This window comes from Bidens hawaiensis, unplaced genomic scaffold, assembly GCF_021521415.1.
Source record: "Bidens hawaiensis isolate Kalapana, Puna unplaced genomic scaffold, B.hawaiensis_p1.1 tig00038037_1, whole genome shotgun sequence".
NCBI lineage: Eukaryota > Viridiplantae > Streptophyta > Magnoliopsida > Asterales > Asteraceae > Bidens > Bidens hawaiensis.
Genome location: NW_027496653.1, coordinates 17,792 through 89,880, shown reverse-complemented (window position 1 = coordinate 89,880; position 72,089 = coordinate 17,792). Strand labels below are relative to the sequence as shown.

At 38.7% G+C, this 72,089-nt stretch overlaps 1 protein-coding gene and 2 pseudogenes across 2 annotated transcripts; 2 read left to right on the top strand and 1 right to left on the bottom strand.

Moving 5' to 3' along the window:
* The first annotated feature begins 39,267 nt into the window (after positions 1-39,267).
* On the top strand, positions 39,268-45,995 carry LOC143589915 (autophagy-related protein 18h-like; annotated as a pseudogene). Its single transcript, XR_013145371.1, has 9 exons — positions 39,268-39,445; positions 39,841-40,275; positions 41,550-41,920; positions 43,132-43,377; positions 43,468-44,181; positions 44,260-44,405; positions 45,279-45,349; positions 45,434-45,805; positions 45,885-45,995. The product of XR_013145371.1 is annotated as an autophagy-related protein 18h-like (transcript).
* A 3,735-nt stretch (positions 45,996-49,730) lies between these two features.
* LOC143589917 (uncharacterized) lies at positions 49,731-50,550 on the top strand. Its single transcript, XM_077070540.1, has 4 exons — positions 49,731-49,992; positions 50,069-50,095; positions 50,172-50,267; positions 50,338-50,550. The coding sequence occupies exons 1-4, from the start codon at positions 49,852-49,854 to the stop codon at positions 50,527-50,529; spliced, it is 456 nt and encodes a 151-aa protein (XP_076926655.1). The 5' UTR covers positions 49,731-49,851; the 3' UTR covers positions 50,530-50,550.
* A 248-nt stretch (positions 50,551-50,798) lies between these two features.
* Positions 50,799-51,919, bottom strand: LOC143589916 (histone H2AX pseudogene; annotated as a pseudogene).
* Positions 51,920-72,089: the final 20,170 nt, after the last annotated feature.

Here is a 72,089-nt window from a genome sequence, read left to right as displayed (position 1 = left end):
CTGTTGAATGTATCTCAGATTTGTGACAAAGATTACACAGTGCATTTTACGAAAAATGAGGCAATTGTTCTTTATCCAGGGTTCAAGATTCCAAAGGCATGGGTGGTGATGAAAGCTCCAAGAGAAAAGAACACGTATGTAATGGATATGAGGTCAACTGAGATGACATCAGAAGAGTCATGTCTTCTGTCGAAGGCGACTGAGTCCGAGTCTGAGTATGGCACCGAAGAATGGGACATATACATCTTCGTAAAATGAATTACATTGTCAAAAATGGGCTAGTGCATGGAGTTCCCTTGAAGAACTTTATCTTTGAAGATCAATGCTTATCGTGCAAGAAGGGAAAGCAACACAAGAAACCTCATCACTCCAAGAAGGTTAACTCAATCGTCAGTACACTAGACCTACTTCACATGGATCTCTTTGGTCCCGTGAATGTAAAGAGTCTAGGTGGGACGTCATACTGCTTGGTAGTAACCGATGATTACTCTCTATACTCTTGGGTATACTTTCTGAAGGCGAAAGATGAGATGGTTCAGTTGGTAATTAACTTGATTACCAAGGTTGAAAACATTGTTGGGAGAAAGGTTAAGTACACCAGGAGTGATAATGGTACAGAGTTCAAGAATTACCAGATGGAGATGTTCTGCTTACAGAAAGGGATAGACCACCAGTACAGCGCCCCGTATACTCCGCAACAAAATGGGGTAGCTGAGAGGAAGAATAGAACGCTAATCGAAGGAGCCAAAACCATGTTGGCTGATGCTAAACTTCCCGTGGTGTTCTGGGCTGAAGCTGTTGCCACAGCCTGTTATATCCTTAATCGTGTTTTAACTGTTAAAAGATTGAATAAAACTTGTTATGAACTTATGCATGGTAGAAAGCCAAACTTGAATGGTCTCGAACCTTTCGGGTCCCCATGTACGATATTAAAGACAAACTCAAAATTTGGTGAGAAAGCCGACGAAGGTATTTTAGTCGAATATGTTGTTGGTACACCCAACAGAAGAGTCTTTAATTTATCGAACAGCAAGGTTGAGGTGGTATGTAACACGGACATTACAAGTTACAAATCACCAAAGCCTAGCACGGGACCCGCTGAAGCTTTCGACTATGATAAACTTTTCAAATCGTTTAATTTGCCTTACTTGGATTTTGCAGAAGTTGATGAGAAAATTGCTTCACAGATTCTGTATGATGAGGAGGAAAATATTGTGCAACGTCCGCGATACGATGAAAGTCAACCTTCTTCGTCAAGTGCCGTTGATACTTCGGCTGCCCCTACTGAAGAAGAATTCTACAATTCATTTCACTCTCAACATCAATCACCCATAGATGAACTCTCTTCGAACTTAGAAAACAATCTGGAAGTCGGTCCGGTTCCGACTACTGGAATTCACAAAAATCACCCTTTGGAGAACGTGATAGGTGATCTGTCTGACGGTGTTCAAACAAGAAGAAGTCTGAATGAGCACACTTGTGTTTACGCAAGCATTAAAGAAACGGGTATCTTAAATGAATGTTTGTACACCTGCTTCATCAGCCAGATTGAACCAAAGAATTATCAAATGGCTCTAAAGGATAGTAAGTGGGTCGAAGCCATGCAAGAAGAGTTAGCACAGTTCGAGAAGATGGAAGTATGGAAATTAGTTGCAAAACCAAAAGATGTACATGCTATTGGAACAAAGTGGGTTTTTAAATGTAAGAGAGATGAGAAAGGAATAATCATAAGGAACAAGGCGAGGCTGGTAGTAAAAGGGTTTAATCAGCAAGAAGGAATCGACTACAATGAAGTGTTTGCTCCAGTGGCAAGATTGGAAGCAATTCAACTATTTTTGGCATTTGCTGCTCACAATGAGATGAAGGTGTTCCAGTTAGATGTGAAAAGTGCCTTTCTGAATGGTAAAGTCGATGAGGTGGTGTACGTTGAACAACCTCCGGGTTTCCCTGACCCTGATTTTCCAGATCATGTATACAAACTGAGCAAAGCGTTATATGGGCTACATCAGGCCCCTCGTGCCTGGTACTCAACCCTGTCTGATTATTTGCTTGAGAATGGGTTCGAAAGAGGAAAGATCGATAGCACGTTGTTCGTCAAGAGAAAAGGAGGAGATTTTCTACTAGTTCAAGTCTATATGGACGACATCATTTTTGCTGCATCCAAAGTCGCCATGTGTCAGGATTTTGAAGCAGTGATGAAAAAGAGGTTTGAAATGAGCGCCATGGGCGAATTAACTTTCTTTTTGGGATTGCAGGTTGATCAGAAGAAAGATGGGATGTTCATTCATCAAACAAAATATGTCCATGACGTACTCAACCGCTTCAAGATGAAAGACCGCACTTCTTTTGATACTCCAGTTTGCGTCAATCACAAACTGGGTGCAGATTCTGACAGTGATGAAGACGTGGACCCCACCCAATATCGAGCAATCATAGGTTCTTTAATGTATTTAGCTGCATCTAGACCTGATATTATGTTTGCAGTTTGTCTTTGTGCTCGTTTTCAGGCTAGCTCGAAGGAATCTCACATGAAGGGAGTGAAGAGAATATTGCGGTATCTCAAAGGCAAGCCTAAGTTGGGATTGTGGTACACGAAAGGGGGAGAACTAGATTTGGTCGCTTACACAGATTCTGACTATGGAGGTTGCAATCAGAACAGGAAGTCAACAACCGGTGGATGTCAGTTTCTGGGGGGGTAGATTGGTGTCGTGGCAGTGCAAGAAGCAGACCTCTGGAGCCATTTCCACCTGCGAAGCAGAGTACATGGCAGCATCAAACTGCTGCTCCTAAGTTCTTTGGATACAACAGCAATTGCGCGATTACGGTCTGAATTCACTCAAACTCCTATTTGCATCGATAACACTGCTGCTATCTCAGTAACTAACAATCCCGTCAAACACAGCAAAACTAAACACATTGACATTCGTCATCATTTTATACGGGATTGTGCTGAGAAGAAATTAATTGTGCTAGAAAAGGTTGATTCGTTGAATAATTTCGCCGATCTTTTTACTAAAGCGTTTGACCGAACTCGTTTTCAAAATCTTGTTGAACTTAATGGGATGATCAATCCCGAGTAACCGTGTTTTTCGTTTTTATTAAAAAAAACATCACTATCGCTTAAAATTATGTCGGTTGCTTCAGTTTGAAGGACACATCTTCGGATGTGTTTGGTCCTTACTTCTACTAGTAGATTATAAGGATAGCCATTAACCAGATGACTGAAAGTGACCGGGGCGGTTTATGATGGGTTTTTATTCTTTCGCTGAAAAATAGTCGTTCATACTTAGTTAGAAGGACACATACTCGTATGTGGTCGGTCCAGTTGATCCATTGGATCTTCAGGATAGCCGTTTACCTGAAGACTTTGACTTGATCGGGGCGATAGAATTTAAAATTTTCTAAGGGAGATGATATGATTTTTCAAGTCTATAACTTCGTAAGAAGTTTCAATAAAATGTTTAATAGAAAATTTGATCTAACCTTGGAAAGTGATAGACAAACTAATTCTATGTGCTTAACTAGTGAAGTTATTAGGCCTAAAAGACTCTAGAACAGCCATTGTATGATATGGTAGCTTTTTATGGTGTGTAAAAGTAGAAGTGATACTAACTAAATCTCCTCGTTTTAAAGTGGAGAATCATTCAGAGTTGTGCATGTCTCAATATACATCTTTCCGAATGATAGGCAGAAAAGTGATTACCCAGTCATACACGAGCCCGTGAGTGTTCTGATTCCCGAGAAGAAAGTGTGTCAAGTACCTGCAGTGATCCAGATTCGGGACTTGCAGTCGTCTATTATTTGAAGCTGTATAAATGTCAGCTTGGTGAACTTATATAATGGTTAACTTGGTCAATGGTGTTAATCTTACAAAACTGGTTAACTTGGTCAAATGTCAGCTTGGTAAACTTATATATGTATGTAAAGTTGTTAACTTCGCCTGTGTTGTTTCAAACATATATAAAGGTTAACTTGGTTAAACACTTTACATAGTTTTACAAACCCGGTGAACTTATACTTTATATCCTAAACCTCGGCGAACTTAATACACGAATCAACCTTGTTATTAGTTGATTTCAATCCGTGTTAAAGGTGTGTAGGCTCGGTTTGACATGTAATTCTTCTCAATGGTGTTAATCAAATGTCGTTTTGGTCCGATTTGTGACTTCAGTCATGCAACCCTTTAAACACCCAACAATCAATCTGTTTCTAAGTGTTCGTAACTCATTTGATGGTCTAGATCTCCCTATTAACATCTTTACATGATTTCAATCACAAAAACACGAAACAAACCTTGATCTGACCTGTGTTGATATGCCGTTTCATATTCAGGCGAAGTTAGCTTTAGGCGAAGTTGTTCTCAACTTCGCCCAAGGCATAACTTCGCCTGCCTGTTAAATGATTAATTAATCAGGGGCGAAGTTGTTCAGGGGCGAAGTTAGGGTTAGGCGAAGTTATCCTCAACTTCGCCTTATACTTAACTTCGCCTGCTGCTTTATATTATTTAAAATTCTAATGTGTTATCAGGCGAAGTTAAGGATAAGGCGAAGTTGTACTCAACTTCGCCATATGCCAACTTCGCCTGCATTGTAGAAGTTATCTTAACGTCGCTCATGGTAATAGGCGAAGTTATGATCTGCTTTGTCGATGTTCTAACTTAGACCGTTTGTTGTGCAGATATGGCTGCTGTAGCAGGAGCTGGTGGTGCTGGTGGTGACGAAGGTGGTGATAACAACCGTCAATTCTTTCCGGGTCACAATATGTACATCACGTTGGATCCGGATGCTAGTGGTGTAGATGATTATCGCGAGATCATCTCCTTTCTTGTTCGCTCACGTATTTTCCACGCTATTACTACAACTCTACCCATCTCTCTACCGAACATTGAAGATTTCTGGCAAACGGTAGAGTATGACTGTAGAGTTAAGCCTCCGATTATGCGCGCCACAGTGAACAATCAGGTGGTGCAGTTCTCATCTGATCAGATAAGGGTCGCCTTGCAGTTCGGGACTGAAACTAGAGATGATCCTACAGACTTCTCTGCTCCATTCAGAGATGGTGCATTTTTACGAATGGGCTATTCGGGTCCATTGGGTGACACACAGAGGAGAAAGGGATTTTTATTGGATCAATGGCGTTTTCTGATGCACGTGATGATTGTGTGCATGTCGGGCCGTAAAGCTGGTACTGACGGTATGGGTGCAACGATGCAATCAGCTATGACAACACTGACTTACAACAAGCCCTACAGCTTCAGTCAGATGGTGTTTTATAAGATAGATCGTCAGAGACGCGCGGTCGCTCGTGAAAGGTTTTTGATGTATCCCAGATTCTTACAGATGATCTTGAATCATGTAGCTCTTACGCTACCTCAACGCCGTCCCATTCGATATGTAGAGAGTGTAAGCAAGAGGATATTCGCGCAATGCAGGTCATCGAGTGCTTGTAGTAAACCAGAGCTTCGTCCATGGCATACTCCTCTATTTGGTTATTTGATAAACCCTGCGTATGTTGCTCCTCGTGGAGACGAATTTCGGGACCCGGCACCGCAGCAGGCTGATGTTCCCCAAGCACCACCTGTGGTACAGCAAGCATTGTCTGCTGCTCCTGTTGTGGCACCGGAGGAACAGGTAGATCTTCAGGCTGCTTTTGGTGGCCAAGGGTTCTTTGATATGGAGCGAGTTGATCCTGCTGCAGAGATTCGAGTCTCAGTAGCAGAGGTTTCTGGTGTAAATGTGTCGATGGTAGCTACGTCTGTAATTGATTCTGAGAGAACCGATTCTGACTCCTCAGCTGATGATGTTGCTGAAGCACGACTGATTCTGGTCACCCAAGAAAGAATTCATGGAAAAAGAAAGAAAGATTCGGATGATAGTGAATCTGACTTTGAGGAGGAGTTAGATCGGTTGATACGTCGATCGAAAAGAGTCCGAACTGGTGAGGGATCGGGAGCTGGTGAAAGCTCAAGGGTGGTTCGTTTCTCTCCACCCGCGTTATCTGGTATGACCATGGTTCCTGCATCGATGACTGTGACAGGACCGATCATCTCAAGTGCTCCCGTGATAACTACATCATCATCATTTGGCACTCCACCTACCACATTTCAATTTTCGGCTCCTGAGATAGTTTCTTTGCCACCTCCTATTCTTACTCCATCGGAGGTCGTTGCAAGATTTGTTGAGTCAACATTAGTGGCTACTGTGGGGTTATCTGTGACAATACCACCCGCGGTTACTCTTCAGCCTGCTTCGGATATTCCAGCGAGTCTGGGAATTCCTCCACCGTATGCGCAAGACGTTTCTCATATGCGGTTTGATTTTGATGCTACCTTATCTGATTCTGAAAGGATTGCGGCTCTTGAAAGGGTGGTGGCTGAACAATCAAGAATCAATCTTATCCAGACTCAAGCTATTCAACGCCTTGTTGTCGAAAATCAGATCCAATCGTCCCTCCTGGTTGAGCATGGTAAACTTTTTGATGCTTTAAAACAGTTCTTAGCATCTCAGGGGGAGACGAGCTGCAAGGGCGATGAGTTGAGGACAAAGAAAAGTCATAACAGAGAAGATGATCCCAATGCATCGAAAGGTGCAGGTGGTGAGTTGCCAAGAACTGACCAAACTCTTGGGACTTCCACATCTCAGGGGGAGTCAACTGGTACAACAGGTGGTTCAGGTGGTGACGATGTTGTTGTTGTAGATGAGGAGGATATGTTGGATGATATTGTGGGTAATGAAGATGTGTTACCGGTTGATGAGATTGAGAAGATAGGAGCTGAGATTGTGATTGATAGTGAGATTGAAGAGGGAGAGATTGTGGAGGACAATGTAGAACATGATATCCCAGAAGTTGATAAGGCAAATGTGGGTCAAGATATGGAAATTGATGAGTCTGAATGGGAAGAGCAGCCGAGATGGAAAGAAGGCTACGCTCAGTGGTTCGTAAAGACAAAGAAGCCAGCGGTTCCGACTATGTTCAAGAAAAGTTACAATATCAAAGGGTATGATGAATCGAAAAAGGGTATTATATGCTGGTTGTATGATGAGCAGTTGAGACTATTTGTGATTAAACGTTTTGATGGGATTCAGTACTTTAAGAGGTTGTTGAGATCTTTGAATACCTTGCCTGAGTGTGAGGTGAAGGATTTGGCTAAGTTGGGGTTGATTAATAGAAGTGATGATAATATGGCCAGAATCATTGGGAAGATTGTGTGGAAAGAAAGTATAAAAGAGAAAAAGTTCGGGTTATTAAAGCCGCAGAAAGGGAAGCTTGTTGAAGATAAAGACAGAGGAATGCGTGCTGATGGCAAACCTTGGATGGTAATGAAGTATAAGCCGATCCGGTGTTTGAAAGAAGTGCCGATGAAACCAATGCCCAAGGATGTCTTAAAGAATCTTAAATGGTGGTATGTCGATAGTCAAACAGCTGAAGCGGTTATGGAGGATGAAGATGAATAAGAAGTTCTGAGAGTGTATGATCCCATGCACTTGGTAAATTTGTCTCAAGCTGACCTGCAGGTGCTAAACGAGAAAAAGATATTCTATATTCCTGCATGGAAAGATGATGCCAAGAAATATCAGAGAGTGGTTTCTGTTTGTGTTAGAGAAGGCGTTCATGCTTGAAGACTGGTGACACGAGATTTTGGGATTACTAGACACGTGAATGAAGATAGAGATATGAAGCTACTGCCAAGGGGGAGTCTGTTGGTGCATGATATCAGTAGTTCAGTATCTAGTGTTTTGTATGTGTCTGTAATCGAGTTAGATTGTTTGTGTTGTGTTTAGATAAGTTGTCACACAAGTTCGCCTGATGTAAGCGAACTTGTGGACAAGCGAAGTTAGGACAACTTCGCCTAACATGTTAGGCGAAGTTGTCGAGGGTTATATAACCTTCGCTTACGGCTTGTTTTGTTTAAGTTTTTCAAGAATGTGTATTTGTGATTTGATATCACGTGTTGAAGTGTTGCAATACAACGTGTCGTTTTAGTATTGTAACGTGTGTTTGTGTTTCGGTTTAACGTATTATACATCTTACGCTCGTATCTCGTTACGTAGGGATTCCGCACCTACGTACTACGAGATACTCCGGTGTAGATCCGGCTGGGAACCTACAAATATCTCAAGTTGAACGAATTGTGCAAATGTATAGTTGGCGTGTCCATGGCGTCCCACGGGTTTTACACCCGACTAGACATTTTAAAAATAATAAAACACAATAAAGGGTGTAACCGTTTAGCCGATTACGTTAAATGCTTAAAGTGTCAGTCGCATGACAATTTCCACTATGGTGGGGAATCTTGTCACACTCCATAGTTTTAAGTGAAAAAAAAAAAGCAAAAACAACGCTAGGAAATTCTCAATGAACTTCCCGACAATAAAAGGCAATCTAATAAAATTAAATAAAAATTTTTTGAGGTTGAGGCATAGCCTCAGTGTTATAAGAATATTTTGAGAAAAAGACATAGTCTCGGAGTAATAAAATATTTTGAGAGTGAAGCATGGCTTTGGATTTGTGTGGGTGTGCAAGACAAATAAAATAAACAATTAAATAAGTACTTAATCTAGCAAGTCAATTACGTCAGCTGTAAACAATCAAATAAAACACATCAGGCAAACAAATAAGCACGTACAGGGCTCCTAAGGATGTTACTAGGGCACCACTAATGACCTATCTTAAACCTGGCTCTGATACAAATCCGTCACACCCAAACCTACGGCGGAAATGTCGGGGCGTGAGCAAATTGTCACAGCTCTCAAGATTACTATCATGCAACATTATAACTTTAAATATCTATTTAATAATTTCCATTAAAACAATTATTCGGTACAATATATCAAAAACAAATAAAGCTTCAAACAAATATAAAATTATAAATAATAATGTCTCATTTAAATTTCTTTTAGCATAAATCCCTAAGTGATCTTCAAACTTCAATTACTTCACATCATATGCGTTGAAAATAAAATAGTTTTGTCAGCACAAGGTTGAGTGAGCAACACACCAGTTTAAATGTACATATAGTATGTATTAAAATAAGTAGTTCAACAAGTCATATGAGAATAACAGATTAACCAAATTAGCAAGTATAACTGAGATGTCAAGAAGCACAAAGCTATAACGACTAGCGTATGATCATACTATTATGAGATTATGTTGGACCTCTCCGAAATGCGGTTCACGTAAAGTATGTAAGCACAAAAACAAGTAAGGTATAAATTGTTAATACATAAGACAATAGTTGCAGTTTTGTGTATAAGTATATATGAAAGATACAAGTTACGCATATGTCCCCAAAAACGTGGAAAAAGAAGTAAAATGGGGGAATGTGGTACTCACCTGATCGGATGAACGAAAATATAAGAAATGATGTGAGAGATATGAACCCTTCGGGGTATACCGTCAAGGATTCCTAGTTAAATAATTTAATATTAAATTAAATATAAATGATATAACATAATTTAATGAATTAAGATTTCGATGTGATTAAGTTAGGTTTGGGATTAAAATGTTTATTAATTGAACGATTGATTTCTATGGGTATTGTTATTACAAAGTCATTAGTCCTACTAATTATAAAACCACCCTTAATCAATCTTGATAAAATATATAATGAATTATTTATATAATTTAAACAATTAAGATATAAGATAAGTTATAATAATAATAATAATATCTAGATAAATAAATAATTAAATATACCAATTAAAGAAAGTAAGTTGATTAAATATAACTTGAGATATACTTATAATTATTCGAATAAATAAAATACGATTATATAAGTAAATAATTAATTATGTGTAAATAAATAAATGTAATATGTAATAAGATATAAGTAAATATTTTGTTTGAATTAACGAAAATCCATTTAATACGTTTATTACATTTGTCATCTTTTTGGTTTAAAATAAATAATACATATAGATATATATAATAAATATACGAAGATTCTAAAAAATGTTTAACGACAAGAACTATCATTAATGATGTAGGTTTAAATTAAATGATTATTGGATTAAAATAATCCCACCTTTAATGTGTTGGCCAATAATAATCTCAAATGAGTTATTTCCCTATGGAAGTCTCACATTTTCCATGTTTTTTGTTTTATGATCCTGTCACACCCTGCCATGGGGGCCTGGGCGTTTCGAGGACAAATTGGTACCAAGAGTAAGCAGCGGAATTTTATTGATAAAAATAAGTTACAACGTTTGCACTAAGTATTTATGACAAGGTGTAACTACACAACTATCTTTTCTCTGACACTGCTACAATCCCGAGGTTGGTTATGCTAATCTTCTTGGCATCTAATCTTCACAATTCATGTTCGGCATACGCCTCTATCCTTAAGCATTCTCATTACAAAGCTAATCCAAATTGCTAATCCACATAGTACCTGAATACATGCTAAAAAGTGTCAACTAAAAAGTTTGTGAGTTCGTGAGTTTAGCTCACATACATATAAAACAGTTCATTTATAAAAGAGCGCAAGTTTGCGTGTATGTAAGTATAAAGCATGGTGCACATCAATCAAGTCCACAATCAAACCTGCAACTAGCATAAGTATCCCCAACTCATACTAGAAGTTAAACCGTCCCGGACTATCACCCTGCTAAAAGAAATAATTAAACACGTGGGTTATATGCCGCAAAGATCCGCAGATCTTAGTGTGGTTTATCCAACATAGGGTCACTGTGCGTGGGGGTCTCCCAAATAGTACTACCCATACAAGCCTCCGGCCCATTCCCTAGGGCTAATGATTGTGTAAAAGTTGGGACAAAAATTTAGCAGTAAAACACATCTTGATAAACATCACACCATAAGTAAAACCAGCATGTATCATGTCCAAAAAGTTTAAGTAAAAAGGGCAGCACGAAACTCACCTCAATCCATATGCAACATGTGTAAGTGAATGACAACCTATGAGGTTGCAACAATGCTCAACATCACCAAGTAAGCCTAGTATGTATATATTAGCCAATAGTAAGTAATTTGACAACAACCTAATATTTTCTATTCGCGTTGTCGTTCAATTGAGCTCTTCTGGTATGTTTAAGTGTTACGACTTATAGTCGGTTGTTTAATTGCTAGGTTGACTTTTCTCATGTTAATTTGCGATAGATTAGCACATGATTATGTTAATATAGGTTCTAACAAGTCTCTTTTGTATTGTGTGCTATTCGTCTCTAAGTGTTGACCAACGTACTAAATCGTAGACAAATAAAGTTTCCTTTTTAGGAAAGATCATGCATATATATGTTTATAGCGTCTATGTCAAACAATTGGTCATAATTCATGTATAAAGTGTATCATTTTGTCAAGCTTCAACAAAGCTACTTATTTTAGTTAGTTCGGGTTTCTATTAATTTTAGGATGTCGAACAGTCAAGACCTATCACATTTTACTAACATCAACAACCTTAATGTTTTTATTTAGGAAAAACATTTCTTTGTTTTATAAAGGACGAAAATGCCGGTTATTGCCAATATTGTCGGTTTTAAGCGTAAAGACTTATAATGACGCTTTCGTAAACCAAAACATTTATATTATGACTCCACGTTCATTATTAGAGGATAATAGTCAACAATATAAAGTTGTAAGTTCTAAAATTCCAGCAAGTTTCAAATGTACGGTTTTAGTCCCTATTCTTTGTTTAGGAGGCAAAACGTAACAATTATAAAACTAGCAACTTAAACAATTGTTACAAAAATAATTTATATTTATAATATAAGTTTTATAAATAATAACTAGCCGTAAAGATATACAAAACATTATGTTTTTATATTTTATAAAACCCTTTGTTTAGTTTGTGTCGGTTTAACCAAAATGACGTTTGTGAAAATGCTTTCATATAAATAGTTTGTAAAATAATAATAATAATAATAATAAATAGTTTATAACAATTACATTTTATTATTGTTAGAGATTCGAGTTATAAGAAATAATACATGTATGTTTTTTGGGTTAATAATAAGTAATAATAAAACAAGCTAGTAGTGTTGGTACTAGCACGCATAAGTAATATTAACAATTATGGTCACATGTCGCACTTACGCACATCGATAATAACTTGTATAGGAAACGACGTTGACGATATAAGCGATTAACATCAGGTTTAATAAATATTATGATATGAACAATTATTTTAATTGTGTATGATGTTGCGGGTCATGTATGCATGCGGTTAACGTTCATCGGTTCGTTAAATCAATAATGGGTCACACTCGTGTATCTAACTCACTGACTTGTAGTGAGGCCTTAACAATTTAATAGTATATAATCCAAGCACATAATTCGCGCATATAAACAAGTGAGCCGTGAAAAAACTAGATTATTCATGTTTGGCTTTAATATGTGATAATTAGTGGATTTTGATATAACCATTTTTCATTAACTCATCACGTACTTGGTTTCTCAAATATATCATCTACTTGTTTTTAACCAAACAAAGCACCTAGTCGATTTTTACCAAACAAGTCTAGTAACTCGGTTTGTTAATATATAAATATTATTTATCTCAAACTTAGTACTCAAATAGTTAAACATATATTCCAATTTTTATTATCTAGTTATAAGTACGTACCCGATTTTACCAAGCTACCCGGATATCCAAACTAATCAAGCAAGTCAAATATCCGGTTTTTCTTTCTAGTTTGTTATCGAAAGAAATCTTGGCTAGTAAATGTGCAGGTTCATGTTAGTTATGTGAAGAGGTAGGTCCCAGCAGAGCCCAGTTGGTCCCGCAAGACTCACCTTGAACAGGGACGTCTGCGCAAAGGCCATCTGCTCCCGCAGGACCCACCATGCTCAGAGAACCTTACGCGCAGTACGCAAGCTGTACACGCAGGGAAAGCCTCCCAATGGTGAAGTACCCCGCCTGTTCCCGCAGTTGCGGATACAAGCCATCAGGGAAGGCTACCCGCAGACGGCAGGGCTACACGCACAAGACAATAGATACTTCAGTAGTCACATAAAGGAATGAGCAAGGCGGGAACAATTCCGCCAAAGTGAGCCAGTCCGTATGATTCTGAAAGATCTTTTGTACTATACCTACCAAGGTATGGATAGGACAGACAATCTGACCAGAACAGCCCATGAGCCAATCACAGGGTGACAGCTCACCAACAACAGTACGAGGAGGAGTACCCTCTAGTACTGTTTGTCACTATTAGCCGCTGCCTACTCACCAACTCTTACTGAGGGGCGTGCGCAGCCTACAGTTGGTGGAATAGTGTTACTGTTGGCCGTAACCTATTCACCAACCAGCATGGCCTGCGTATAATCCACAGTAGGTGGGACGTGCATAATCTACAGTTGGTGGAATAGTGCAGCCGACTTTGTTACTGTTGGCCGTAACCTATCCACCAACCAGTATGGCCTGTGCACAGTCCACTGTTGGTAGAACAGGAATACTATTCAGCCGGCTGTACCTTCTAGGAAACCTACCTTCGGCTATAAATACTCCAACATCTTGGAATGGTAAGATCATCTGCTATCCTGTTATCTAGCAATCTCTTAATATACACTTATATTCAGAGCAATCTAGTCTGATTCTCACGCCGGAGGGTGGTCACAAGGAGGAACCCCCCCCCCCTCTCAGTGACGAGCTTACGGTGTCTGTTTTGCAGGTCTCCTGAAGAACAACCTTCTCAGCTAGATCTCATCCGTGGGAAACATTACTTAACCCCCAGATTATCTATAATATGCACCGGGTCACTTAGTGTTTCTTCATTGGCGCCATCCGTGCATAAAAGCTAGAACTAATTTAGTTTTTTCAAATTTTCTGAAGAAATGGTTAACGTTACTCCGGTCCAAAGGCCAGTAACCGACCAAGAAACCCCGGTAACAACCCCAGCAACTGGGGGGAACACCGGCGGTTATACAATCCTTACGAACACTACCCCGACTACCCAAGCCGGGGCAAGTGCAGTAAATATTCCACTGGGGTTCACCGATACCCAGCTGGAAAAACGAACGAGGGTCCCTCGCCAAACACTAGATCAAGTGAAGGCGTGGGCCGAAGCACGTCAGAAAGAGTTCCAAGCTGAATTGGACGAACGCTTGCGTTCAGTTCAACAGGCTGACGAATTCGGCAGTACTCGCCAACACCTCATTATGAACAGCGAGGGCGAGTACTCAGACGACGAGAGGGAGGAGTCCGATACCGACGCAAACCCTCGCCATAAGGCGAAAGGGAAGCGTAAGGAAACGGACTCCCAGCCAAAAAGGAATTTTGGGGAAGCCTTTAAACCAACAAATGCGGAGAGAAACCCGCGTGACTTCTCCAAAACCTTTAGACCAACTGCTACGAATGCAGGAAAGTCAAAATTTGCGAGGGACATTGCGGAAGCAATCGCCCCGAGAAGTGCCAAACAAATGTCCAACATGGGCACTTATGATGGTCTATCCGACCCAGACGACCATTTGAACAGGTTCATTGCGGGGGCTACCGTCAGTAACTGGACGGAACCCACGTGGTGTTACATGTTCCAGATGACTCTGGTCGGAGCAGCCAGGGCATGGTTCGATCGTTTACCGGTCCACCACATATATGACTGGGCGGACTTTCAGAACAAGTTCAGCCAGCACTTCAGCCAGCAGAGGAAGTATACTGAAGAGCAGTGGACGATCCTCAACTGCGTTAGAGAGGAGGATGAATCTTTACTAGACTTCATCACCCGCTTCAACTCCAAGAAGCTGAGTCTGGGCAACATAAGTGAAGATCTTGTTCGCGCCGCTTTCATCCAGGGCGCCGAGTACCCAGAGCTTATCCGCACATTGACGGGTAAGGACGGCATGCCATCCACATGGGATGCCATCATGACGGCAGCTAAGCGCTTTGCCGAGACGGAGAAGCAGCTGGGAAGAGATCTTCCCCAGAGTACACACCTCTACACGCAGAGGACAAGGGAGAACAACGTTAGGACCGCCCGGCAGAACAAAAAGAGGCGGCTAGGTATTTGGCAGTCAAGGGTAAACTTTGACACCTCATCCAGCTCTCGCCCTCTTGTTGGCGGAAGGGACAACACACACCCTTCAAACCGAAAACACCGGTGGACGCCACTCACCAAGAGCGTCACGGAGATATTTGCCACGGAAAAATTGCCATGGCCAAAAGCCCCATTGATCCGGCAGAAACCTAATGCGGATCAAAGCAAATCCTGTGATTTCCACGGGACAAAGGGTCATGGTACTAAAGAGTGCACATCCTTGAAAGACATTGTTGAAGCATTTGTCAAGGATGGAAGACTTGCACATCTCGTGGCATCAATCAGGAAGGGAGGAAGGAATGACAACCGGTACAGAGGTAACGGACGAAAGCCCGTCGACATCAGCATCAACATGGTTCATGGCAAGATCGGAGGAAGAAAAAGACGAGTGACAGAACCATGCGCGTGGAAGGAAGCTGAGGTGCACTTCCCGCGAGTGCCAGGAGGCCCCAGCAAAGAAGGCCCCATCGTCATCAAAAGCCAGCTGGGGCATTACATCACTTCCCGCACTCTTGTTGACAACGGCGCCTCGTCGACAGTGATGTACAGGCAGTTCTTTGACAAGCTGGATGATGAAGACAAAGAACGCTTGGAAACGGTCTACGCTTCAATGGAAGGGTTTGACGGCAGTACAGAAACCCCCCTGGGTATCCTATCTTTCCCCATCACTCTTACAGATGGAAAACACTCCCGCACAGAGGACGTGGATTTTGTCATGATGAGAAAGCCACACCACACGTACGACATCCTATTCGGAAGAGACGGGATGGCAAGATTCAACGCCGTGGTATCTTCAGTCCACGGCATGATGGGATGGCCAACAGCTGAGGGTGTAGCGATGATCACTGGAATTCCCCAGGTATGCATCGCATCTGTCTCATCTAAACCCAAACCGAAAATGGCTAAACCAACCATCACCGAACCGGAAAAATGGGCCTTCAATGGCAAATACCCCGACCAGGCCGTTACCATTGGACCAAGAATCGTTGATCCCACCCACACCTTACTCAAACGCTTACTGCAGAAAAACGCTGACATCTTTGCGTGGGCACCAGCTGACATGACTGGTGTACCCCGAAGTAAGGCGGAGCATAAGCTCAAGTGCGATCCGGCTGTTACGCCAGTCGTACAAAAGCGCAGAGTAATGGGGCCTGAACAAACTAACGCGTGTAGAACCCAAGTCAAGGAACTCCTTGACGCAGGCATCATACGCGTTAGTAGATATCAAACATGGGTTGCAAATCCCGTAATGGTACCGAAGAATGACAAACAATGGCGCATGTGCATAGATTTCAAATATTTGAACAAAGCATGCCCCAAAGATTGTTATCCGTTACCAGAAATTGATCTTAAGGTGGATTCGTTGGCACCATTTCGCCTTAAATGCTTCTTGGATGCGTATAAGGGGTACCATCAAATCCACATGGCCGTAGATGACCAGGACAAAACCGCATTTCGGACGCCCGATGGTACATTTTGTTATAAAATGATGCCATTCGGACTTAAGAATGCAGGGTCCACGTACCAACGACTGATGGACAAAGAGTTTCATGCCCAAATCGGGAGAAACTTGGAAGTCTATATGGATGATTTGGTCATCAAAAGCCCCGAGCCAGAAGCGATGTTGAAAGACATTGAAGAAACTTTCAACACGCTCAGAAAGATAAACATGAAGCTCAACCCGAGCAAGTGTTCATTTGGGATGGAAGAAGGGAAGTTCTTGGGAGTCATTGTTACTAAAGATGGCTTCAGAGCGAACCCTGAAAAGGTCGAAGCCATTGTTAAAATGGAATCACCTACCACCATCAAACAGGCTCAGACACTGAATGGACGACTAGTCGCACTTAATCGCTTTTTGGCAAACCATGCGGATAAGTCGTTTCCTTTCGTGTCAACATTGAGAAACTGCTTAAAGAAAACGCACTTCCGCTGGACACCAGAAGCGGAAGCAACTTTTCAGGAGATTCGGTCACGCCTGATCGAACTCCCAACACTTACAGCACCACAAGCGGGAGAGGAGTTAATCCTATACCTTTCCGCAACAGATAGAGCAACCGGGGCAGTCCTGCTAATAGAACGAAAAGGCATCCAGATGCCAATCTATTATGTTAGCCGTGTACTAACAGACGTAGAAACCCGGTACTCTACCCTCGAAAAATTAGTCTTAGAACTTATACACGCTTCACGCAGGTTAAGACGATATTTCCAGGGCCACCCAATCACCATTCTCACCAACTTCAAACTCTCAAACGTTCTAGGCAAACCCGAATTATCGGGACGTCTAGCCAAATGGGCAATTGAATTGGGAGAATATGCAATTAAGTACAAGCCAAGACCAGCCATAAAAGGCCAGGTCCTGGCCGATTTTATTGCAGAAGTCCCCGCTTCGCGGGAGAAAGAGTGCAAGGAGGAGGCTCAACCCTCCCCAGCACAGGACATCAATGATGTCTGGCGACTCTACACTGATGGAGCCGCCAGTAACGAGGGTTCAGGCGCAGGGTTAAAATTAACCAACCCAGCAGGCCAAGAATATACTTACGCTATTCGGTTGGATTTTCCAAGTACGAATAACGAAGCCGAATATGAAGCATTCTTGGCCGGATTGAGAATTGCGCGTAAGATGGGAGTGAAAAACTTGGAAGCCCACGTGGATTCCATGCTGGTGGCCAACCAAATAAATGGGACGTACACGGCTGTGAACGACACAATGGCCCTGTACCTCGCTCAGGCAAAAACCCTTATGCGTGATTTTAATGATTGTAAAGTCATACATGTCAAGCGCAGCGAAAACAAATCTGCGGATGCGTTAAGCAAGCTTGCATCACTAGCCTTCACCCACTTGGGAAAGGACATCCGCATTGAACTCCTCGAAGCACCATCAGTCCCGCACAAGGAAATTTGTGTCATCCAAATCGGTACAGAAACGTGGATGACACCAATAATAAATTACCTTGCAGCAGGAACACTACCAGAGTCAAAAACACAGGCAAGAAAACTACGCTGTAAAGCACTGAATTATCAACTTGTCAATGACATCCTTTACAGACGTAACTTTCTTGGCCCACTCTTAAGATGCGTGGACAACCAAGATGCTGACTACCTCCTAAGGGAAGTACACGAAGGCATCTGTGGAGTACACGCAGGTCCCCGCGCTGTTGTAGCCAAGCTAAACAACGCGGGATACTTTTGGCCGGGGATGCATATGGATGCACTGGCATACATCAGAAAATGCAGGTCTTGCCAGCTTTACGCACCCAACACGCACCGCCCGAAGAATGAACTTGTTCCAGTCACTTCTTCATGGCCATTTCAGAAATGGGCCATCGATGTGACAGGCCCATTTCCTACAGCAGCAGGAAATGTTCAGTTCCTAGTGGTAGCCATCGACTACTTCATCAAGTGGATAGAAGCAAAACCTTTAGCCCAAACAACCGCGAAACATATCAAAAAATTTATTTGGGAATTTATTATTTGTCGTTTTGGACTTCCACAGAATTTGGTGAGCGATAATGGCACCAACTTTGCTGACAAGAAGCTACAACAGTGGCTAAAAGAACTTCAAATCACCCACACCTTTACCTCAGTGGCACACCCGCAAGGTAATGGTGAGGTGGAAAGAGCAAATAAGAGCATCGTCGAAGGCATCAAGAAGAGACTATCGGAACACAGATCCGGCTGGGTGGACGAGCTTCCGCACGTCCTTTGGGCAAACAGAACGCTGAAGAAGGCCAGTACGGGAGAAACCCCGTTCAGCCTCACTTATGGCACTGAAGCCATGGTCCCGGTCGAAATTGGTCTACCCTCACCAAGGGTCTTGAGTCAGCCAGAAGACAATGATGCGGAAAGACGGTTGGATCTTATGCTAACCGAGGAACGCAGAGACTTAGCCGCAGTGCGTGAAGAGAACTACAAACGACAAATGCAAAAGTACTACAACACGCGGGTAAAACTCTGCAACTTCAGTATAGGAGACTACATACTGCGTAACAACGAGGCTTCAAACCAAGAGCGCCCAGGAAAGCTGGCCCCAGTCTGGGAAGGGCCATACATTATCAAAGAAGTCCTGGAAAAAGGCGCATACCGGCTTGAAAGGCTCGATGGTACTCCCATCCCAAGAACATGGAATGGAGCTCAATTACGCAAATGTTATATGTAGATCAATTCCAAACTTGTAAAGAAAAGGCCTAGAGCCACTTCTAATGGAAATGATTCTCCTTTCACAATGTGTTGATAGCCTTACCTTTAACTTATGAACTTCCCATGTGCCGGTATTCACCGCATCAATGTGTGAAGTAGTTGCGTGTGGAAGGCGGCAAAACCCGCATAAACAACGCTAAAAATAAGGAAAACCTACCGCAGGTCAGATGTAAGTAAAGTTTAGCCATCCTTGTAAGTGCAAGTGACGGTCTTACCCGCACAATCACGAACAAGGAAGCAAAACTTCTACCTATCATCTACCACGTTCAAAGGTTAACTTATACTAAAAAAGGATGAGGAAAACCTACACGCAGGTCAGATGTAAGTAAAAGTTTAGCCATCCTTGTAAGTGCAAGTGACGGTCTTACCCGCACAATCACGAACAAGGAAGCAAAACTTCAACCTATCATCTACCACGTTCAAAGGTTAACTTATACTAAAACAGGATGAGGAAAACCTACACGCAGGTCAGATGTAAGTAAAAGTTTAGCCATCCTTGTAAGTGCAAGTGACGGTCTTACCCGCACAATCACGAACAAGGAAGCAAAACTTCAACCTATCATCTACCACGTTCAAAGGTTAACTTATACTAAAAAAGGATGAGGAAAACCTACACGCAGGTCAGATGTAAGTAAAAGTTTAGCCATCCTTGTAAGTGCAAGTGACGGTCTTACCCGCACAATCACGAACAAGGAAGCAAAACTTCAACCTATCATCTACCACGTTCAAAGGTTAACTTATACTAAAACAGGATGAGGAAAACCTACACGCAGGTCAGATGTAAGTAAAAGTTTAGCCATCCTTGTAAGTGCAAGTGACGGTCTTACCCGCACAATCACGAACAAGGAAGCAAAACTTCAACCTATCATCTACCACGTTCAAAGGTTAACTTATACTAAAAAAGGATGAGGAAAACCTACACGCAGGTCAGATGTAAGTAAAAGTTTAGCCATCCTTGTAAGTGCAAGTGACGGTCTTACCCGCACAATCACGAACAAGGAAGCAAAACTTCAACCTATCATCTACCACGTTCAAAGGTTAACTTATTCTAAAACACTTGGAAAATTGCTAATTTAAAGTATGCAAGTCATATAAAGCAAGGAATCCAATGAAAGAAGCGGTATTAGCCGCACAAAGATTTATATTTCATAATTGTTCGTTACAATGGCCGGGTAACTACCCGCCTACAAAGTAAATCTATACAAAGTCTATCCTAGCAGCGGGAAGGGATCTTCAGAATCAAGCTTCAGGACCACTTCCACTTGGACCCGCCCCATCAGTAGAGCGTGGCGGTTCAAGGAAAGCCTTGAGGATAGCAAGTCCATCATCAGCAGCAGCGACTTCCTTCACCTTCTTCACCACCGGATGCGGAAAGGCGGCATATTGGTTCACCGCTTGGTCATATGCAGCTTCAGTGTCCACATCGAACAAAGGGAAGTTGGAAGGCGGGAAGCCTCTCTCAACGAACCCTAGACCAAGCAGGAAGCCGGCCTTTTCCCCATCCTCATGAGAAGCGTTGAGGGCTGCGCTCATGGCATCATCGTAGGTAGTCTCTGAGAAGACTCGATGCACAACCTACAAAAAAAAAAGATACAAGTGTCAAACACCTTTTCTATGAACACAGGAAAGCGTGAAGACGTAAAGCTAAACATACCTGAGACAACGCTTCTCGAAGAAGCCATTCCTTGGCAACCAGAGCTTCTTTAAGGGCGGCTTGAGCTTGGGTGCAGGCGCGTTCGGCTTCGCTTTTGTTAAGATTGGCAAGTAGCACTTCCTTTTTTGCAGCCTCTTCGACGCCCTTAAGCTTCCGCTCGGTATGGTCAAGCACGCCCCTCTGGTCCAAGATCTCCTGGAGCTTCTTGGCATCTTCCATCGCCAAGGCATCATGAGCACGTTGGAGAGCCTCTAATTTGGCCTTGAGCTCCTCGTTCTCCATGCGTAAAGGCTCAGCAACGGCTTCAGCCTTGGTGGCCCTCTCGGTCGCGTTCCTCGCAGTCTCCTTAGCTAGCCGAAGCTGTTCGTTAACAGCTTGGGCAGCCTTGGAGCGGGCCTCGAGTCGCGCTTGAACCTCAACCTCAAGGGCCTTGAAGGCCTTCTCCTTCTCCGCAGCAGCTGCGGCTAACTGTTGGTTCTCCTCCCGAAGAGCCCGCGCTTGAGATACTTCCTTGGCGCGAGCTGCTTTCAACTTGTCGTTTTCACGACAAAGCAGCTCGACGCGCGGCTGCATCCGGGCCTGGAGAACCCGAAGCTCATTGGTTAGCCTACCCTCCTGGTAGCTAGCCATGGCTTCCCCCAACGCACCATGGGGAGCAGCGTGGCGAGCCCATTCCACGCACTCCACAGGGGTACGAAGGGTTGTTCCTCGGCGGATGTTCCATCGCGGAACATACACTTCATTGGAATCCGACACTGCAAAAGAAACAAAGCAGTTAGGAAAAGATGAAGAAAAAAAGATAAAAGCCAAAAGAACCCTACGCACATGTAGGGTCGATCACAGGCCGATAGCCACCGAACCCATCGCCTGAACCTAAGGGAAATCCATCCAAAAGGTCGGGCAGATGGGAAGGTGGCAAAGATTGGCGAGAAGCCCTGCGCGTACCTGATGGGCCGGCCGTCGTTGCCGGTGGCGGAGGCATAGTAGCGGCCGCCGTGGTCGCCGTCGGGGTCGCCGCCGCAGAATCTGCAGCAATCGTAACCGCCGGCTCGGTGAAAGATGCTGTAAAAATCGCACTTACCACCGGCGGTGACGTCATCTCGGCTGGAACAGTCGGCTCAAAGGAGTGAGCAACTGATCCAGCGGAAGCAGGCGCAGGCGCCTGGGTCGTCGCCTCAGGTAGGCTGACCGAGCCTACCGTCATCGGCGGAGAGGTACTCCTCTGCGCTCCACCCTGGAATGCGTCAACATCCACGCCTGCACAAGAAGATAAGTCAATAAATTTATAAAGTGAAATCTACAAAGATAAGAAGGATGTTTGTACTTACGGGTTTTCTTGAGCTTGAACGTACGGACGGGCGGGGACGAATCCGATGGAGCCGGTCTCTTGACGCCGGCCACCGTCGTCGCCATTGGTACTCCGGAGGTAGCAGTCGTAGCCTCCGGAACAGTGGTCTTCTCACCACCGGGGTCCCCCGCCACCTCTTCATTATCTGACTCACTGTCAGATAGGACCACTGGATCGGCTGTGGAGGCCACCTTCTCCTTCCCTTTCCCGCCGGCAGCCCTCTTCTTCCGCACCAACGGAGGACCATCTGCGGATTCCTCAGAAGAAGACAGGATGTCAGGAATTCCAGCAGCGGGTACAGCATTGAGAGGGGGAGGATAGAATAACGCCTTACCTGGCCGCCGGTGGCTCAGGATCTCGTGGCCCAGCGGATAGACCTCCACAAACCGATCCGCTGTTTGTTCCAGGATGGGCAACTCGTTCTCGTCTAGAGCACGAGTACCCACCCGCACGGGACCGTCAGCTTCCCGCGGGTACAGGAGCGACTCCAAATCGTTCCCCTCTGAAAGAAAAGAAACAGTTAGAAGACAAACTCAAATCAGCAAAAAAGACAAGACATACCATAAGGAATAGAATTCAAACCGTATTCGAGAAGGATGGGAAACCGAGACGCCTCCTTCCATACCCGGCTCATCCCCAGCATTACCATCCCGGACTCCGGGAACCGGTAAACCGGAGATTGGACAAGAGATATCTTCGCGAACCATTCCGCCTCCTGGTAGCTGGAAGCGTGAAGGCTCGGAAGCGCTTGCCCCTTCTTAAACTTCATGGCAATGGGGATGGCGCGGGCAGAAATGTAGAAGAACTCCCGCTTCCACGATCGGAGACTGCGCTCGGTCGCGCAAATCTTCAAACCCTTGATCCGGGTTGTCAGGGTGTACCACCCCTGGATGCACCTCCAAGTATAGAAGGTCATCAGGCGGTCCACATAGGGCTCAATGCCCAGAATTCGGCACACCCACTCGAAGTGCCGAACCTTGGCAATCGCCATCGGATGCACCTCGGTCAGGTGCACACCGTGCCTCTCCAGGACACGGTACACAAACTTTGTCAATGGGAACCTAAGGTTCCCATAAACAAAGAATGCAGCATATACCCCGATCTTGCCACTGGGGGCATCGTACACAGTCTGATGAGGTTCAGGAAACTCAGGCTCAAGAGACTCAAGCATGAATTTCCTGACAACATACTGGTACAGATCGATAGGTAGAGCACACTGGCACTCGCCAGCAGTACTCCTATCGTCGGCTACAGCTTCAGCATCATGAGAAGACATATTGCAGAAAAAGAAGAAACGATTTCGGAGGAATGCTCAATTAAATAAGAGAGTATTCACCAGAAATCGCCTTAGAGATGAAGAGAAGAAGTGAAGATGTGAATTACAAAGGACCCTCTTCCCCTTTATATACTAATCGCAATTAATGCGATGAATTTAATGCGGAGGAGAGAGAAATCGAAGGTGCAATGAAACTATGACACGTGGCAAAAAGCAGGTTGGCAACAGCTGTTGACAGGACGCGTACCATTAATTTCGCGGCCACGCGCCCGAAAAATCGCGCCCACGCGCCTGAAAAAGCGTCTGGAATGACCATGTACTGTCACGTCACCATAACTTCCTGCACGTCCTGACACAGTCAGAAGAAACCGTCGCACGACGTTTCAGATGTTTGGACTGTTCCTATCTTTCCACCAACTCTTCGAATTTCGAAATTCAAAATTCAAAAAAGATTCAAAAGTAAGCGGGAAAACACCCCTTACCTTGGCAAACAAATAACCGTAAGACGGATGCGGGTATAGTGTTAAGGCAAAACCCTTCACATACCTAGCACCCGCAGGGAATTGAAGCCAAGAATACCTTGGCAACCAAGTAACCATAAGCCGGGTGCGGGTACAGTGTTAAGGCAAAACCCTTCACATACCTAGCACCCGCAGGGAATTGAAGCCAAGAATACCTTGGCAACCAAGTAACCATAAGCCGGGTGCGGGTACAGTGTTAAGGCAAAACCCTTCACAAACCTAGCACCCGCAGGGAATTGAAGCCAAGAATACCTTGGAAGTAAAGTAACCGTAAGACGAGCGCGGGTAGTGTTAAGGCAAAACCCTTCACATACCTAGCGCCCCGCAGAAAATTGAAACCAAGAAGGATCTTCTGGGCAATGCTTGCGGATAGAGGAGTAACATCCCCGCATAACAGGAACGTCGAGAATTATATTGTTTGAAACTCCGTGATGGAATTGGTGGTCTTAGCATAATTGATCACTATGTTGAAAACCACCAGAACCCCATGGAGACTATATACAAGTAAGACTCAACGCTCCTGACTTGCGAGAAGGTTACATACCTACCCGCATCATACCCAAAGATCAAGCAAAAAAATCGGGAATTTTTGCAAGTGACATTAGGAAACCCGCGGGAAGAATCCCCACGGAGAACCTTAAAACTAAAAACCCTTTTCAAAACCCCTTGCTTAAAGTCCAAAAGTTCACCTCACTTTATTGAACATTCATGAGAAGAACATTGGACTGGGGGGACTTGAAGAGGTAGGTCCCAGCAGAGCCCAGTTGGTCCCGCAAGACTCACCTTGAACAGGGACGTCTGCGCAAAGGCCATCTGCTCCCGCAGGACCCACCATGCTCAGAGAACCTTACGCGCAGTACGCAAGCTGTACACGCAGGGAAAGCCTCCCAATGGTGAAGTACCCCGCCTGTTCCCGCAGTTGCGGATACAAGCCATCAGGGAAGGCTACCCGCAGACGGCAGGGCTACACGCACAAGACAATAGATACTTCAGTAGTCACATGAAGGAATGAGCAAGGCGGGAACAATTCCGCCAAAGTGAGCCAGTCCGTATGATTCTGAAAGATCTTTTGTACTATACCTACCAAGGTATGGATAGGACAGACAATCTGACCAGAACAGCCCATGAGCCAATCACAGGGTGACAGCTCACCGACAACAGTACGAGGAGGAGTACCCTCTAGTACTGTTTGTCACTATTAGCCGCTGCCTACTCACCAACTCTTACTGAGGGGCGTGCGCAGCCTACAGTTGGTGGAATAGTGTTACTGTTGGCCGTAACCTATTCACCAACCAGCATGGCCTGCGTATAATCCACAGTAGGTGGGACGTGCATAATCTACAGTTGGTGGAATAGTGCAGCCGACTTTGTTACTGTTGGCCGTAACCTATCCACCAACCAGTATGGCCTGTGCACAGTCCACTGTTGGTAGAACAGGAATACTATTCAGCCGGCTGTACCTTCTAGGAAACCTACCTTCGGCTATAAATACTCCAACATCTTGGAATGGTAAGATCATCTGCTATCCTGTTATCTAGCAATCTCTTAATATACACTTATATTCAGAGCAATCTAGTCTGATTCTCACGCCGGAGGGTGGTCACAAGGAGGAACCCCCCCCCCTTCTCAGTGACGAGCTTACGGTGTCTGTTTTGCAGGTCTCCTGAAGAACAACCTTCTCAGCTAGATCTCATCCGTGGGAAACATTACTTAACCCCCAGATTATCTATAATCTGCACCGGGTCACATAGTGTTTCTTCATTATGTTATTTTGGTTTGGTTAATTTACCGAGAGCTCAACCGACGCGCAACGATTATTGATTAGTCGAGCTTTAATAACGATAATATTTTATCTATTGCGTGCTATACCTCACTTGTAAACGATTGGTTAAGTTGGTTTGTAGACAATCCAGAACCGAGCCATCCTGGACTCGTCACCATCGTAGCCTACTGTTGACCGGTCCGTGCAACACCGAGCATTACACCGAGCCCCATCTTGCGCCGCTGCTGTTTACTATTATCATACTCCATCGGTTGCCGGAATAACGGGGTTCACCGGAAAATCGTTCTAAACCATCAATCTGATCGGAGTTTGTCGCCTGGAGGCCATAACCGACGTCACCTTTACTGCTGGAAGCTGAGAGTTTTTTTGTGGGGAGTCGCCAGGAACTGAGCATTGTCGGAGAACACACCAGGTCACCGGAACCCATCAAAACTATCATCCATCTCTTACGGAATCGTCCCCGTTGCTTGGTTTGGAACCAGAAGGTATGTTTTCAAAACATATGCATTGGTTGCATGTTGTGGGTTATACCACCCACCAACAAGGTATGTTTCTACTTTCTGAAATAACAACAAATTTTTAAGAAGTGTAACAATAACAATTATAATTTCTGGATTCCTAGTAAGTAAAAAGGTTATAGAAGGGTTACCAGTGCAGGATACGGCGCATGAACCATTCACCAGTTCAGGATACAATGCATGAACCATTCACTCGTTTAACACTCCGCTCTTGAGTTAGTGTCTTATATATTTTCTTTCGTTTAAATTATTCGTAATATTTCACATACGATCCGGAATAAAATTAAGGTTCTAGTCGTCCTACAAATTATGTTGCGGCGTTAAATCATGTACGCGAACTAATGTGTCGTCTCCAGGGGTCTCGTTTATAAAGTTTTTAACTTTACTATTATGATTTAACAAATAACAATTTAGTAATAACTATTATTCGACAATAAATATATGCTCATATATTTATTTATTTATTTAGTCAACGTCAAATGCTAAAATAGTCGTTACCGCCAATATGAACTAACTAGTGGATTTTAAGCCTATACACACGTAACTACAATTACTAGACACCATTTAATTATCAAGCAGCACGTATGTCACATTCATACTAACAAGTGATATTTAAGACATATAATAATAATGGTACTTGGTATAATATTAATTCTCATAAGTGGTCATAACTAACGCCAAAACAAGTGTTGGTCACGCATCGTTACTGGCTCACTAATATGTAATGTTGCACACAAAAGCGACCACAACAATATACTTAATCTACCTTAGTTCTTGATATTAATCAATATTATATTTCATTCAATGTTTAGTCATCTTCTTATCTCACGATATTACTCCACATAGCCATATTAGAAATGATGTATTAACGTTTTATACGCCGTATGTGTTTGTTTACTTCAAGAAATAATTATTGTACTCGCTCTAACTTATTAAAATATTCCTCGTGATTAATTTATATTAGTGAACTTTGATATCCTCAAACGTCGGTAGAAGTTGACGCATTAAAAAAAATCAGGCCCTAAAATCAGGGTTTTACAGATCCCGTTAAAAATAACTAACGGGGTTAGTTTTTGGCTGATGTGGCTTGATGAGTTGGCATTCAAAAATCCTGCATAGCTTCTTTTTTTTTTCTTTCTAGCCATTTAAAAATCTTACTTACTTCACCTTAACCTTGTCGGACCTCCACCGACGAAAACCCAATGAAGTCACCGGAGGTTTTTCGTTCACCATTTTCAGCTCAGCCGGCAAGAAACAACGGCGGGGTATGGCGGTTTTCATCGTCGTTCTCCATCGCTTCCGACCCTTCATCTTCTTCTCCTGCGCCGTCACTGCGTTGCTTCTCGTCTGGACTTTCTCTACTTTCTCAAACCCTCAAAACACCCACAACACCAAACTATGAAAGACCTGTTTCCGATCCTAAGTCCTCAATTTTCGTCACTGGTAACGTTTGTGTCGGCGGTTTTACTGGTTTAAACCTAAGACCCGGCCCGAATTTCTATGACGACCCGACAGTCGGGGTACCCTATCAACAACCGGATTAAAAACTGGGATGAAAAGATAAAAGAATGGTTGAAACAACACCCTTTATTGGGTTGAGTTCCGAAGAACGGGTGGTTGTGATATCCGGATGTGGAATTAGGGCTCCAATTGATCATTTGGGGGGGGTAAATGTGTGAGGGATTCCAATTAATTTGCCCAGGAAGACAAAAAAAACATGTAGGATTTTTAAATGCCAACTCATCAAGCCACATCAGCAAAAAACTAACCCCGTTAATTATTTTTAATGGAGGATCATAAAACAAAAAACATGAAAAATGTGAGACTGCGTGCCAGAGGGAAATAACTCAGGTGAGATTATTATTGGCCAACACATTAAAAATATGATTATTTTAATCCAATAAACCTTAATAAAATAAAGTTTATTATTATATATAATTATAATTCATATATATATATATATATATATACTAGCTTTAGAGCCCGTGTAAAACACGGGATGATCTAAATATTTAAGTTACAAATAAAGCAATACATGATGTATACATAAAATGTATTAAATCTATTATAGTATCATCATACATAAATTGATTTTATTTATATCATAATATGATTTTTTCTAGAAAAATGAACTTAGTATAAAAATACTAAAAATAATGTACGTGCAAAAACATACCCAAGAACACTTTGTTTAATAAAAATTTATTTTTGATATCATGTATGTGTAATTGAAATAAATTAGATATATATTTAAAAAGCAAATGAAGTCTGTGAGAGAAAATGCACTGTAGGTCAATGTACAAGTAGTGAGGCCATGTTTACAAGTCATTGAAGCAGGCCACTCATTGTCGGTCTTCTTTCCCTTTTCACTTTACACGTTTTCTTATTCTTCGGGCATGTTTTCTTTCTTCTTTCTATTTCCTTTTCCTATGTTACACCACAAACAGAACATTCTTGAAACCCTAATCGATCATGGCCTCCGGTAGGTGATGAAGATGTCTCCTCCGCCGCCGGTGAATCCAAAGACAAGATGATTGGTGAAAATCCCAACCCAACAAATCCACAGCTTCTTATTAATTGCATCACTCACTGCTCACCATGTTCGCTTTCAGGTAGTAAACTCTTTTCGATTTTCCATTGCAAATGATAAATTTTAACTATGAGTGCTTCAATTAAATGATGATATGTTTGATTAAAATTGTTATTATGGGGCTGAATTGAATTCAATTCAATTTGGCATGTCTACGTTGTTTTCATGAAATGCATACCAACTGCTCGATGAAATGCCTGTGTGAGACTTGCTTGATTATGTGGCTGAATTTGGTTATAATTGAGTTATGATTTTCTTTTAGAATGGGTTTAATGGATGGTATTTGACGAGTGAACAATATAATCATACTAATAGCGATTTTTTTATTATGTAAAAGTTAACTTGAAATCCCACGACTTGGTTTGATTTAGAAGTGCGCATTCACAGTTTCACGTACAGTTAGTCAAACCTGCAGTTTAAGTTTGATTTGCTTATATGAGTGTAGAAACCTTTTGTTGCAGGTTTGGTGAATTATAAGGGACTGATTTAATTTCGGATTCAGTTACATCTACAGAACAACAAGCATACGGGTTGAAAGTGTTTTGAAGTGACAAAGTGCAATTGTAAGCGGGTTGAAAATTTCATGCGCTTTCGTGTCATATTTTTGTCTCAGGTAAATTTAGATTTGGAGGTGTTTTTGATACGATTTTGCTTGCTACATAAAGTTTCAAATGTTCTAGGTGTTAACTTTTTGGGCGTTAACTTTTCCCATATTATTAACGGTATAAAGAATTTGGATTTGTATTCGTACTTTATCGGTAACCGCTCGGATTCATCTTGCAATTTATATTTGATTGGTAACGGGTTGGATTGCAACTTGATTTTTGTTGGTAATACATCTAATCCATTTAACTTGCCCCGCAGCAACGCGCGGGTACGGATACTAGTTTTTTGTTATGAACCAATTTCGTAGAATACTTCTCATATAATAATAGTTTTGAGCTACACCATGAAAATTTTTGAAAAGTTTGAGAGGCTTCTAGACCTTGCCAGTTGACAAAGAAAAAAAATAACATGTTAATCCGTTCAATTTTGTGAATTTTTGCTTCACTTGAGCATAATGTTGTACGACATGCTTCACATACAACATTCTTATCAGTGTTCAAGAAAAAAAGCAATGTTGGCACAAATGTTTCTAATTTGATAAACGTTAAAAGAATTGATAGGCATGGAGGTGGCATGCCAGAAATGGTTGTCATTTTTTTCTTAAATTTTTATTAGTCATGTGAAAAATACTCAATGTGCAAAATCTTGAATCTTTTGACTATTTCCAAAAATTTTATTAATAATTAATTCGAAACCCAAACATATTTAAAATTCTAACTTTCATTTGTTTAACATGTTCAAGTCAAAAGTTTGAACCCGTAACAAGTTTAACGATAAAACTATTTGCATTCTCAAAATTTTAAAAATATTCAGATAACCCCTTTTTTACGCGTAACAAATGTGAGCCAAATATTGTTAATTTTTACCAAGCAATCTATTTATCAACTTTTAATCCGTAACAATTAAATGTAAGTTTCACAAAAAACCTGAAGCAATCCTTGATAAAAAAAACCCAAGAAACTAAATATGATAAACTTTATTATATTTGAAAGTAACTTGTATATACAATCCTTACTAAATTAACCGAGATAGATTTAAATCATATATTTATAATTTATAAATTTATATGACAATATACAAAAAAACAAATAGATAAATGGATTTGTTTCTAAAAATGGGTCAACTTTTAAGCATATATTTATAATTTAAAGATTAAAAAAATTACTTTGTAAATTGAAAGCATATTAGTGTTTTTTTATTTACAATATTCAACAATATACAAAGTATATTAGGTTAATGATAACATTTAAAATTATATTCTTTTTAATAGTTAATAAACATGATTTGTTGTTGATTTTTAGCTTTCACCAAGTATGTTGTGAAATATATTCTAACAATGTATATAGTATAATATGTAAATATTTATTTGTATAAAAGTGTATAGATATAATATAAATAGAGTTTAATGAAAAGTAAATAATTTAATTAGATATATTATAAATTAAGTGTAAAAGAAAAGTGAATAATTATTGATCTATGCCATATATTAGTTTTGGAGGGAAAAACATTGTGAGGATTAACCACAAACTGACACGTGTCTACATTTATTTTACTTTATTAGAATAGTTAGATACACACACATATACAAAATTTATAATGAGCTTAATTGACAAGAAATGCAAACTTGATGTTGTCGGTTCCAAAAACATAATGTATATTTTATATCTTATATTGATTATCATTCAATTTATAAACCATGTATTTGATTAAACAATAAAAAAAACAAAGTTTAACAAAACTGGGTTGGGGGAGGCTCGAACCTGCGCCCCCAGCCGGTTCAGGTATACAGCACGCACACACACCCACCAGTTGAACTGGTTAAACAATTAGTTGATACATGAAAGCGATAATGTAACATCCCGAAATTTCTAAGAATAATATTTTATATATTATTTGTTTATGATGGAAAAGTTTACTTGATTAGTGGTGAATTAATAAAATAATAGAGATGGCAGGTTAAGTAGGCTTTAGATGGAATTAATTATGGACCAAGAAGGAAAGATGGGCCTTAGGTCCATGGGGCAGTATAAATACGCCTTAAACACTAATCATTTGCATTTTTATCCATCTCTACACCATAACCTACACCTTGAAAAACACACACAAACACCATCCTATATCCCGAGACAAGATTCAAAGGTGAAAACCCGAGCTTGATAGTGATAGAACATCGTAACAAGCCAAGACAACATTGAGACTAGACCGTGTTCGTAGACCCGCTCGTTTAAGGTATGTTTATATCAAGAACTTGTTCGTTTAGGCCTGGATTACATCTAGAAATCATAGATCTGTTTGAGTATGTTAAAAACGAATCCAACACAACAAATCCTACTGAAATCCGTTAACAATTGATGGATTAAATTGTTAAATGAATAAGCGGGTTTGTATAAGAACAAATCGGACTGTGTAAAACCCGATGTTTGAATGAATGGATTGTTACGGTTTGTTAGCGCTGAGATTGCGAGTCTGTTGATACCTAAATCGTGTAATTTCATCGTGAAACAAGGGGTTAATTGCAGATCCGATAAGGGTTGACTGCGTATGTTCTTGACAATTTTGACTTTGACCCCTTAGTCAAAGTCTGGATAAGATTGATGCAGTTCGTTATGATAAGGTAACGAATTAGTTAACCAATTCGTCATGGCAAGATAACGAATCAGCTCCCCAGTTCGTTATGATCAGATAACGAATCAAGTGATTGGTTATTCACCCAATTCTTTATGTTAAGATAACGAATTAGATAACGAACTAATCTAGTGAATGAGAACATGTAAGAAGACGAATCAGATAATGAATCAGGTGATTCGTTACTCACCAATTCGTTAAGTTCTGGGCGAATTAGACCACGAATCAGGCTACGTTCAGATAACGAATTAGTTAACGAATCAGGCTTAATTCGTTATAGTGAATGAGTTAGCGAATTAAATAATATTTTAAAATTCTAATGGAAAATGTGTTGAGACAGTTAATGGAAATAACATTTTTCCAAGCTGACCTAGCAGCTCGACCCCAGCCAGGGGCTCTGCCCCTTGGACCCCGCTAGGGGCTGCCGCCCCTAGAACCCTGCTGCTAGGGGCGCTGCCCCCGGACCCCCGTTCGTTGAGGGTTATAACTAGACTAGAAACGTGATATGAATAGTGATAGTTAAATTGATACGTGTAATTGTTATATAGTTAGTCGTGCACAGCTCAAGAAGGGAATAACCATAAACGGTGAACGTAACCGCATTCTGTTGAGTTTATAGCCCCATTCCTTGTTATGTTTTTCGGGGCTCTATGCATACTCGATGTGATTAGTTAATACACTTACCTTAAGTGGTAAGTGTATGCTATATATGATATATGTGATAGATATGAATGATTGCTTGTCGGTACGTGAACGATCTTCGGATATTGCGCGTACTGTCAGGTTATAAATAAATATATGAATGATATATGTAATGTATGGATGACGTGTGAACGTTATGAATGAATGCTTGTCGGGACGCGAACGATCTTCGGATATTGCACGTAACGACAAGGAGTATGATTGTTAAATGAATGATGTGAAGAACGCCTAGAGTGTTCTTATGCTATGATGTAAATGTTGTATATGCAAAGCAGTGTATGCAGGTACAGGAACGATAAATGAGTTCTACGTCTGACGTAGTAAGTTAGGATGGCAAATCCCTCTAACTTCCATTGGACATAGACTTGGCATGTGATGGCGTAGTTAAGGACCGCGGGCCTTATACGTGTTATAGATGATAGATGAGAACGTAGTTAAGGACTGTGGGCCTTATTCGTACTTCGGATAGGATCCAGCATAAGAAAGGACCGCGGACGTTATACATGCTGTAAATGTATTGTGGTAGTGTAGGGGAGGACTGCGGACCTCGTACGTGCTATGAACTAGGTTGCAACATAGGGAAGGATTGCGGACCTTGTACGTGTTGTTATTATAGGATGGTATAGGGAAGGGCTGTGACCTTGCACGTACCATAAATGGTGAACATACGTAAGGACTGCGAACCTTTTACGTGTCCACGACCTTGAGTATAGGTATAGACGGCGGACTATGAACATACTCTCGGTAGGTTAAGGTAGGTAATAGTATGTATGCATGAATGTATGTTGGAAGGGTAACTGGTTAAGTATGGATATGTATCTTCGGATATGTATGTATGTATGTATGTATGTATGTATGTATGATATGTGTATGTATTGTATGTCGCCTGATTAACTAGAACTCACTCAGCGTAGCTGACTTTTAGTATGCACGCAGGTGGGTAGATTGGGACAACTAACTTGAGTGGGCACATGGCGGAAGAATAAGAGACTGGCATCTGAACACTTAAGATGTTTTAATGTTAATTGACGTTTATTTTGAAAGACAAGAATGTTTAATTAAGACAAGTTATGAATTATTATGTATGTTTTATGAAAGTTTAATATTCCGTGAAAGTTTTATTTAAATCTGATGTTTAGAACCGTGTTTATGAGTAAATCCAACGTCCAAAGTAGGGCACCGGTAACGGGGCCTTACAGATAATTTAAAACCTGCAATTGGTAAAAACCCCAAAACAACTATAAACCCTAGATTCAGTAATCAATCGATCTGCTTCCAGTTTGTTTATTTAACAAGAGGGTTAATGATATGTGGATTATAACAATCTGTAAACACCTAGCCATTACCTGTAACGAAGATGATTTGGTGATGAACGGCGATCACAAACTCGATGACTCGGTTCACTTACGAACAGGGGATTCACGGCCAGATTAATGAAATTCAATTTAGGGGTTTGATAAGCGACGTAACCAGGGTTGAGCAGACAGAATTAATCAAATTATAAAGATCGTTATGGTGTCTAATGAAATACGGTTTAGGACGACTATGTATTTTGGTTAATACGTATAATAATTGATATTGTTTCTTAATTACCATTGTCGGTGAGAGTCGTTTATACCTAATGAACGTTTTACAATAACCAATTCCATATTTAGGACGAATATTAGGGTGCAAGATACGATCTGGGTAAACGGATATATGATATGGGTCATGGGTTTGGGTAATGAATCCGGACAAATGGGTTATTGAATCATAATATATGGTATTTTGATTTAAGTCCCTAAGAATTGAAGGTGGAAACATAATTATGTAAAAGTTTAAGTTTGGGTTAAAAGTGTCATAATGTGAAAGGTATAATTGTATATTATATAAACAATTAAACAACAATGTTATAAAAACTGGACAACTCGATAAATATGGTAGTGCTTATTGATAAAATTTCCCGAATATATAAATGGGTCGGGTAATATAAATTGGGAAATCCGAGTTGTTACACAAACCTTCTTACCCAAATCCAGGTTATCAATGCTATAACCACTCCTGCAACTTCTATACCCATGTTGCTTGCATCAACAAGCAGTTCTTCACCACTAACACACCTAATTATGTTGGGACGGAGGTTTCTACAAAACTCCTCCAATGGTTCGAGAGCATGGAAAATGTTTTCATCCATTGTTTGTCCTGGCCATAAGAAGACTAGCTTTGCTTCGAGCGTCTTTGATGTGAGAGCCTTGACTTTAATATTGTCGATAATACACAAGGAACCGATATCACCAAGATTCACCAAGATGTATCATGTCCTGAAGAAGGACTAATTGTTTTTTTTTTACATTTGTCGTGTTTTATTATAAAATAGTACTAGATTTTAACCCTCCATATTACATTGTTTTTTTTACATTTTCGTTTCTCATATTGTGAAACTACTTTTTTTGGATTATAAGCACGATGCGTGTGTTGAGAATAAACAGGCCTTCATTCTTTTTTCTTTCGATACATTTGGGTCTCTTGCCCCCTATGCGGCTACGAATCTAAAAAGAGTTCAGCGGATCGTGCACAGTAACTCAATGACACCGAAGAAAGATAACTTTGTTTTCAGTAAGATCGGTTTTGTCATTCAAAAGGGGGTGGCGGTGCAGCTTGTTGGGCGCTTACCTGCCTCTCTATTGTAATTGGATCCTTTTATAATAATAATAATAATAATAATAATAATAATAATAATAATAATTTAATTCTAGTTATTGTAAGGATGTTTGTAATATTCTGACAAAAACAAAAAATTTCGTTCAGTAAGCTTAACGGACAGATGTCGCGTTGTCCATGATCGTCTAATAGTTTTCTTGAATGTTTGGTAACGTCCGTCTGATCACCCTAGTATATTGGTTTGTTTATGTCCGTATGTCTGTTAATAAGTAGTATTTTTGTAATTAATATGTTTTTTTTTTTTTGATTTTCTACCTTATTACCCTAGTATATATAAACCAAGTGAAAAGTAAAGCAAACCCTACTATGTCAAGTGTTAAGTATTTTTGGATATCATGTGATGTAATTTTGAATTTGTGGGTAAACTTGTGTGGATTTATGATTATTCTTTTTGAATTAATATGCAATCATTTATGTTAGCATTCGTTTACAATACTAACAAATGGACACAGACAAACTCAATTCCATAACGAACGTGTAACATCCCGAAATTTTTATATTGATAAATAAAAGAAAGTTATGTTTAGTAATTTCACGTTTTAGTTATTTAATGTCGAGTAAGGAACGGGTCTTGGGCTTAGTTATTTTATGAACTCGGCCTGTCTCGACCCGTAGGAAGCCAACCCGAGCCTAACCAAACCCGTAGTATATAAACGAAAGTTCTTGACACTTCCACCATTTTCACCATCTTCCTTCACTTACACCCACCCAAACACTCTCATTTCTAGAGAGAGAAGCTAGAGAGAGAAAGTTCTCAAATCACAAATCCGAGTCCACAATCTAGTTCCTAATCGTTTTTGGTAAGTCCCTCTCGAAAATCATCCGTTTTCATAACCATTTTCGAGCTCAAATCGAGCAAAAACTCCCTATTTTCGTAACTTGAGTTTTCGGGTCAAAAACCGCCTTGTTTTGATGTCAAAATGCAAGCTTTTGTGTTTAAAAGTACAAGGAATCGATAGCCCTTTCAATCCCGAGCATTTCCATGTCAAAAACTTCGATTTTGGGTCAAAAATCTGGAAAATCTGGAAAACCCGTGGGTTTCTCCGTCGCCCAGCTTGAAGGAGTCGAATCAGACTCATTCGATCGAACCAGTCGATCGAATCAGTCCATTCGATCGAATGCGTAGATCGAACAAGTCCAGTCGACCGAATAGGGAAGCAACCGAATAGTCTCCAACTCATTCGATCGAATGAGTTTTGTATTCGATCGAATGAGTGTTGTATTCGATCGAACGTGTTCCTATTCGATCGAACGTGTTCCTGTTTGATCGAACGTGTTCCTATTCGATCGAACGTGTTCCTATTCGATCGAACGTGTTCCTATTCGATCGAACGTGTTCCTATTCGATCGAATCAAGCCAGAACCAAGCTGTTTCCGAGTTCGCCTAAGGTTTAACTTCGCCTGAAGCGAAGTTCGTTTATAAAATGAATTAAAAACCTAATGGAAAATGTGTTAAGGCAGTTATCGAAAACGAGTAGTAGTAGTTAATTGATATGTGTAAATATTATACAGTTAGCCGAGCCCAGTTAAAGAAAGGAATTACAATCAACGGAGAACGTAACCGTATTCAGGTGAGTTTCTAGCCCCATTTCCTTGTTATGTTTTCGGGGCTGTGTGCATACTCGATGTGAAGTGTGAATCCACTTACTTTAAGTGGTAAGTGTATGCTATAGATGTTATATGAGGTATATATTTATAATGCTTGTCGGTACGTGAACGATCTTCGGATATTGCACGTATCGCCAAGGATAGCGATTGCCAAGTGGTTGATAGTGTGTATGAATGATGTGATGTGACTTGTTCACTACGTAAATACTAAACTAATATGAGTGTGACCAAGGCAGGTTGAGGTAGAGTGTGTTAGAGGTAGCAGGAGTCTAGTAAGGGTGTTAGTGGCATAGCGTGAGTGCGTGATAGGGAAAGCCTATACGTGCCTTCGTTATTAAGTGGCATAGCGTGAGTGCGTGATAGGGAAAGCCTATACGTGCCTTCGTTATTAAGTGGCATAGCGTGAGTGCGTGATAGGGAAAGCCTATACGTGCCTTCGCTATTAAGTGGCATAGCGTGAGTGCGTGATAGGGAAAGCCTATACGTGCCTTCGTTATTAAGTGGCATAGCGTGAGTGCGTGATAGGGAAAGCCTATACGTGCCGTTGTAATTAAGTGGCTAAGCTGTAGGGGTAATTAAGTGGTTAAACAGTGGCATGTTAGACAGTGGACTATGTGTCTTCGGATACGTATATATATATTGTATGAAGTGGTTGTATGATAAGTTGCTTGATTAACTAGAACTCACTCAGCGTAGCTGACTTTTAGTATGCACGCAGGTGAGCTGATTATAGAGTTAGCATGAGGATGACACACGGCATGGATTGAACGGCTGGCATCTGAAGAAAGAAGTAAAGATGTTTTAAATATAAAGTTTTGTGTTATGGTATCAAAGAAAAGATTGAATGATTTGTAACAAATGATTGATGTTTTATATTCCGCGAAAAGTTTTAATAAACTCTGATTTGAAGAACTGTGTTTATGAGTAAATCCGACGCGAAAGTAGGGCTTCCGGTAACGGGGCCTTACAGAACGACACAAATTTTTGTTTGATGGTGTGTTCGTGAACCATCCGTTTGTCTAACAAAAGATTAACGGACGAACACGGACAAAGTCTCGTCCGGTTTGGTTCGGTCCGCTTACAGCTCTATGCTATATACTTGGGACCAATTATGATCCATTTACGTTTAGTTATGTTCGTTTATATTCATTTTTGCATGAAATATTAAATGAATCATCTATTTAATGTTTTATATTTTTTTTGTTTGTATTCATTTCTATTCTATTTATAGTTTGTTTGTATTTATTTACATATGTTCATATATGTTCATTAATGTCCGTTTACCTTTGTTCAATTATGTTCATTTACATTTTTTTTATGTTCATTAATTGTTCATTTAAATTTTAAATGAACAAACTTTTAACCTAGGTTTGTATCTGAGAGCATTAAGATCAAAACTAAATCAGGCATGCTTTTATAACTTTAATATAACATAGTATGTTAGTAATCAGCCACCGATAATAGTCGTTCTAGGCCTGGAATCAAGGTTGGTGTGGTGGTGATATGAGTTATGAAAATAAAAACAGGTTGACCCGGATTGGGTTTCATAAATAAAAGAGGAAGTAAGGGGCGGCTATATACGAGCACGTGGCCGATTAACCAGTGTTCATTCTACGATTCATGATAAATCCAACAAATAAAGTTTAGGTGGTTGATGCATGAGAGGGAGGTTGATGGTGGATGGTAATCGGAAGTTTCATTCACACTTAACATGATTTAATCTCATCTAAATCCACAAATCATAACTGATTAATGTTAAAAACAAACACAAATATTAAAGTTTATAAAGCATAAACGATTCAACAACAAACAGGTCGTTTTTGTTTATAATAAAACGGTAAACCGAAATTTTGGATTTTGCTAAAAATAAAAACTGAACCGTCGGTTTCTAATTAAGTTGGGTTTTTTTTGTTTTTGTTTGTCAAGAGAGTAGAGTAGGAAGTGAGAAGAAGAGGGTTGAAAGGAAGAAATAGTGTTATGTGAAAGGAGTGGATGTGACTAAGTAGAAAACATAATAATAGCTTAATTAATTAATGAAGAACCAAAACTTGTTGAAATCAATCACAGAGAGAGAAAGGAACCGTCGTTCGATGTGAAGGTCAAAGCCAACAAACAAAAAAACTTATTAGATTTAGAAGAAGAGGTCGTCTGATGCTGCTTCGTTCTCATTCTATCTATCACCGGTGAGTGACAACTAATTATTATTATGAGGAGAAACCAAAACAAAGTTAATAAGAATAATGACAACAACAATGGCTTCTTAATTCCTAATTCCTTGCATCAAAACCGTCACCGGAGGAGCTTCTCTTTCCGATCAACTCCCCAAAGATCAGGTTTTATTATTATTATTTTGTAGTAGTAGATATAATTAATGTTGTTTGAATTTTATTATTTCATTTCATCTACGTGGAGTAGAAGCCCTAGAAAGAATAGATAACTCTCTCTGTTCATACTTTTATTTGAAAAAGATAGATATCTGGATGCTTCCTCACTTATTTAGTTTTGTGGTTCTGGACTACTTGGAACTACACTTTTATTTATTTGTTTGGGGCACTCTTGTAGAAATTAATCGTCATCCGCGGTGCACTTTGATCATATTTGTAGCAACTGATGATATTTTATGAGTGGATATGGAAATTGTGAAAGTTTTGGACCCTTATGTTATATAATGAAAAGGGATGTCTTGTTATTAATACTTTATATGTTTTTTTGCATTCATGTTCAACAGGTTTTGTGGTCTTCCTTTGATAGACTGCAACTTAGTCCGTCTATCGTCAAGCGTGTGCTTCTACTCGGTTACTCAAACGGCTTTCAAGTGCTTGATGTTCATGATGGCTCTACTTTTAATGAACTGGTTTCAAGTCGTGATGATCCGGTCACCTTTCTACAAATACAGCCTACGCCTGAACAAACCGACGATGGTCATGAGGGGCTCAAAATGTCACACCCTCTGCTATTGGTCGTGGCTAGTGAAGAAAAAAGGGTTTCAGGATCAAACATTGAAAAACATGAATCTCAGATTGAAAGTTCCATGTTTTCTCCTACAACTGTTCGGTTCTACTCGTTAAGGTCACACACTTATGTTCATGTCTTGAGGTTCCGCTCAACTGTTTATATGGTTAGATGCAGCCCTCAAATAGTGGCTGTAGGTCTTGCTTCACAGGTACGTGCCCATCTACTTTTAGCTTCAATTATATAATCGTTTCCTTACATTTATGAAGTTTTCCTGTTGTTTATGTCTAGTTTGGTTCTTAACTATGCAATTAATGCGGTAAAAAAATTAAATATCGGTCAAGGACCGATATTTGAGTTATTGGTTATCGCGGTGGGATATCGATGGGACATTGGTAAGTTTAGTACCATGTAGAATTTATATATCTACATGTATAATATTAATAGTAATATCAAAAGTCAAAACTCAAAAGTGTCAATATTTGAAATATGATTTAATCGTAAGCCATGAAAGCTTCCTCCGAATCCACATCAACCAAGGGATCCAAAATATCGGTAAATGTCGTTTATTATCGCCGATAATATCAATACCGATATTTGAACTGATATTTTACGTGGGATCGATAACTGATGTATCACCAATATCCCTATGTTATATCGCTGTTTCTTAATTTGTTTGGGAATGGAGCTTTACTAAGTATAGGTCTCAAAGTTTTAATTTTGTTAACTTATATGGATAAATAGTTACCGTGTGAGATGTGAAACACTTTTTTTTTCTAGCAGCTAAGTTTTATTATACAAACTAGGTAGAAACTCATGTATTGCACGGATTAAATAGAGAAAATAATTAATAGTTAGTAATGAATATTTTGGAAATACAATACGGTATTTTGAGATAAGATATACGTTACTATATTAAACGGGCGAAATAAAATAAGCGGGAAAAAGATTCTTGGGCTTATAGAATTGTTACACGTGGCACAACTAGTTACTTAGGCATCTCCAATGGTAAGTTTTTGTTTGATTTTTGTTTGTTTTGAATCCTAGGTGGCTCCTAGGTGGAAGAGAGAGAGAGGAGAGAGAGTAAAAGGGGTTTGGAATTTCAACACACTTGTTAGAGTGTGTGTGAGAGGTGAAGGAGAGAGAATGGGAGGAGAGAGAATAAGAGTAGGTGATTTGATGTGGTTTGTATTTCAAAGCTCTCCCAACATTGGAGATGCTCAGTAATAGTCTTTTTTTCTAAATGAAATTGATTACGAGGTTTTATGCATTAAGTATGTATTTACTTTAGGTGACTTTTGAACTGTAGATAAAAAGGTATCCGAAATTGTTTATAATTAAATGGGTCAAATCGCCATATCTGAATAAAGTGATTTCTAGAAAACGCGCGTGTATCATATTATTGAAGTTTAACAAAGATTTTATCAGATTATTATGTAATGCATGTCTCATGTGTTTATAATATTTTTTTTGTTTTTATGGCAGATATACTGTTTTGATGCACTTACTCTTGAAACAAGTTTAGTGTGCTGACTTATCCAATATCTCAATCGGGTGGGATTAATATCGGGTATGGGCCAATGGCTGTGGGGCCCAGGTGGTTGGCTTATGCTTCCAACAATCCATTACTGTCAAATGCAGGGCGGTTAAGTGTAAGTCCTTCAACCTCACCTGGTGGTGGAAGTTTGATGGCCCGATACGCAGTGGAGTCCGGTAAGCAGCTGGCTAATGGGCTTATTAATCTGGGAGACATGAGTTACAGAAGCTTATCAAAGTATTGTCATGAGCTTCTTCCGGAAGGTTCCGGATCTCCTAATAGGAAACCTCATTTAACCGAAAATGCTAACGCTGGAATGGTAAGATCATTATTTTTTGATACTTTGGTAGTACCTTAAATCAAGTTTTGTATGGTATAAGATATTTCAGTATAACTAAAATGCAAGTGTTCGGAAGGAATATTATAATGTGAGGGTTTCATATATACTCTTGTAAACTTCACTAATTGCATATTTGCCCAACCCAAAACTAAAGTTGCATATATCCTCTTATTGAATTTTCACTTAATGACAAAAATACCCTTCCAAAATCCTTTCACAAACCCTATATTCAGTTTCTCCATAATTTGATTTGTAATTCATTTTTTTGCTTCACTATGTTAACTAAAATTGGGGCATCTGAAAAAAAAAATAATGTGAAAGCGATAACTATGTCAAATTGTGAAAATTATAATGTGTGTAGTAGTGTTTGTCAAGCTATCCTTACGAATTTGGTCAGTTAATGCTTGTTTACTAAATGTATCTCAAATCATGATCTTTTTTATTTTTTTTACCATAAAAGCAGTGAAATTGATGAAATATTTCTATTATTTGTGCTCAAAGTCATGATGTTGCTGACCAAGAAATTAGTAGCATAGATGGTTGCTAATGGTTCAATTATTATACTATGGTTTGATTAGACCTGGCAAACTGGGCGGGTTTGGGTTATGGGTTAAAATGGGTTCTGGTCAGAACGGGCAGATTTAAAACTGGTTCGTATTTCGGGTTTGTGTAAAAATGTACAAGAGGCCAGAACAGGCTGAATTAAAACAGGTGTAAATTGGTTCAAGTCAAAACGACTTTTGCTCAAAAAGAATTTGGGTCAACACGAGTACTGCTAAAAATATGTTCGGGTCAAAACAGGTTTTGCTCAAAATAGTTCAGGTCAAACGGACAAGTTACTTAAAAATTTACCCTGGCTTCTAAAAATGGTGTAAAAGTCATTTTGAGGTTAGCCTCATTAGTGAAACATAAGAAAGACAGAGAAAACCAAAAACAATTTGTAAACCAGACAAAAAGAAAACTAGTTAAAAATTTTGGAAATTTCGAGGTTTTAGTAAAAGTACGGGTAAAACAGTCATTTTATAATTTTTTCTAATAATATAAACCATAATGGGTAAATTTGATATTTTGTTCAAAGTAATAGAGGCTATAGAGCATACAATGGGATTCTCTTTTAAGTAACTGATGCTTCAATGAATAGTTAAAATTATTAATGCAATAAAAGGTCCATTTGACTTGTATCTTTACAGGTGGTGATTAAAGATTTTGTATCTAGAGCTGTTGTTTCACAATTTAGGGCCCACCCAAGTCCCATATCTGCGTTATGTTTTGATCCAAGTGGGACCCTTTTGGTCACTGCATCTGTGCACGGAAACAATATCAACATCTTCCGGATCCTTCCATCGTCCTCACAAACCGAATCAGGCAATCAAAACTTTAACTGGAGTTCTGCTCACGTGCATCTTTACAAGCTCCACCGTGGCATGACTTCTGCTGTGTGTTTCCACTTCTGTTACTCATGTCTAGCTTTTTATATAACTATATATATATGATGATATCATCTAACTTTTATGATTTTTTAACAGGTGATACAAGACTTTTGTTTCAGTCAATATAGTCAATGGATAGCCGTGGTATCATCTAGGGGCACGTGCCATATTTTTCTACTATCTCCTTTTGGTGGTGAAACTGGGATTCAGTTGCTAAATTCTAAAATTAACGGTCAGGAACTTTCAGCCGTTGTGTCAGTACCGTGGTGGTTCACTTCATCTTTCATAAAAGATCAACTGCCATCGTCACTGCCAGCACCAATCACTCTATCTGTGGTGAGCAGAATAAAAAACGTCAGTTTTGGGTGGATTAGCAATGCCACTAGTGGGAAGACATCCGTGCCAGCTGGCGTCATTACCGCCACGTTTCACAGTTCTGTTGTTTCAAATGCGGAGGCGTTAGAGCATCTTCTGGTGTACGCTCCATCAGGGTATGTGATTCAGTATGAGTTATCGCCTTCTTTAGGGTGGGAGCAGGGTGAAAGGGTGGGGCCCGCTTCACAAGATGAAGACCTGCGGGTCAAAGTTGAACCGGTTCAGTGGTGGGATGTGTGCAGAAGAACAGATTGGCCTGAAAAAGAGGAGTTTATTGGTTCAGTAGAAAGTGTTATGACTAATTCTGATTATGAAGTTAACACTAATAATTTGGAAAAGGATTTAATTAAACAACAGGAACAGTCCCGTTGGTTTCTTTCTAAAGCCGAGGTGCAAATAAGGTCTGGGAGGGTTCCAGTTTGGCAAAAGTCAAAGGTGATGGTTACTAATATGTGATGTTTTTATATGCTGGTTTTTTGCAAAAATGCTTATGGTTTTTGTTGTATTGTGTAGATATATTTCTATGTGATGGCCCCACAGTTTTGTGAGGCTGAGGGGGAGGTTGATATTGAAACAATCCCGGTGAATGAAGTTGAAGTTAAGCAGAAAGATTTGCTGCCTGTTTTTGACAGCTCTCTTGGTTGGACGACTCATAGCCGGTAGTCTCAATTGAACCTTTTTCTATTATTCTTTTTGTTTGTTTCGTTGAACTTTTATTATCAAAAAGTATCTTTTCATTTATTTTTCAATGCTCCACATTGGTAATAGATGCATGCTAGAGGGTTAACCCATTCATAAAAGGGGAAAAGCTCTTCAAATGCTATTCTTATTCATACAACCTCTAAATCGTTTTATTAATGTAACTGGATTATTCTTATTAAAATATTTGTTTGTAGACATACTGGGTCTTTGTAGGGATGTAAACGAGCCGATCCCGAGCTCAACTAGGCTCAAGATCGGCTCATTCCGGGGTCTTTTTCTAAAGCTCGAGCTAGGCTCGCTTGTTATTTATTATTTAATTGGTATATTTTTAGTTACAGTATTATATATGTTATTTAGCTATGTTTATTACAATATTGTATATAATAATTATTTTTATATAGATATGTATTTAATACATTAAAAAAAAATTATACGAATGATAGGTTTGTTCAGGCTCACAAGCCAGTTTGAGCTTGATAAGTAAAGCTCAAGCTCGGGCTTGGGCTCGTTTATTAAACAAGCTTTTTCAAGTATCGAGCTGATCTCGACTAGCTCATGAACTGGCTTGGCTGTTTACACCCCTAGTTATAACAATTTTAGATTAAAAGTTTCCCTGACCCAATCCATTATGGTTCCTACAAATGTATCTGTGTTGACCTTCCCGAGTTCTCCTATTATCCAACAAGCTGACCCATTTATTTCGCCTTTTGGTTATTAGTTCATATTTTTTGTTTAGACCTCTATATCTTTAGGCCATGGGCATTTTTCACAAAAATTTAGCTGAGGTTGTAATACATTCTTTTTTTATTAAGCGTTTTTGTTGCTGGTAGATATTCTGCTTCGCCTTCCAACGTTGGTAGCAGTGACGGGAAGTTTCATCAAGATTCCACTGTCTCTCGTGGTAAGGCAGTTTATGCATGTTTCTTCTTTAGTTGTGCTTGTATGTCAGTGGTCATCTAACTTTTTCTTTTGTCTTTTACATTAGGCTCATCAGTGGCAGCTGATGATGTACAAAACTTAGAACAGATGGAAGCGCAAACATCTTATCCTATTCTTGCTTCAACTGTAAATAATAACGATAGCATGAATAGATTATCTCCAGGTGTCGATGAAATCATGAATTCTCCATCTCCTGTCGTTGCTCCTGGAGTGACAATTCCTAAATATTCAGACAGCATCGTGACTAGCGACACATCGAACTCAGGTTCTAACCGTTCTGACTTAGATATGAATATTGTTGACAAAGTTGCATTACCTGAAGACGAAGAAGAAGACATGGAACACGAGAGGAACAAATTTAAGGAAGATGGTGACAGTGATGATATGCTTGGAGGGGTGTTTGCATTCTCTGAAGAATGTTAGTATCTCGTTCGATGTTAATTGGAAATTATATGTTTGGTTGAAAGAAGAATGATGTGATTGCAGGTTGATGGTAGTAATGTGAAATGAAGGGTGACTAACTGATTGATTTGGGAGGTGAACTGGATTCTTGGTTTTCTCTGTTTTAATTCTTGTGTACATGATGTATAGACCGCTAATACATACCATTTGTGAATCTTTTGTGTAACATTTCAAAGTATGAGCATTTATTTATATGAATTGTTGATACACGTAAACCCGTGTGTCGCCAGTTGATAAAACATAAAGGCAATAAATAAAGTTTGTCCGTGTGTTTTGGTTTTCAATAAGATTCATATCGAATGGTAGGTAGAAAGTAAGATTGAAAATGAATCGAAAATTACTATGCCAAGTGATAGAATCCCAGCTACCAGGCAGCTTCATATTATTTTTTTTTGGATTTGGATTTTGACCCGGTCAACCCTGATATTGAATATGTGAATGTAAATGGATGAGTGGTATTGAAAAGTTTGAGGGTAATAAGTGCGTCATCAAGGTTGGAGTAATTGCAAATTTTGTTCTTGTTTTTAGTTTCTTCCATATCTTACTTTATTTTAGTTTCTTCCATATCTTGTTAATTTGAAAGAATATTGCTACTTTGTATTCTGGACTTTGGAGGCTTATGGGGGCCACTATCTACCTATTTTATCTTTAGGTCATTAACACATATTTTTTTCAAATCGGGTCATTAAATCTTTAAATAGAGTCTCACCGATTTTTTGTGCATCAAAAAAGAAATGGAGGATAAGATGTGAAGGTCGGAATTTGCAATATATGTAGTTAAATTTAGAAAATTTTAAAAAACGTTAATTATTTTAAAATTCAAAAATAAAAAATAAAATTTGCATCGTCACTCAACCTCAACAATAAAAAAATATATAAAAGGGTGTGAAACAAAAAAGAAAAAGACTATAAAAAATGTTAAAATCTTTAATTAAATAAAATATGAAAGTTGAATGACTTACTTGGAACACTTTTTAAAGTTAAGTGACTTAATTGGAATAATTTTGAAACTTGGTTCCTATTCTATGAAATTTTCATTTTCGTAATGAGTTAATGGTCATTTTCGTTTATGTGGTTTGTTACTTTTTGCCGCTTCAATCCAAAGTTTGCAATTTTATCAATTTAGTCTTAATAGTTTTAAACATTAGCCAATTATGTCCCCTCCGTCGAAAGGCATCCAACTATGCCGTTAGTTTAAGGGTATTTTAGTCTTTCTTCCTTTTATTTTGAGTTAATGCTTATTTTCGTCACTGTGGTTTGATACTTTTGTTACTTCAGTCCAAAGTTTAAAATTCTGTCTATTTAATGTTTAGTTTAATTCAGATTTTTTTTTGTCTATAACAAAGCCAAAAATCATCGAGCATCAACCAAAACAGGTCAGCATTTACTCTGTCGACAACAGTACCCTTACCCCTCCTCTCGTATTTAGTTTCCAGACATTTTCTAAACTCTCCCCCATGGTGAAATTCATTGGTAAAGTGGTTAAGGTAATTGCCCGAAACCGAATTGTACATAAAAAACTAAAAATCGTTTCTTTGATGAATGCATAATAGTTAGGGTTTAGAATAGCGAACATTTGGGTCGAAATCAACATCAGGAGGTCGAATATCCCACATTTCCATGAGGTCGAACATTTGGATCAACATCAACAGTAATCGACCTCCTGATGTTGATTTCGACCCTGATGTTCGCTACGATATGTTAATCTCTAAACCCTAACTATTGTGCATTTATCAAAGAAACGAGTTTTTAGTTATTCAGGACAATTCGGTTTCAGGGAATTACCTTGACCACTTTACCATTGAATTCCACCATGGGGAAGAGTTTAGGAAATGTCTAGAAAATAAATACGAGGGGGTATGATTATTATTGTCAACAGAGTAAATGCATACTTGTATTGGTCGTTGCTCGATGGTTTTGGGCTTGGATTGTGCTCTTAGGGGTAGGCCTGTAAACGAACCGAACGTTCAGTGAACTTTCGTGAACCGTTCAGCGGGAAGTTCGTTTATGTTCGTTTATTTAATAAACGAACGAACATGAACAAAAAGTTTGTGTTCGTTTAATTAAACGAACGAACATGAACACATATTTCGTTCGTTCATTTATGTTCGTTTATTTATGTTCATTTATTAAAAAATAATTAAATATTATCTGGATGAGTCATATACTTAAAAGTTTTATATTTGTTAATTCATGTTCATTTAAGTTTTTTCATTTATGTTTTTTTGTGGTCATTTACATTTGTTCTTATATGTTCGTTTATCTTTGTTCAGTTATGTTCGTTTAGATTTTAAACAAACGAACTTAAACAAACATAAATGTTTATGCTTTAAATAAACAAACATGAACATAAATATTTGTTCGATTAAGTGTGTGTGTCCATTTAAAGTTAAATGAACGAACATAAACTTCCCTTGTCCGTTTCCGTTCGATTCGTTCACAGGCTTTCATTATTCACATTGATGAATATATCGGTCTCAATCTCTAGGCTCTGTCGATCTATTTGTGTTCGTTTATGTTCGTGAACCGTTCATGAACACATTCATTTCCTTAATGAACGAACACGAACATAAAATCTCGTTCGGTAAGTGTTCGTGACACATTATTTCCTTAACGAACGAACATGAACAAGGCCTTGTTCGTGTTCGTTCGGTTCATTTACATCCCTACTTAGGGGTTATAGAAAAAAGAATCTCAATTAGACTAAACATTAAATTGATAAAAATTTCAAACTTTGGGTTGAAGTGACAAAAGTATTAAACCACATGGACGAAAATGACCATTAACTTAAAATAAAAAGAAGAAAAACAAAAATACCTTTAAACATATGACATAGTTGGATGTCGTTAGATGAGGAGATATAATTGGCTGGTGTTTAAAACTATGAGAACTAAATTGATAAAATTTCAAAATTTGAACTGAAGTGACAAAAATAGCAAAACATAATAACAAAAATGACCATTAACTCAACTCTAAAGTAATTAATCTTGTTAATAGACTAAATATTGTTTAGTAGTTAAAGTTGTTGTGTGTAAACATAAAATAATATTAAAAGAATTCATTGATGTTTGGTGTATAGGTAGTTGGGGTCTTGGTCTGACCGAAGGAAGTATGCATCGAGTGGTAGAATAACATAATAAGATAAAATAAATATAAATGAAATGAAATGAAAAGATAAGGTGGGATAGGATATGTGGAGCGTTGGCGTGGCGGGTTATAGTTGCAGTGAAGCAGGATGATAAGCTTGCTACTGCACTAAGAATAAGAATGGTTGACCGCCACCTAAGCAATGGCAACTTCAAGTTGGCTGTCAAAACACTTGCACTCATCTCCAACTTCCGGCTTATCTGTGGAGCAGTTACACCTCAGTCTTCAATCATTACTTGATGCTATCCTATCAACTCTACCCTCCAATCATCACCCCTACTACCCCTCCAGGAGGTATCATTGAATCAAATTATGTTGGCATTAGTATTTAATTCAGAAATAAATGAAACTCTTTGTTTTGTTGACTACTCAATTAATAAGGTCATAAGGCCTCAATCATATTTTTATAAATATATAAATACAAAATCGGCTGCTTTTGGGGCATGGTAAGACTTGTTAAACAGTAAATACAATTCAATTTATTTTATAAAACCTAATTACTTTATATATGCACAATATGCTCAACAACTATAAAGAAAGGATGCGTTCAGTCCAAGACACTAGTTTAGGATTGGTTTCTGTATCTAGCATCTATAATTCAATAACCGTACCAGCCCATTTACCTTCTCGAAAGAATTGATTGTAACTTGATTTTTAAAAATTAGATAGTTCCCGCTGACTTCTTTGTCCTTATTTTTTTATGCTCGCTAAACAGCCATTTGGGTGGATATAAGCTGAGTCTAAGCTCCACTAATTAACGAGTTGCCTCGTTTAACTTCAAGCCCAAGCACCCGGCTTGTTTACAGCCCAGCCTTACTTGAGCGGCTCCCCTCGGTTACAGTTTTGCATTTAAAAATGGAAATATTTTCCTACCTTCAGGTTGGGTATCATCGGTCATGGTTGTTTCCTCTGTTTTCTAATTTGTCTCTTTTTTTTATAATGCAGTTAGAAGATGGTGCAATGCTACCAAGTAAAAACTTGCAGCGAGGTCGTCAGGTGAGATTATCTACTCTCAATTTTTTTTCCTTTAAGGGACAGACCCTCTAACGTACCTGTTTTATGATGCATGTAGGCCTGTAAACGCAAGTTGTCTTCTACGGTTCCTTATCTTCTACAAGTAAATCATATCTTCACGATCTGTATGGTCAAAATAACAAGGTATCTATTTTCTTTAGGTCGTAAGAAAGTTCGCTTGTGTGATTGTCGGAGGTTTAGTAGCAGAGCATCTTGCATTCGGATACTCAAAAGGTCACCACGGAGATGTGGAGAAAGTATGTCCTTCGTCTTGTATCGTTTTCAATTCGCATTTCAATCAATTTACATAACCATCCATTGTAACAGTTGGACAGGGTGCTTAAGTGGCAACAATTTACTGAAGATGAAGCGAACATTCTAACACAATGGGCCGTATTGAACACGCTACACCGTCATAGCAAAGCTAGATCGGCATTAGCAGAAGCTATGTTACATGGAAGATCAATTGGAAATTGCATTCATGTCATAGAAACTAATTTGAGTCATCAAAACATCTAAGCACAAATAAAATGGAATATCGATTGTGTTAAACTTTATGTTTCATCTACTGCATCACATTAGCCATTCCATTCTTTCCTATATAGCAAGTAAACAGGGTATTCCTATTAGTCAAGGTCATTTTTGAATTTGATTTTGATATTGTTTCTGCGGGTGAGGTTTTACGTACTTGAGATGATTAAAATTCATATTTTTGTTATAACAAGATAATTTTGTGACATGATGCAACCACTAAAATCATGAACATGACCTAACAGATAGTACTAGACTTAAAACTCTTGAGACGCAGAACCAATATCAGCCTTGTCTTTGCCTGCTTTCTTTGGGAGCAAAATGGCATTAATATTAGGCAAAACACCACCATTTGCAATAGTGACAGAGCCCAAGAGCTTACTCAGCTCTTGATCATTCCTCACTGCTAACTGTAAGTGCCTTGGAACTATTCTGGACTTGTTGTTATCCCTAGCAGCATTACCAGCCAACTTCAATACCTCAGCTGCCAAATACTCTAGAACAGCTGACAGGTAGACCGGCGCCAACACGTTGGGCGTACCGTCCGGCTTTTAGAAAGCGGGCAATTCGACCAACAGGGAACTGAAGACCGGCTTTGGGAGATCTTGAAACAGCCTTCGAAGCCTTGGGCTTGCCTCGACCGCCTTTCTTCAAAACATCTTTTGCACCAGTTGGAACACTTCAAAACACGCGGCTACATATCTAATTTAAAATTCAAAACACGCGGTATCTTACAAGCTGCAGAGAGAAGATGAAACCCTAGATCACATCGCAGCCTCAGGATAGATTGACACTTGAAATTGATGAATGGGAGTAACAATCGATCAAATACTACATGTATTGCATTCCGTTTGGATTAGATTAAAAAAAAAGGGTGAATGACGGTCGGCCTAGGGTTCCAATAGAGATTTCAGTTATGTTTTTGGGTTTTATTTCGTTCGGGAATGATTATAATCAACTGAAACTAATCACTACCCATGGTTTTAAGGTGTAATTATTAGTTTTTAACTGAACCAATTGAAAAGATGCGTTGGGGTTGGATCGAAGATAACTGTCTAAGGTTTGTAGGTAAGTGTCATTTTTATCCTCTGATTCTTAATAGTCTTATGAGTATTGGATGTTCTAAGCATAAAAATCATAGCTTGAATTCGTTGTGAATGTTTTAATTTATTAAATTTAGGTTTAAGTGAAATTTCATGTAGGGCTTTGATTATAAAGATGAATCTGTGAACACCTTATAGATGTACCGATTTGTTAACATATCGAACGTAATCAAAATTTTGAAATTTTGGTTAACTATGTGTTATAGAAATAGTTAACCGGGCTTCGTTTTGGATTGTTTTGATTTGTAGGAACTAATACTTGCAAACATTGACATGGTGGAAGCAAATTTTAGATCAGGTGGTTATGTTGTTTTCTCTACATGCTCCATTATAGGTACCTGTTGTAAGGATGCTTTTAATGTTACTATTTTAATTATCATTTCTAATTGTTATTATTATTATTATTATTTTGGCAGGATGCAGATGTTAGACTATGCACTCAAGAAAAGAGATGCGAAAGTGTGAAACTTGTGCGATGCATATCAAACTTTGGCTACCCAGGGGTATTATGGACTTTTTTGATATTATCAGAATTTGCAAAGTGTGATCAAGTGTATTAAAAGTCATAGATAAGGTTGTTTTAGTGTCATAAAGAAACTAATGACAGACGTTTTTCGTTTTGTGGTATAGCTGATAACACTAAAACACATCTTTGTTACTCGGACCCTAGCGATGATTAGCTGATCGCGTCTGTGGTGGAAAATAACATGAAGAAACTGAGATATACATGCAAATAACGTGTCAAGTGGTTCACTCAATACTTGGTCCCAATGTATGTTTCTTTTTATTTTATTTTATTCTATTTAATTTTTAAAATCATTGTTGTAGATCATTTCTTTCTTTTATTTTATTATTATTATTATTATTATTATTATTATATTATTATTATTATTGTTTTGTTTGATTAAGTTGACTAGAGTAATTGTTTGTAAATGAGCCGAAGGAGCTCGCTCAAAATCTGAACGAACCATTTTGAGCGAGCTTTTCTAACTTTTTTTGAGCAAGCTTTTAAAATTTGTCTCTTTTAGGACCAAATGGGATTTTTGGTCAACTTAGATTGCTTAATTATATAGCTAAGCATGTATTTTATCCATCTAACAAGTTCAGATGCCGCTTTGAATGTTATTGCGCTTTTATGTTTGAGGTACATAATGACCTCACATTATGTTAATTTGCAGTATATAATAGTCTTATACACATAGATTGTAATCACATCATCATCTTGCTAAGGTAAATTATACAGATTATTCGGGTAATCTTCATGTTGCATCTGCAGAAGCTCCAAATGAGGCACTCCCACTCGATTGCTGGCCCACTTTCAAGGCTGCATGGATGCCAAAACAATATATTCAAGGTACTGAAGGTTCACAAATATTTTTCAAAAGCATGCATTTTGTCTAAACTTGACCATTTTGGTTAAAACTGTCAAAACTGCACAAAAAACAGTTTTGGTCGAAACAGTTGTCAAATTTGTCTACTTTTCTATCAAAGCATTTGACACACAACCCGGCGCCGGTACACATGCAACCCGCCTCCTGGTACGCGTAAATGGTATTGATACGCTATGCCTTAATCCGACACCACGCGTCATCGGATGTGTAACCAGTGCCGGTACTCGCATAACGTGACATAGGATGCGTAACCAGCAACGGAATGTGCGTAACATGCACCATGCATAACTAAAAGAATTTTTTTTTCTGTCTTGATGTGTATGCCTTTGAAGGTACTCTTGAATTTGAACCTTGGCTCAGACTCAGATCGTTTAAAACCAAGCCGATTAAGTGGGTTGGTTCGGTTTTAGCGGTTATAGAAATAAGAATAACCATAAGCCATTATATTAAAAGTATATCATTTTTAAGTAATATATTTTTTTATAAACATATTTAGGGAGTTGAAACTAGGGGTATGCATAAAAGTGAAAATTCGGATTTTTGGTTCTTTTGAATATGTCCGGTTTCAACTAGGGGTATACTTAATAATACAGTTATATACTATTAGGAACTATATTATAAAATAACAATGTAAACACGCACCATCATATGTTAATAAGTTATTTATATACCATTCTCAATTTTTTAAAGAAGTTTATGAAAGCTTATCAAATTTAAGAGAACGCTTTGTTGAGTTTGTTTGATGACTAAACACTAAGATGCTTAGTGGTTATCTTTTTCTTTGATATATAAAAGGAGGCATGCGACATTTATTTTATTTTACCAAGTGGTTTCTGAATCTGTGCTGGTGTTGGAAAACATACTCTTGAAGGTAATGACTTATACAGAGAAATGATGGAAAGTGGTGTCAGCCAGGTGACAAACAGGTAACAGTATCGAGGCTTATGTTAATTGTAATATGTGTTTACTAATTTTGATTGTTTTATCTGATTGTTTGTACCTTTTTGTTCATTTAATCACAGGGAGAGCAAGTGTGCTTTTATTAACGGTTAAATGAATGAGCCACCAGGTGTTCGTGCTCGTGTTGGTTGACCATGGCTGAAGGACATCGTGCTTTTGTTTGTCGGAAACATTCTTCTTTTAACTCGGGTAATGTTGCGTATAAAAGCTTTTATAACTCGGGTAATGTTGCGTATGAAATGGTTGAACATATGTTGGTATCGTGTGCAATAGCACACATGGTTTGGACCGTGAATATTCAATGGTATAAGATCGAATCATTTTTCGTCTTTTTTATAAACAATGTTCTAGAAATTTATAAGATGATCACGGGAGGCAAAAAGAGTATTATTATAGCAATATTAAGGTCGTCATGTTGATGTATATAGAAAGCATGAAGTAACATAATATTAACAACAGAGAACCGACGATACAATTAATTGCAAAGGACACAAAGGTACTATCACATGGGATAGCTAAATGATATAGTTATGAATTTTGTAGTTTATGTTTGTAAAAGTGTAAATTACTTCCAGAGGGTAAAATTAAAATACAAAGGCAGACAAAAATAAGAATGATAAGAAGAATTTGTGACCACACAAAAATCCTTTAAAAATAAATTCAAAAAAAACAATAAAAAATTATAACTCAAAATATAAATAAAAAACGTAAAAATATAAAAAACTAAAATCTTTCCGCCATCATTCCTGTTAAAAAAAATCAAAAAACATAAAAAAAATGCCGAAAAAACACAATTGCCGAGATCAAAGACACAATGACGAAAATGTGCAAAAGATACAATTATAACTATAAAAGACACAGTATATCGCAAAATATAATACAATGTCAAACAAAATATAGCACAAGAAAAGACGCACTCAATTACGAAAATAAACACAAAACACAATATAAACAAAAAGACACAATGATCTTTTTCACTCAAAACTATGTCTTTTTTTTAGAATGAGAAATACGTGGAAACATTTTTGTGTTTTTACATTTTTCGTTTTTTTATTAAATTTTGAGTTATGATTTATTTAGGGTTTTTTTTTACTATAAATTCTTCTCATCTTTCTCATTTTTATTCCTCTTTGTAGAATAACTTGAAAAGATACTTGAGATTTTGCCTTAAAACTTCTTTGTATATATCATAAAAAGTCGGCATTGAAAAAAATAATAACTTATTAGTTGTAAATGAGTGAGTGTTTTTAATTGATCCCAAGTTCACAACTCATGTACCAAAATGAGACACTAAAAGCATTTTCAACTTATCTCGTAAAACTATGTGAGAGGAGTATGCAAATTATATGGTGGAGTTGTGAGTGATTATGAGTGTAAATTATAAGATAGAGAGAGAAAAATGTAGTGTTTTTCTGTAATTTAGGGAAATTTTGTTTGCCCTTATTTATTTTTTAATATTTTTTGAATTGGTTTATGAGTAGAAGAGAGAGAAAACTCAAATAATAAAGATATAAAAAATATTATTTAATTGAACATCAAAGAGAAATGTAGTGATTTTTATTTTAATTATAGAGACGGTGATATGGGACGGGCTGGGATGCTCTAATAACCGATAAAGTCAAAAACTTTATTTAAACATCGGTATAATATGTGTACTTTTTTTAAGTTAAAACTTTACTAGAAAATAAAGTTAGCTAATTGAATTATAAAAAAAACTCAAAATAAATAAATAAATAAATAAATAAATAATTTCAATATAATGTAAAAATATGATGAAGTACATAAAAGATAGAATTACAAAAATTGTCCTTTATGTTTATCCCAAATTTCACGGGTGGTCCTTTATCTTCCAAATTGATGTTTATTGTCCTTTACGTTTAAAAATGTTACACCTTTTGTCCTTTAGGCCTAACCCTATTAAAAAACCTCGTTAAGTTGTGTCATGTGCTGCTCACGTGGGGGTATTACCGTAATTACAGGTCCCGTTAATATTTCCCCCAATTATATGCCCAATCCAACCCCCGATCGTTCATTAATGTATAACAAAATAAATTTAGGGTTCTAAGAATCCCAAACGGATTGTTCCCAAAATCGATCCTCACATCATGGTTTTATGCAAATGTGGGAAATAGGCAATCATCCTCACATCATGGACACCCAAGAACCCCCGTCGTCGTTTCTACTCATGTCCGGACCAGGTAATGATTTCTTCGTTCAATTAAAGGTGTGAAAGATTATTGTTTCATGAAATTATTGGTCTGAAATCATTTTTTTATGTCTAAACCCAGGATTCAAGATGTGGATTCATTGGTTGGTTTTATCAAAGGTGTGAAAGATGTATACATCATTCCTGGTTTGATTAGGGCAAAGAACAACCTTCAAGATGCTCTTAAAAAGTTGGAACTTGGTAATGAAATACTTGAAGGCAAACTGACTGCAAGTGAAGCCAATGCAAAGAAACTGAAGAAGATGTTGGTTCTTAGTTGGCTAAGGTTTATTTTGTATGTTATGTTGTTTTGATGCAAGTGCATATATGCAATGTTGTTGGTTTAGTTTGTTAGGTAGGCCAGGTATGTGGGTCTGATTTGAGTTTGGTTTAATGTAGGTGCCAATATGCACATATTTTGCATCTGCACAAAATGATGTAATGTATTAGTTTTTGTATCCTAATGCAAGTGCTAAATATGCATCCTTTTGTATCTGCACAATATGTTTATCCATTACCACAAACTATTGACCATACAAAATCAAACTTTAACACAATATGACCATAGTTGAATGCACATAGTCAAACAAATTATGCACATCTTTTCGTATCTGCACAATATTTTTATCCATTGCTACACAAACTATTAACCATACAAAATCAAACTTTAACACAATATGACCATAGTTAGACTGCACATAGTCAAATAAATTATATCACACAAACTCAAAACATAAACTCATCCAAACACTTGACACTTCAAATTACACTTACTTCATACTCATTAGTTCAAAATACATAACTAAAAGACTTAACAAAAGCCATATTAAACAAGTTCAAAATACATAACCAAGTCATCTTAACAAGCACAAAAGCTATATTAAGCTGCCTTTTTCCCCTTCTATCACACCCCAACCTAAGGCGGAAATGTTAGGGCGTGAGCTGATTGCGCACAGCTCTCAAACTACTATCATGCAAAATTTAAAATTTATAATATCTATTATTCCAATTTAAATAATACAACAAATTCAAATAATCATAATACATAAAATTCATAATTAAACAAGTAAGACAAACATCCTAAATTAAATTCTTGCATCTTCTTCTCTAACATGTACCCTAAGTTGCTTCAAACAATATTGATATTCATAACATGCGGTAACCTGCATATGCGTAAAAAAAACAATAGGTTTTGTCAACACGAGGTTGAGTGAGTAAAACACAAATTTAAGACACAATAATAATAATAATATAAAAGAGCAAACTGTGACAAGTGAGATAATCAATTTAACCAATGAGTAAGTAAATAATGTTGTCGGTAAGCTCGATGCCAGATGAACTGAACGATGGCTAACACGACGGGAGTATGGTCATACTAGTATGAGAATATGTTGGACCTCTCCGACATGTATTCAAGTAAAGCATATAACACGTTAGGCATAGATTGTTAAACACACAAAACTAATAGTTGCAAGTTTGAGTATTAAATATAGTAAAATCCCTACGAACGCATATGTCCCCAAAAGGGTAAAAATGAGTTAAAAGGGGGGAGTGAGATACTCACCCGATAAAGTAGAACAAGTGAAGATGATACGATGATAGAAAATAAATTAAATGAGACCGAGTTTCTCGGGACGCGTTGACGAGGGTTTCTAGTTATTAATGATAATAATATTATTTATAACGAAACAATAATATGACGAATTTTAGGGTTTCTATGTGATTTGAGTTATACTTGGGATTATAATATTATTGATTGATCGATTGAACTCTACGGTTATTGTTATCGTGAAATCATTATTAAATATCATTTATTTCTAAAATGATTATCTTTGTTATATTTAAAATATCATCAAACTACACTTGTTAGAATAAGTAATTAAATAATATAAATAAATAAATTTAATATAAATAAAATAAATTAACTCAAGTAAATACATGATATATGTTATAATTATAATAAAACAAATATAAATAAATTAAATAGATAAATAAATCATAATATGTATTATAATAATAATATATAAATAAATATTTATTTCGAACCGATAACGAAAATTAGTTTAAGTAAAATTTATAAAACGTTTTTAGTACGTTTTAATATATCCAATATATTTCCGTTAAAACGGAAATACATAATTATATTATATATCTATATATATAATGTATATATTATATATGGTTAAAAATGTTCAACAACAAGAAATCATGAAGTTAAAGTGACGGTTTTATATAATAAGATTTATTTAATATTTAATAATAATTAGCATTAGTTACAAAACATTTAAAACCAATTAAAAAAAAATAACAAACCGCGTCAAGGGGGGCTCGAACCCACGCCCCTTGTCGGTTCACTGAACTTATCAAGCACACACAAGCCAGTTGGGCTGGTGTGTTACTTGGTTGTTATATGAAATGTAAGGCCCCGTTACCGGTAACCCTACTTACGTGTTGGATTTACTCATAAACACAGTTCTAAACATCAGAGTTAATTAAAACATTTACGCGGAATATAAAACTTTCTTAAAACTTTACATAATTAATAACTTGTCTCAAACATTTATTGTCTTTCACATTAAAGCATTAAAATTAACACATCATAGGTCTTCAAATGCCAGATTCTTGTTCAGTGCCATGTGTCTCCTCAAGCGAGCTGCCTCATCCTACTCACCTGCGTGCATACTAAAAGTCAGCTACGCTGAGTGAGTTCTAGATAATCACATAATCATACCATTCACATAACATTATATTCTTTCATTCATACTTTCATACCTTCATACTTTCTTACTTTCTTACTTTCATACTTTCTTACTTTCTTTTGTATTAACTTACTTTCATATCTTATGTTATAAAGAGCATTACGCCCTACATTCCTCGAGTATTATTAGGGCTCGGTACCCTCTTTCCTCGAGTATTATTAGGGCTCGGTACCCTCTTTCCTCGAGTATTATTAGGGCTCGGTACCCTCTTTCCTCGAGTATTATTAGGGCTCGGTACCCTTCTTCCTTGAATATTAGTAGGGTTCGGTTCCCTAGTTCTCGAATATTAGTAGGGTTCGATTCCCTCTTCGTTACCATACAACCATACATCATACCTCGAGTATTATTAGGGCTCGGTACCCTTTTCGTAACCATACAACCATACATTATCATTTCTTTCTTCTATTATCTCTATCATGTTCATACACATAAACATACATAACATACTTACCTTATACATAGCGTTACAACCAGACAGTACGTGCAATATCCGAAGATCGTTCACGTACCATCAAGCAATCATTCATACATTTCACATTATCCACATAAGGCATACACTTATCTCTTAGGATAAGTGTATTAACAAACATGTTGAGTATGCACACAGCCCCGAAAACATAACACATAAGTGGGGCTAGAAACTCACCTGAACACGGTTACGTTCTCCGTTGATCGTAATCCCTTTCTTCAGTTGTGCACGGCTGACTGTATAACAAGTATACATATCAATTTAACTATCACTACTTATAACATCTTTCCAATCTTAATTACTACCCACAACGAACGGGGGTCAGGGGGCAGCGCCCCTGGCAGCGGGGTCTAGGGGCGGCAGCCCCTAGCAGGGTCCAAGGGGCAGAGCCCCTGGCTGGGGTCGAGCTGCCAGGTCAGCTTGGAAAAATTTTATTTCCATTAACTGTCTTAACACATTTTTCATTAGATTTTTAATTTATTTTCTAAACGAACTTGGCTTTAGGCGAAGTTAAACCTCAGGCGAACTTGTCATCAGGCGAAGTTAAACCTCAGGCGAACTTAGCTTTAGGCGAAGTTAAACCTCAGGCGAACTTAGCTTTAGGCGAAGTTAAACCTCAGGCGAACTTAGCTTTAGGCGAAGTTAAACCTCAGGCGAACTTGTCATCAGGCGAAGTTAAACCTCAGGCGAACTTAGCTTTAGGCGAAGTTAAACCTCAGGCGAACTTAGCTTTAGGCGAAGTTAAACCTCAGGCGAACTTAGCTTTAGGCGAAGTTAAACCTTAGGCGAACTTAGCTTTAGGCGAAGTTCATCAGGCGAACTTAGCTTGCAGGCGAAGTTCATCGCTTGAAGGCGAAGTTGCCCAGATGAAGGCGAAGTTGCCCAGATGTCCGCTGTTTCGGTTTCTGATCAACATTTCGGGCGATTTTAACACCCTTGTTAAGGTTCAATACCACCCACTACACTTCCCGACCATTTTCGGTCGTTTATACACTAAAAGCTCGGATCTTTAAACTTCCAAGATCAAGAATCATACCTTTTGAGCTTGTTTGGATCTCGTTTATCTTGGTATCTCCACTAATCTTTCTCTCTTACCCGGACCTCGCTCGATCCTTCCTTCTTTCTCGGCCCGGCCGGCGGCGGTTTTGGGTGTGCTTGGTGTGTGTGTATGTGTGTGTTTAGGAGAGTGGGGGAAAATGAAGATATTTGGGATTTTGGGGGTATTTATATCCCTGAAATCCCATTCTCATTTAACCCATCTCAATTAATCCAAGTCCAAGACCCGCTCCTTCCCCGACATTAATCAATTACGCAAAATCACTAAACATAACTTCCTTTATTTATCATTAAAATTTTAGGATGTTACAAGTCTTCCCCCCTTAAAGAGGTTTCGTCCCCGAAACCTAACTATTACATAAACAAACTAGGGTAAAACTTGCGCATCTCATCCTCGGCTTCCCAAGTAGCATCTGATCCCTTGCGGTGTTTCCATATTACTTTTACCAAAGGTATAATCTTGTGACGAAGCTGCTTCTCCTTGCGATCAACGATCTCTATCGGTTGCTCGATGTAGTTCAATTGTTCATTAACCTCAATGTCCATTAATGGCACGTGAGACGTGTCATCAGCTAGACACTTCCTCAGATGAGAAACATGGAAGGTTGAATGAATTCCTTCTAACTCATCGGGTAAATCCAGTTTATAAGCTACTTCACCCGCACGACCTACAATCTTGAACGGTCCAATGTACCTCGGACTCAACTTTCCTCTTTTCCTAAAATGGATAATTCCTTTCCAAGGCGAGACCTTGAGCATCACATAGTCACCCACGCTAAACTCAATTGGTCGTCGCCGCTTATCTGCATAAGACTTTTGTCTGTCTTGCGCGGCTTTCAATCTTGCTTTGATCTGATCGAGCTTTGAAGACGTTTCTTGAACTACTTCTAGGCTTCCCATTTCTTTCTGACCAATCTCGCCCCAACACACCGGGGTTCTACATCGTCTACCGTAAAGCATCTCAAACGGTGGCATACCAATACTTGAATGGTAACTGTTGTTATAGGAGAACTCTGCCAGATGCAGATGATCATCCCAACTTCCACCAAAATCTAAAACACAAGCACGTAGCATATCCTCAAGGGTTTGGATCGTCCTTTCGGACTGTCCATCAGTTTGAGGATGATACGCCGTACCGATGTTCAACCTCGTCCCCATAGCTTCATGGAATTTCTTCCAGAACCTCGAAGTAAACCGTGTATCTCTATCGGACACGATCGATAACGGTACTCCATGCTTGGTTACAACTTCCTTGATGAACAGGCTTGCTAACATTTCTGACGAGATGGCCTCTCGTATGGGCAGAAAGTGAGCACTCTTGGTCAAACGGTCCACAATCACCCAGATGGTATCATGTTGCTTAGCTGTACGAGGTAGCTTAGTTATGAAATCCATGGTGATGTGTTCCCATTTCCACTCAGGTATCTCTAGCGGTTGCATCTTCCCATAAGGCTTTTGGTGCTCGGCTTTGACTTGTAAGCAAGTTAATCACTTACTAACATAATCCACTACATCGTTCTTCATTCCTGGCCACCAGTAATCTCTTTTCAAGTCTTGGTACATCTTTGTAGCTCCAGGATGGATTGAGTACCTTGACTTATGAGCTTCATCTAAGATTCGACTTCTAAGATCACCATGGCGTGGAATCCACATACGGTCAAATCTAGTTTTAACTCCATGAGTGTTTTCCATCAACTCATCTTGCTGGCCATAAATCCTTTCTTTCTTTACTAACCCTTCGTCTACTAACACTTCTGACTGCACTTTGATGATTTCTTCAAAAAGACTTGAGTTCATGATCAACTTATATGACTTCACTGTTGCAAGGACTTCCTCATTCTTACGACTTAACGCATCAGCGACCACGTTAGCTTTACCGGGGTAATACCTAATCTCACAGTCGTAATCCTTTATCAATTCTAACCATCTTCTCTGCCTCATGTTCAGTTCTTTCTGTTCGAAGAAGTACTTTAAACTCTTATGATCGGTATAGATAGTACACTTAGTACCGTACAGGTAATGCCTCCATATCTTAAGAGCATGCACTACAGCTGCTAACTCCAGATTATGCGTCGGATAAGTACTTTCATGGACCTTCAACTGTCTAGACGCGTAAGCTATCACCTTCCCCCGTTGCATCAACACGCAACCTAACCCTTGATGCGAGGCATCAGCACAAACAACGAAATCCTCGTCGCCATCGGGCAAAGTAAGGATTGGAGCTTGCGTGAGCCTCTTCTTCAATTCTTCAAAGGCTTCTTCCTGAAACTTTCCCCAACTGAATACTATCGACCTTCGGGTCATACCGGTCAGCGGTGCGGCTATCTTGGAGAAACCTTCGATGAATCTCCTATAGTAGCCAGCTAACCCTAAGAAACTTCGTATATCAGTCGGATTCTGCGGAGTCTTCCAATTCGTTATCGCTTCAATCTTAGCTGGGTCCACGGTAATCCCTTCAGGATTAATCACGTGACCTAAAAATTGCACTTCTATTAACCAGAACGCGCACTTCGAAAACTTGGCATACAACTTCTCTTTCTTCAGAGTCTCAAGTACCTCTCTCAGATGCTCAGCATGTTCAGACTCGCTCTTTGAATAAACCAATATATCATCGATGAAGACGATAACCGACTTATCCAACATCGGTCGACACACCCTATTCATCATGTCCATAAATGCTGCAGGAGCATTGGTTAGACCGAATGACATTACGAGGAACTCGTAGTGTCCATACCGCGTTCGGAACGCTGTCTTAGGGATGTCTGCCTCTTTCACCTTCAGCTGATGGTAGCCTGATCTGAGATCTATTCGTGAGAACCAACTTGAACCTTGCAGTTGGTCAAATAGATCATCAATCCTTGGCAACGGATATCTATTCTTTATCGTAAGCTTATTCAACTCACGATAGTCTATGCACATCCTCATACTTCCATCCTTCTTTTTCATGAACAATACTGGTGCGCCCCACGGGGAAACACTCGGTCTTATGAAACCTTTGTCGAGGAGTTCTTGCAGTTGTGACATCAATTCTTTCATCTCGGACGGTGCTAGACGGTAAGGCGCTTTTGCGACAGGTTGGGCTCCTGGTATTAAATCTATCTGAAATTCTATCTCTCGCTCTGGTGGCAACCCCGGAAGATCCTCAGGGAATACTTCTGGGTAGTCGCGCACAATAGGAACATCTTTCATTTCTTTCGTCTCGGCCGTAGCGTTGACGACATACGCCAGGTAGGCACAACACCCTCGCCTTAGCAAACCCTCGGCTTTCATCATCGAAATGACATTAAGCCCAGAACTTTCCTTATCACCATAGACCGTTACCGCGCTACCATCCAATGACTTTAACCTTATGATCCTACTCTTACATACTATCTGAGCCTCAAACTCAGACAACCAATCCATACCCAAAACCACATCGAACCCTCCCAAGGTCATAACGTACAAGGTAATCGGGAACTCATGTCCTTCCAATTCTATCTTACAGTTCTTAACCATTTTTGTTATTTTAACCGAAGTGTCACTGGCGGTTTCTACTACAAAAGTTTCAGACACTCGGCAACATTTCATTTTAGCTAGTTTACTAAATGGTGTGGCTACGAAACTTTTGTTTGCGCCCGAATCAAATAATACAGAAGCGGAAACACCGTTCACTAGAAACGTACCTGTGACAACATCCGGAATCTGCTTGGCTTGTTCTTGGGTCAACATGTAGGATCTAGTTCTTGGCCTAGCTTGATCGGCATCCTTCCTTCTACTACCTCTAGCTTCACTCTCGGTACACTCCCTAGCAAAATGACCCGTCTTACCACACTTGTAGCATGCAGGCTTAGAACTGCACTCATGAGCATAATGACCTGCCTTCCCACACTTGTAGCAAACATTCGACCCAAATTTACATTCTCCGGCATGTATCTTTCCACACTTATGACATGTATCTGAACCCCTTCCCCACCTACACTCACCACTGTGCGCCTTGCCACAAGTCTTGCACGACCTGTTCTCCCAAACTCTCGGCTGCTTGTTCTTAGGGTTCCACATCTGGGTACCGGGTCGTTTAGCAGGAGCGACCCCTTTCCTCTCTTTCTTCTCATCTCCCACCACCACATCATCCGCAACCAAGTCTGCGTAGACCATTTCTGCGAGTTCGACAGCAGAATCGAAAGTAGTAGGTTTACTTGTTCTGACTAACATGCGAACTCTCTGTGGTAATCCCCTCACATAACACTTGATCCTTTTAGCCTCAGTGTTGATCATATCGGGCACCAACCTAGACATTCGATTGAACTCGGTGGTGTACTCACGATGCGTCATTGTCCCAGCTTTCAAATTTAGGAACTTCATCTCCGCCCTTTCAACCTCGGCGTCAGCACAAAACTTCTTCATTACTAACTCCTTCAGGTCGTCCCACTTCATTTCTTTGATCTCTTCACGGGTCTTCCTCTGCTCCACACTCTCCCACTAATACATAGCCTCATCTTCAAACGATTGGGTGGCATAACCGACAGCTTGATCAGGACGGCACTCGCTAATGCGGATAACCTTATCCATGGCGGTTATCCACTGAAGAGTAGCTATTGCGTCTCCTAAACCAGTCAGCTTAGGCGGGTCACAACCTTTGAAGGACTTATAGTTGCAACCGCCTCGGCCCTTCTTCCTATCATCATCTTTCACAGACCTTACCTCACTTGAGTCACCCCTTTCCCTCTCGTCATCCTTCCTACCATTACCACCTGCCCCTTCAACAGTTCTTTCACGGCTTCCAGCAGACCTTCCCGGGGTAATATTTTTCACAGCAGTAGCTACAGCTTGAACAATAGCTGCTTGAATTGCAGGGTCCAGTTGAACTCCTTCATTGTTTTCCGGGTTCCTTCCCGCTGCGCTTCCTTCAGCTTCAGTGTTGGAAGCGGTCTCAACCGAAGGTTGCTGGACACGACGAGGCCTGCCGCGTCGTCTAGTGCGACCTCCAGCTCCAACAATGTCTCCGGCTCCAGCCATCGTATTCTAAAAGGGAAAACACAAACATCATCATTCAAGGAACTATTTAGTACAAGGATAGCAAGGCTAACAGGTAATAACAGTGGCCAGCTGTGACTAGCTGATCACATTGCTTTCCGTGTCCTATACACTTCCCTTTATGAGTCTATTTGTGCTGGTTCTACTTAAGCAATTAGTCAAATCAACAATCAATTATTCCTATCCCTTTTGTTCACATATATTTTCTTTCTCATTAACATATATCATTTAATTATACAATTTACCTTTACTAATCTTGCTTGAGCGACACATGGCATTCTTGGACTGGCATCTTCTTTCATTTCTTACTTATATCCCATACTCTGTTCGAGTCTAAGCATGTAGGATGCTTAAATCTCTCGAACTTTGCTCTGATACCAACTTGTAAGGCCCCGTTACCGGTAACCCTACTTACGTGTTGGATTTACTCATAAACACAGTTCTAAACATCAGAGTTAATTAAAACATTTACGCGAAATATAAAACTTTCTTAAAACTTTACATAATTCATAACTTATCTCAAACATTTATTGTCTTTCACATTAAAGCATTAAAATTAACACATCATAGGTCTTCAAATGCCAGATTCTTGTTCAGTGCCATGTGTCTCCTCAAGCGAGCTGCCTCATCCTACTCACCTGCGTGCATACTAAAAGTCAGCTACGCTGAGTGAGTTCTAGATAATCACATAATCATACCATTCACATAACATTATATTCTTTCATTCATACTTTCATACCTTCATACTTTCTTACTTTCTTACTTTCATACTTTCTTACTTTCTTTTGTATTAACTTACTTTCATATCTTATGTTATAAAGAGCACTACGCACTACATTCCTCGAGTATTATTAGGGCTCGGTACCCTCTTTCCTCGAGTATTATTAGGGCTCGGTACCCTCTTTCCTCGAGTATTATTAGGGCTCGGTACCCTCTTTCCTCGAGTATTATTAGGGCTCGGTACCCTTCTTCCTCGAATATTAGTAGGGTTCGGTTCCCTAGTTCTCGAATATTTGTAGGGTTCGATTCCCTCTTCGTTACCATACAACCATACATCATACCTCGAGTATTATTAGGGCTCGGTACCCTTTTCGTAACCATACAACCATACATTATCATTTCTTTCTTCTATTATCTCTATCATGTTCATACACATAAACATACATAACATACTTACCTTATACATAGCGTTACAACCTGACAGTACGTGCAATATCCGAAGATCGTTCACGTACCATCAAGCAATCATTCATACATTTCACATTATCCACATAAGGCATACACTTATCTCTTAGGATAAGTGTATTAACAAACATGTTGAGTATGCACACAGCCCCGAAAACATAACACATAAGTGGGGCTAGAAACTCACCTGAACACGGTTACGTTCTCCGTTGATCGTAATCCCTTTCTTCAGTTGTGCACGGCTGACTGTATAACAAGTATACATATCAATTTAACTATCACTACTTATAACATCTTTCCAGTCTTAATTACTACCCACAACGAACGGGGGTCCGGGGGCAGCGCCCCTGGCAGCGGGGTCTAGGGGCGGCAGCCCCTAGCAGGGTCCAAGGGGCAGAGCCCCTGGCTGGGTTCGAGCTGCCAGGTCAGCTTGGAAAAATTTTATTTCCATTAACTGTCTTAACACATTTTTCATTAGATTTTTAATTTATTTTCTAAACGAAATTGGCTTTAGGCGAAGTTAAACCTCAGGCGAACTTGTCATCAGGCGAAGTTAAACCTCAGGCGAACTTAGCTTTAGGCGAAGTTAAACCTCAGGCGAACTTGTCATCAGGCGAAGTTAAACCTCAGGTGAACTTAGCTTTAGGCGAAGTTAAACCTCAGGCGAACTTAGCTTTAGGCGAAGTTAAACCTCAGGCGAACTTAGCTTTAGGCGAAGTTAAACCTTAGGCGAACTTAGCTTTAGGCGAAGTTCATCAGGCGAACTTAGCTTGCAGGCGAAGTTCATCGCTTGAAGGCGAAGTTGCCCAGATAAAGGCGAAGTTGCCCAGATGAAGGCGAAGTTGCCCAGATGTCCGCTGTTTCGGTTTCTGATCAACATTTCGGGCGATTTTAACACCCTTGTTAAGGTTCAATACCACCCACTACACTTCCCGACCATTTTCGGTCGTTTATACACTAAAAGCTCGGATCTTTAAACTTCCAAGATCAAGAATCATACCTTTTGAGCTTGTTTGGATCTCGTTTATCTTGGTATCTCCACTAATCTTTCTCTCTTACCCGGACCTCGCTCGATCCTTCCTTCTTTCTCGGCCCGGCCGGCGGCGGTTTTGGGTGTGCTTGGTGTGTGTGTATGTGTGTGTTTAGGAGAGTGGGGGAAAATGAAGATATTTTGGGATTTTGGGGGTATTTATATCCCTGAAATCCCATTCTCATTTAACCCATCTCAATTAATCCAAGTCCAAGACCCGCTCCTTCCTCGACATTAATCAATTACGCGAAATCACTAAACATAACTTCCTTTATTCATCATTAAAATTTTAGGATGTTACATGAAAGCAATTTTTTAGATACAAATACTGAAAAACCCCTAATTGGACTATGAACCCTAGCCTAACAATTGATTAAACGGTTGTATAATTGTTAAATTAATCTATTGATAGATATACCGCAATTAAATGAGGGCCTAAGGTCGCCGTCTTGATTCCAAGATGTACAAGAGTTTAATTGATATTTGGTTTATGTATGAAGCATATCAAGAAAACCCCTATGACGGTATAACTAATGATATAAACAAATCCGTTTTGATTGATATTCTATAATTAACAGGTCGGAGGAGTCGCTAAAAGAGTTATATTGATCTGCTAGAGATCAAATCTATGTTTAGTACTAAGAATATGGTTCAAGAAACACAAACGGGTCATGGGTTACGGGTATAAAACAGATCCAGATAAGTGGGTTTGGGTTTTGGACGAATAATAATAAAATATTATTAGTTCGATTAATGTGGTGTGTAAATTGATTAAATTATCTGAAATAAAAAACGAATCGGGTATTTAGATGTTAATAAAGTAAACGAAAACCCCAGTTGTTATAGTTTCTCATATTTTAAGAAATTTCGTCTCGAAATTAAAGGTTACTATAACAACACCATTAACATTTGAGAATTTTTTTTAAATAAAACATTTAAAATTAATCATAACATAAAACTTTGAATAGTCAAAACAACGCTCCAAATGAAAATCCGATACTGGCACTTATATATAGGATGTACTAGCAGCGTATCCACCATGTCTTTATCATCATTACATGTGTACCGTTATACTAACTACTTTCGATTCTATATTACGACACACAATTGCACGCATTATGATTTCCATGCGAAGATTTCGATAATTATGTAGGCCTCCATAATTACTTAGATCTTCGGATGGTCCACATAAATCGTCCCATCGTGTGGGTTACAAAACATTTGAAAGACATGACTTTTAGAGAAAACAAGAATCTTAATACGTTTTGGTTATGAATAGAAGATAGTCATTGTGTAAAATATTGCTAAAAATGAATTGAATATTTTTATTTTTTATTTTTTTTGAGTTGTTTTAATAATATATTAAAATTTCCAATACATCTTTTGAAAGTGTAGTATTACAAACAGTTGTCTTTGAAAAGATAGATTTTTATTGTATGAGAATAATCACTTAAAATTAATACATTATTAGAATTGAATTTTTTAAAATATAAAAAATCGAATAAAGATTTGTTATAATATACGATTGAGAAAGGTAAAATATGTTTAGATACAAATGAAAAAGTCATCTTTTTTTTATAAACTTAGTTATGATTGATTTGATTTATCTAATTTAAAATAACTTGATTAATTAGATCTATAAAAATTTGAATAATTAAAGTTGATTGAATTGAAGTATTTTGATTAGGTTGCAAGGTAGGGTTTAATAGAATAGGTTTGGTAATTTTGCGCTTGTTGAACGTGATTGAATCGAGAACACACATGTCGTAGGTGATTAAGATTTCCATAGTTGTAGTAATTACAGGTAACAGGTATAAAAATTGAGCAAACGTCGTAGCATGGGTTTTAGAATTAGATGGCACAGACCGTTGTGGAACATCTTGTGGTACGTGACAAGTATTAACAAGATAACCGAACGATTATATTAGGTACAAAACGGTATGGGGATTGAGTTGAATAGTGATAGTGGCATGTGAAGCATAACGAGTGAATTTTTGACGTAAAGTTTCTTGTTAGAGACGCTATGATTTTGTTGAGATTGATTGTTAATTTGATTAACAGTATATAGTAGGGCTGTTTAAAACCGGATATCTGAAATTTTGAATATCCGAACCTTTCGGATAGCGAAAATCACTATCCGAATCCGAATCCAAAATTTTGGATATCCGACGTTCGGATATCCGAAACCGGATATCCGAATATCCGGAAATAAAAAAAAACTTGTTTTACTAATAAAAACCAACAAATCAAACATACAACCACCAAATAACAAGTTTCTAAATCCAACAAACCAAACATACAATCAAATAATAAGTTTCTAAATCCAACAAACCAAACAATAAACAACAAAATTTTGTTTTAGTGAGAGAGAGAGGGAGCGCCGAGAATGGATGTTGGATGGGACGGGACTGGTGGTGCTGTGATGCTGGTGGATGGCGACGCGAGACGAGATGGCGACGGAACGGGATACAAATGGCCAGAGACGGTGGCCGGAGACGGTGGCCTTCAGATCTTGTTTAGTGAGAGAGAGGGAGTGCCGCAAATTTGTGAAGTGAGAGAGAGAGAGGTGTAATGTTATGTGATTCTGATATACTGATATTAGGGGTCTTTGTATAATATGAAATAAAATTAAAATATATTAAAATTAAAATACCGGATAATTCGGATATCCAAAAAATCAGAAAACTACTACGCGAATCCGAATCCGAATTTTCGGATATCCGGGATTCAGATATCCGAATTTTCGGATAGTTCGGATATGGATAGTCGGATAATTCGGATATGGATTCAGATTTGGATAGTTTTGAACACCCCTAGTATATAGTTGATGTTTAGACTTGCGTTTATTATTGATGTTGCTATGAGAATGAGTAGCGGTAAATGAATCAATATCACTATCAATTAGTTTAATGGACAAGATTGAGTTGATTGTTTTTAACGTTTTGAATTGGTGTTACTATACGAGTGGCCATACAACAATTTTAGAGAACAATTGATTGATTTTGGTTTACAAGAATTACTTGTTTAAAATATACTATGGTTAATAATGACGTGATTTTCAAGAAATGATTGATGAGTTGTGTAAACTTCATATGAACTATTAAGAAAAATGAATTTAGAATTTGTCAAGCTAGTGTTTATTCATAACTTAAGGGTAAGTTAGAATCTAAATTGATAATTAATGAGTTGATTTGATTAGTGAATGAGTTTTATCATGGTTTGAAATGTTTTAACAAATTAAATTTTGAGGTTGAATACTTGAAATATATTTAATAGTTGATGTATATGATACCATGAGTATAAGAAAGCCATTCGATTGTTACATTGTGCAATAATATTATTTAAATTACTTGATATTTTGATAATATAATAATATGATAAGATGAATAGGTGAAAGCCAATTCGATAATAGAGGGAAAATTGTTTTGAGTGGTTCGTAATAACCGAGTCTTGATGAATGAAGGACTTGTATCCGATCAAGAGAATAAAATTTTTTGAGTGTATAAATAGATCTTGATTTGAAAGTGATTTAGTAAGTAAGTTATTGAATAATTAAATAATGAAGTAATAGAATAATTAAATAATAAAATCATAAATCGTTCATTATAAAATCAAATAACCAAACAATTAAACAAATAACAAATTTTCTTCGATGTGTTGGGTTTCCCATGAGCTTTCCATGGCATTTTGTTTCCCCAACTTGTTAGCATACCAAAACCAAAACAAATGTGTGACTTGACCTCCCATGAGCATTACATGGCAATTTGAATGAGCCAACTTAATTAACGAATCAATGAATCAATTGAGTTTGTCGGCCTATGAGCGTTACATGGTTATTTAACCGACCATACTAAATAACGAATAAACTTACTCAAGCCTAAGTAGTTGAAACATTCCGTGTATCGCCATGGATGATAATGTTCCAACAAAATATCGCAAATATAAATAATTGTGCAAATGTACAGTTGGCGTGTCCATGGCGTCCCATGGGTTTTCCACCCGACTAGACATTTTAAAATAATAAAACACAATAAAGAGTGTAGCCGTTTAGCCGATTACGTTAAATGCTTAAAGTGTCGGTTGCATGACAGTTTCCATTATGACGGAAAATCTGGTCACACTCCCTATTTTTAAGTGAAAAGGAGCAAAAACAAAGCTAGGAAATTCTCAAAGAACTTTCCAATAATGAAAAACAATTAACTAATATTAAATAAATGATTCATAAAATATATTTAGAGTGAGACATAATCTCGGAGCTATAAAAATAGTTTGAAGGTGAAGCGTAGCTTCGGAGTTGTGTGTGCATGACAATAAAAAATAAAAAATTAATTAAACATTTAAATAAGTACTTAATCTAGTGTTACACCCCGACCAAG

Coding starts and splice junctions, on each gene's coding strand:
- LOC143589917 (XM_077070540.1), top strand. CDS start 49,852: ATGGAAATATTTTCCTACCTTCAGGTTGGGTATCATCGGTCATGGTTG. Junction 49,993..50,068: donor ACTTGCAGCGAGGTCGTCAG/GTGAGATTATCT, acceptor TGATGCATGTAG/GCCTGTAAACGCAAGTTGTC. Junction 50,096..50,171: donor AACGCAAGTTGTCTTCTACG/GTTCCTTATCTT, acceptor TATTTTCTTTAG/GTCGTAAGAAAGTTCGCTTG.